Here is a 72,089-nt window from a genome sequence, read left to right on the forward strand (position 1 = left end):
CTGCTGGATGACATCAATGGCCGAGTTGAGTAAGAGAAACGATTGTTAAACTTCCTTCCTACATTAAGTGCTGTTTGTCCACGCAAAGACCCATGAATGAGATATTTTAGTTCCTCGTTTCTTGCAGACACAAACAAAACATATCACACGTGATGACTTAGAAAGAATGGTGAGGAATGACCCTGGAGAGATATTTGCAGCATTTCTTTTTTACATTTGTGGAATTTGCTTGTGTTTAGGTTGGCAACATCTGTCCTCTGAATGGGAGAAGTTTTAAAATTTTATCATGTCAACATGTCCCACCAAAAGTGTCATAGAATAGGACTAAGGTGTTTTACCCTCTAAATGACCAAAAGTATGGGATCACCTATCACACCTACTTTATATGAGCTTATTGGACATCTTGCCCCCAAACCATGGACATAAATATAGAGCCGGTCACTTTGCGGCTATAACAGCTCCGCTCTGATGGCAACATTTTTCAAAAGATTTTGAGGGTGTCTGTGAGAATTTTTGACCATTTATTAAGATGATGTGAAGTCAGAAAAGAAGATATTTGCTAGGCATAACATAATGGCTGCTCCCAATGGCCACATCTGGTTGAAAAATAATCTGATGCCTCCTCTGCTCCAGCAACGTCTCAAGATTTACTGGAACAGGGTTCAGCTCTGTTTCTATGTCTTGCCAAAGTAGATGCTGCCGATGATGACATTAGCTTCTTTGTAATTTCAATCTTTGCTGACTTCCAAGTGTGATCTTGACCTCAGCCCTGTTGATAAACTAAGCTCCTGCCTCCTTCTTTGGAATGATAACTCCTGATTTTGACCTCTGACAATCTCATGACTCATCCTTTGGCCTGTTGAACCCTAACCATTCTGCTGCTGACTACACTACTGCTACACAAATGCTACTAACATCAATCAGTGACTTTCTGGTAGACTGGGACCTGGGAATCCAACCAAGATACATCATACATTCTTGAAGTGGTTATGGGTAAAGAGCAGAGAGATTTCTTAAACTTTGTGCACCAGTTCAACCAACACCAAACCAATTCACAGCATACAGGATGCAAATCCTTGGTGAGATGTAACAGAAAGATATGGTTATTAACATTTGTGTTTGCAAGTTAGGGACAGTTTAGTTCCGCACAGTCATGGACATTTGTGGGCAGGGCTTGTGTAATCCCTGATCCTTTAAGCCTGGGGCAACACAAATTTGCTGGGACTGATTCCAAAAAATCAAAAAAGTCCCATAAAAATTTGAGGTAGTTGACTTGTATTCTTTACGACTGTTGTGGTTACATTTGAGTATAGAAGAAGAGATGAGGTCCTAGAAATATGATCTTGTTGTGCAATTAATAGCTAAGATGCGTCAAGATATGGACATGGAGGGAAGTGAGTAAGTTTCCATTTAGCACAGAGTCAAGAACTAAGAAACTATAAGAATACCAAGAATTCTTACGAAAGTCTGGATCATTAAATATCGGTTGACTAAAGTACTGAAATTGAAGTATGTATTACTTAAGGTTCTGTAAATTCTGCTGTTGTAAATAGAAACCACAATGTACTTCTGGATGCAACAGAAATAACTTGTGCCTGACATACGTCATTGACTCTCAAAAAAGTCCATCAGGTTTCACTGAGTTGTCTATTAAACAAAGTGAACATCAATATTCAGGATCCGGTCCATCGGCCATGCCAATAATCAATCCATCCCATACAGCAGAAGCATTGAGAAACACCTTCTATCCAACATCATTTGCAGCTCTATTTTGATTTGCCAACCTGGCATGATGCCACATATCAGTCATGCTGCAACTATGATGTCATGCCAGGGTGGACAATCAAAAGAAGAGCCATGGATTCTGGGAGGTAGGAGTCAGTTCTTAGAACTCACATCCGTTCTCCACAGATTACTGATGTTGGCAATGAACTGGGTTCTACAATCTATTCTCACCAACTTCAGTGTTTGTTGTTTTGATGGAAAAACATTGCTGCATTTGTGATAGACACTTTTTATGGAGGCTCCAACATTAATGTAAACTAAGCCTCACTGCACTAGATGTAGAAATTGATGGAGGGCAATGATCACACCCAAATTAGAAGCTCAAAAAAACACTTGTTCAAAAGGTCTCTTGAAAATAAGTTGATCGTAAAGTGTCCTCCTGCTAATATCTGCAGCTATCATCCATACTTCATGGATAAACCTAGCAATGAGTGCTAAATTTCTGTCCAGTGCCACCATATATAAAATTACACAATTACTGTTCAATGGTTTGTCCATGCAATGTAGGACAGAAAAGGTCCTCCAGAACAAGAGACACTCTTTGTAGAAGTTCTCCAGTGGCCTTAGATGAGGTTTCTGGTCAGAGGACTTCCTGTTATTACTCCAGAATGCTCTATAACAGGGATTATAAAGAAAAGTAACACCTACTAGGAAACAATGGAAAACTAGGTAAATTTAAGCAGTATGTACCAGGATTTTTCAATATGGAGGCGAACCTAGTGAGTCATCTGTTGGCATGCTAGACCTGTACTAGATGAAAGCCTGACTCTATGCCAAAGGACTGGAAAAGAAGGTGAATAAACCATGTGCTTCCTAACATCTGTTATCGCACAGTACAAAGTGATTGTGGGACCAGCTGGACCGTTGAATGATAAATGAAATATATTATGTCACACAGTCACTTGTGAGGATGCAGCTTTAGCATAAATGAGAGCAAATAAAAATGTGAGATTTAGGGGAAATCACATAACATAATATTTATGACCCCCACCTCAATAGGAATGATCATAAGGCATTCAATTTGTAGAGTCGACATATATACGTAAATAACCCCTCACCCTACGGATGGAGCTTTGTCATCAGATTTCTGAGCACAACTGCTTGCTAAGAGAGGTATGTCATAAGTGGGAGGAGCCTGGCACACATTTAAAGGGAACCTGTCACCAGAAATAACGCTGTTAATCTGCAGGTTATCAGCCTTATTATGCTGCACACAACCGAATGCAGCGGGGAGAAAATGATCTTTATTCTAGCCGCCAGCTTTCAGTTTCAGTCACAGGGGTGGCGTTGTATGCAGAGTATACAGAGCAGCCTCTGTAACCACGCCCCAGGCCCTGACTGACACCAGCTTACCATGATGCTAGATATTTAGTATTAACTGTCCCATATTGTTATGTTTAGAGGGACCCACATCAAGAATAATGGTTATGCTGGCTATAGAGGTCATGTCTCAAGACGTGGGAATCATACAATATTGTATTGTCATTGTGTTGCTGTTTTACTGCTATGCAATCAGATTTGCCCTTTTTGATGTTTGTCCTATCTCTCTCCTTGTAGCCCAGCTCTGATGTAAGTAGCCCCTCCCTTCCTCATGTGTTAGTGTTTGTCATCCATCTTTGGTTGAAGTTCATATCTGTACAAGTTCTGGTTCAGAACTGTCTTTTTGCCTACCGCAATTTTGCAAAATACAAGAATTCAGATTGAGAATAAAACTTCTTCTGAAATCTTCATACGTACTTCTGCAGTCGAGTTAAAGCTATCTGACGAAATCACTTTGTGTGAGTACTGGTTCACGAAGACATCTCTAGAAATGCTGTCTAAGGGGCCCCACACTCACAGCCTAGTTATGGAGTCAGAATAATAGGCACGCTGAGTGTCATTATCTCAATCTAAACCCAACACTACTCAAGACTAAGTATTTTCTCATAATGATAGGTACTTTTCATTATAGTTTTTTTTAAAGACCAGAGAATGACGAGCTAAAGACTTATTTGCACTTCATGGTCTTAGTCGAAGAACACTATGGATACTTGCAGGTCTGGATTATAGGAAGGGTACTTGGGACACCTACCATGTAGCCTCCAACATCTCAGCGATGTAGGAGGTAAAGGTCGAGGTCTAGTATTTCTTGCTTATGTCACTATCTAAAAACATTAATCACCCCTGGAACCCTTAACTCTCAAAATAATGAGTGCCATGATGGCCATTCGGTAATCCTATCCAGACAAGAGAGTGCAAGGTGGTAGCCACACATACATATAGATCTATCCATTGTAGTCTAAAGGAGCGGCTGGTTTTCCCTTCTCCGTAATTCCCATATCCATGACTGGAGAGAGCAATGGAAAGGATTAGGTTGGCTCTTGATCCAAGAGATGGATTCTACAATAAACCTCAATTCAGCACTTAAAATGAGTACTGTAGAAATATACCGTCCAGCATCGAATCTATTAGTATTTGGTCATTCTAATTATTGGACATTTTTCATCTGAGGTTCGGTTTCTGGTTTCCATAATCACAGTTTGCTCTTCCTTGTGATTTTGTTCTGCACGGGTAACCACAATATATTCACTTCCTACTATTTCCTTCCTTTCCTAATAATGTTATCATCGATTGTTTCCTTCTGCTATCTCACCGTCATTGTCCTAGTTTTACTGTAGACAGTGGAACATAACTAAGCAGACATCATCTATTAGTCATCCATCTTTCCCACTGATGACTACATGTCCTGTAAACACAAGTCCACGCATCAGGAATATCAGTTTCCACTGTGGTGTATATTTTAACATCATAATATTTATCACTAAACACACAGAATTCCTAATTATAGTGAATTTCCTTGTGTGTTTATATTGAGTTACTCTATTAAGATAACTTCTTCACAACATAAAGATGTCTTGAAGTTATTGGAAGCAGAAAAAAAAACCCTTCAAAAATGTCCTTCCATTAGGTGGCACTCAAGTCCTCTTCCTCTCTGAAGAGGCAATTTGCATATTTAATTTCCCAGAGGAGCATTGCATGGCCTAAAAGTCTCCTTACACCAGCTTGTCAGGCATGTCACTCTCCACAAGAAAAAATGTTGCCACCTATGAGATCCTTCTTCTGGAGGACCAACTTATAACGTAATGATGGTGAGATCCTAGAAGCAATGTTCATAGTGGAGCGCATATATATATATATATATATATATATATATATATATATATATATATATATATATATATATATATATATATATACACATATAGGAGCAATGAAAACTTTAGATTAGTCAGTCTGAATTATGCTGAATTTGTCAAGGTGGTTCATGCTGTTTACATCTAAAAATGAGCCTGTCACCAGGTTTTCCCAAAATAAACTACAGCCACCACCTTTAATGCCTCTTTTGCAGTACTCTAGCAAACTGTATATTAGTCCCCAACCCCCCTTTGCATATCCCCAAAATACCTTTTTTAATGGCCCCATACTTCACAGTCAGGTCTGATGGAAGTCACTGGTGCCACCTCTCTCATCGCTATTGCTGTCCTCCTGCTTGCTCCATGTTGATGACGTGTCCTACATCATCCACACAGTGTCCCACAATCGTGTTCCTGCGCAGGCGTACTTTGCTTTGCTCTGCTGTAATACAAGGTCAAGTTCCCTTTGACAAGGCACTGCAAGGGGGAAAACCCATAATAAATATGGCGTAAGTCTGGAAAGACAGCATTTTTGGCGCAAATTACTCCATAATTCTTTCACATTTAGCTTCACAAATCTCCCCAAATGCCTTTCAAAAAATTCGATTCATGGACAAAAAACGGTGTCGAAGACAAAATATAAGACGGTTGATGAAAATTAGTGGATCATTGTCTTATCTGAACAGGCATCCAAAGGACTGAAGCAAACAATCTACAATAGATATCCTTTGTATTAAAGTACTCAACATTATAGAACCTTAAAGAGTCTAGAGGAAGGCAATTGGCGTAATTGGCATGGCATGATTTTTTTGTGTGATTGTAATTAAAATTTATTAGTGTTTTATGCACGTTAGTTCTTCAGGAGGATGTTGCCGATGTGCCAGAATAAACGTGTTCTTTGGAGAAGCCTATTTTTTTCGGAGTGTTTCAGTTAAAAAAAAAAACTATTTGCAAGACCCAATGGGCAAAAGGGGCAATTGGCCTTTTGGTTTCTTCACATCCCTACCGTTTTGGGTGAGCGACAGCATCCCAAAATGCTTGAGAAGTCTGCAAAAATATATGTTAAACATATGAAAGGAGGTAGACCCTAAGGGGTAATTACCCCTTTTGTCTTTTCCAGCCCATTCTTTCTTTTATCTGAAACACTCACTAAAAAGTCATACATTAGACAATATGCAGATCCTGTGTACAATGGCTTGTAGAAATATTCACTCCCTTGACTTTTTACCTTTTTTTTACATTACAAACTCTGTTTAAATAGTCTAAGTTAGTGAAGTCAGAAAACTATAATAAAAAAGTAAAATTTATGAGATAAAATAAATATAAATTGGAATGTCCATATATATTCACTCCTTTTGCTATGAAGCTTCTAAACAGTTCTGGTGCAAGTAATTCCCTTCATAAGTCCCATGCTTAGTGAAATGGCATCCCCCTGCGTGCAATCTAAGTGTCACATGGTCAGACAGTATATACACTTTACCTTTTCTTAAAGGCCACAGAGGCTGCAACACCATTAACAAGAGGCTCCACTAACCAAACACCATGAAGACCAAGGAGATCTCTAATCAAGTCAGGGACAAGGTTGTTGAGAAGTACAAGTCAGGGTTGGGCTATAAAAAATATCCCAAACTCTAATGATCCCCTGGAGCACCATCAAATCCATTATCATCAAATGGATCAAACATGGTACCACAACAAAACTACCAAGAGAGAGCGCCCACCAAAACTCTCAGCCCGGAAAAGAAGGGCATTTATCAGGAGGCAGCACAGAGACCAAAGGTAACCCTGAAGGAGATGCAGAGTTCCCAGGTAGAGACTGGAGTGTCTGTCTATATGACCACAATAAGCCATACACTCAATAGAGGTGGCCTCTATGAAAGAGTGGGCAGAAAAAAGCCTTTTCTTACACACAAAAATTGTAAGGTTCATTGTGAGTTTGCCAAAACACATGTGGGAGACTCTCCCAATGTATGGCGGAAGGTGCTGTGGTCAGATGAGACCAAAATTAAGCTTTTTGGCCACCAAGGTAAACGCTATGTCTAGTGCCAAACCAACACAGATTATCACCTCAAGAACACCATCCCCACAGTGAAACATGGTGGTGGCAGCATCATGCTGTGTGGATGCTTTTTGGCAGCAGGGTCAGGGAATATTGTCCAAGTTAAGGGGAAAAAGGTTGGTGCGAAATACAGAGGTATTCTTGACAAAACCTGTTTCAGTCTAGCAGTGATTTAAGACTGGGACGGAGGTTCATGTTCCAACAAGACAATGACCCAAAGCAGACTGCGAAAACAACATTTGATTGGATTAAATGGAAAGGTGTAATGTTGTGGAGCGGCCTAGTCAAAGCTCAAACCTTAATCCAATTGAGAATCTGTGATCAGACTTGAAGATTGCTGATCACCAGAGGAAACCATCTAAAGGTACCGTTACACTAAAAGACTTAAGGTACCTTCACATGGAGCGACGCTGCAGCGATAGCGACAACGATGTCGATCGCTGCAGCGTCGCTGTTTGGTCGCTGGAGAGCTGTCACACAGACCGCTCTCCAGCGACCAACGATGCCGAGGTCCCCGGGTAACCAGGGTAAACATCGGGTTGCTTAGTAACCCAATGTTTACCCTGGTTACCAGCGTAAAATGTAAAAAAAACAAACAGTACATACTTACATGTGCAGCGCCCCAGAGTTCTGGTCGTTGCAGTACTGTGGCTTCACCGCTAAGGGGAGCCATGGTACGTTCGATGGCACCGAAGGAGTTCCTCCAATCAGGTATCACAGACACCAATATGTTTCATAGCTGGGCCTCCGGGGGGAGCTAAGGGTGCTATTCATTAGGCCACTCCCCACCATAGTGGGTAAACTGGGGGTCAGGCAGAAAGTTAGAGAGAACGCTGACGGGATTGAACGGAGCAACACCCTGTGGCAGGGGGTGTTGTGAAGGGAGAGACTGTAGGGTCTCTGCCAGGGGTGGGATCCTGGCAGAGGCTTGGCATTGAAAGAACGTAACGGGTCCGCGCAGGCTCCTGGAAGCGGCGGGACTCAAGGAAAGGACTAGAAGCGAGACAGATTGTGCTGAGTGAGAAACGAGATCAAGCAGAAGGAGAATACCAGCAGGGGTTGTGCTGAAAGAGGCAGCACCTTGCTGAGGCGCAATACCGGTGGCCGGAACGCCGAGGGAGTGGATTAGAATACAGCTTCAAGCCATACTCCAAACAGCGGCAGGACAGTCGGTCTCAGGCGGGCTGTCTACCACATATCACCTATGAAGTCTTGGGGGGCAATTGCGGGAGAGGGGCGTCTCTAGGGTCCCGGAAGAACTCCAGGCCTACCTGACAAACGGGTGCCATTCCAACCTGAATACAGGGAAGGGGTGGATTACAGAGGAACATCAAATCGAGTTGTGAGGGAACTTAAGAAACAGACACAACCGTTGTGGGGTTACTTTCCGTAAGCACAGCAGGGAAGGACTACAACACATAGCGCTAGAAGGAAGGCACAGATTTCCACCTGAGAGGAGAACTCTGGAGGTGCCATTGGACCGGCCGGACTTGCGCAGCCTGGTGAACCGTATTCTGGACTGAGGACTCAGAGATCTCCAGTAAAGAGGTAAAGAGACTGCAAACTGGTGTCCTCGTTATTTACCGCGACTTACACCCCACAACCGCACCGTTACATCGCTACCATTACTACCACCTATTTCACCGGACGTCCCCCACTGACGGACAGGGCCACGGACCGGGTCTAGCCACCGTGACAACCCCGAGACTGAGAACCAGAGGCCCGGCTCCGGGTGCCCCTCGGCCCTGCGGCGGTGTGGGGGCGCTCCAACTTGGCGTCACGAACAGGATTTACTTAAGCCTGAAGAATCAGGTCATGTGTGCCTAGAGACTGTGATTTACTGTGCTTGGACTGTACTTTATTGTAAGACTGTGCTGCGCCATTAGCCGCCAAAAGTTCCCGCCAAAAGGCGCCGCCATTGCTACACCCAAGGGGAAGGAGGGCGTGTTATGGGCAGAGACTCCCAGTGTGGCGCGAGAAATGGCTACCGCCCCCTGCACTTCTGGCTGCAGAGGAATGACCTGCCCCAAAGCAGAAGAGAAACACCCCTTGATATGCAACGGCGAGAGGCTGGTGACGGAGAAGCCCGACCTCAGAGAAATGGCGGAGCTAGGTGCATGCACTGCCACCGACTATCAGGCAGCGATGATGAACGGCGAGTGCCTGAGCGAGGAAGAAGCAGTTCAGGCCTGCCTTTCTTCACCGGAGATGGACCGGAAGCATGCGGATCCGACAGCGGAGTTACGTCCACCAATCCCGACCTCGGAGTTAGAGGAGGAGGAACCACAGCCAGCGGAGCCGAATCCGAGCATCCCATTGGAGGAGCCCCGGTCCGGGCTGCAGCAGACTCTAGCGTCCTCGTTAACGGACCGGAGCGACACCGATGGAACCATATTGGGCGCAGGTATGGCCGGCGTCCCTGCTCCCCTCCGCGAGCCCGCTTCCATGACCCACCTCTATCGCAGTAGGGAGCGACTTATCTCGGCAGGGCTAATGGTGCTATCCCCCGATGACCTGGGAAGGATGGTGCCACCGCTGTCGACTGGAGTGGGGGAGCCTGTGGATGTGAGCTTAGATGGAGTAGTTCTTCGGTGGGACACCCCCTGGTTTAGAGCAGATTGATCCCGGGAGAACGGGTCCACTCTTGTGGTGCTTACATGGGAACAATATAGACAGTGCTTGATTCTACAGTGGAAAGGCCGGAAAGAGGCCGAGTCGATGGGCCCATCGAAAGTACAACAACCCCCTCCGGCATGGGATGACAGAGATGTGACAAGGCGGGGCACTGTGTTGGCCTACCATGCAAGAAGAGGGTGGGGCCTCATACACGAGCCAGGATTGGATACTGACGTTTTTGTTGCGCATTGTAACGTGAGGGCTCCCTGCTGTGGCCGAAGTGGAGAACCATTGCAAAAGGGGGATTCGGTGACCTACAGCCGCCACCAGAACCCGCTCGGGTGGTATGCACGGAATGTTCGGCGGTGTATGTCTGGAGCCGCGACCCTTACCGCCTCGGACCTGGTCCCAGGAGCACCCGATCTTGTCACCATCGCAACGGTGCGCCTGGTTGCGGCCACCGAGTTGGCCAGTCGAGTTCATCTTCACGTTCGAACCGCGGACGCTGGCACCACGGTGGCTGGGGGGCAGGAGCCCAAGCCACCAGAAGAAGAGTAAACCTCGGAAACCTGAAAATGTAAATAGTTACTGTTTGTCCTTTATTCCTTTAAGTTGCTGCTAAACCCGCCCAGGGTTAATGGATCCCTCTGTTGACCCGGGATCCTCTTTGTTTGTTTTCCTTTTCTGAAGATGTTGCACAAAAGTTATACAAACTGCAGAAATCATGGACTGTGCATGATTCGAACTTCCCTTGTAAATAGTTTGCACCTTCTTAAAGGTGCTCCCTACTGGTTTTAGCCAAAGACACTTTGCGAAGATGTTTGCCCTATTTGTTTGAGCCAAAGACACTTTGTGAAGATACCTTTCCTACCGGTTCTAGTTAAAGACACTTTGCGAAGATACCATGCCGGAACCTTTGCATGGGCCGGTAGGCTGAGAAGACGAGCTACCTTAGAAAGACTTGGTCTCCTCTTAAAGGGGATGTGAGAAACTGAACTTGAGAGAGATACTGTTGCAGAACAGTAATGCCATAATGATGCCTTGAAAAGAAATGTAACTGTTTTACATGCTAAGTTATATGTGTTGAATTTGTTGAAATGTCTAAATAATGTTTTGCAGAAAGAAAAGATGCAGAGAGCCCGTAGGGGTAGAGATAGAGGTCTGCATAGTTGAAAGTAAGCAAAGTAATAATGAAGGTGAGGATAGAAGGTAAACCCCGCGTCCCCATTGAAAGTTACCTTGTTACTAAGGACAGAGAGTGAACCCGTAGGGGTTAGAGAGTGAGTCCTTAAAGGAGCCGAGTAGAGCTGGCTCAGAGTTCTTTAAACGAAAGGAATGTTATGTCTATACCAGGTATAGTAGAGAAAGGCAGTAGGCCCTGGATGAACAGGGCGGTCCTGTAAAAGAAAGGAGAGGCAGTAGGTCTGGTGCCATAGGGACAGGCGGTCCTGCAGGTTCAAAGTAGGAGAATGTGAAGTTACCTTACCCTGTAATGTGATTATAGGAAGGCCTTTGGTAAACTAAGAGTGTATGTTTCTTAAAGGCAATGTTAATTTATTGTTCCAGAATTTGCACTAAGTAGAATACCCGGTTGGGTAACAGGAGTTATGCATAGCCTGTAATTTATAATGTTGACCATGTTTGTAACGTTAAAAGTGTCCTCACCTCCCATAAAGGGAAGCCTGTTCAAGTATGCTTATTGTTTTACACTCAACAAAATTGTATGTCTTTTTGCTAATCTGTATTGTTGTTTTTCTTCCCAGTCCCGGAGTACTGTGTTTAACCAGGGGGGAGTGCAGCGCCCCAGAGTTCTGGTCGTTGCAGTACTGTGGCTTCACCGCTAAGGGGAGCCATGGTACGTTCGATGGCACCGAAGGAGTTCCTCCAATCAGGTATCACAGACACCAATATGTTTCATAGCTGGGCCTCCGGGGGGAGCTAAGGGTGCTATTCATTAGGCCACTCCCCACCATAGTGGGTAAACTGGGGGTCAGGCAGAAAGTTAGAGAGAACGCTGACGGGATTGAACGGAGCAACACCCTGTGGCAGGGGGTGTTGTGAAGGGAGAGACTGTAGGGTCTCTGCCAGGGGTGGGATCCTGGCAGAGGCTTGGCATTGAAAGAACGTAACGGGTCCGCGCAGGCTCCTGGAAGCGGCGGGACTCAAGGAAAGGACTAGAAGCGAGACAGATTGTTCTGAGTGAGAAACGAGATCAAGCAGAAGGAGAATACCAGCAGGGGTTGTGCTGAAAGAGGCAGCACCTTGCTGAGGCGCAATACCGGTGGCCGGAACGCCGAGGGAGTGGATTAGAATACAGCTTCAAGCCATACTCCAAACAGCGGCAGGACAGTCGGTCTCAGGCGGGCTGTCTACCACATATCACCTATGAAGTCTTGGGGGGCAATTGCGGGAGAGGGGCGTCTCTAGGGTCCCGGAAGAACTCCAGGCCTACCTGACAAACGGGTGCCATTCCAACCTGAATACAGGGAAGGGGTGGATTACAGAGGAACATCAAATCGAGTTGTGAGGGAACTTAAGAAACAGACACAACCGTTGTGGGGTTACTTTCCGTAAGCACAGCAGGGAAGGACTACAACACATAGCGCTAGAAGGAAGGCACAGATTTCCACCTGAGAGGAGAACTCTGGAGGTGCCATTGGACCGGCCGGACTTGCGCAGCCTGGTGAACCGTATTCTGGACTGAGGACTCAGAGATCTCCAGTAAAGAGGTAAAGAGACTGCAAACTGGTGTCCTCGTTATTTACCGCGACTTACACCCCACAACCGCACCGTTACATCGCTACCATTACTACCACCTATTTCACCGGACGTCCCCCACTGACGGACAGGGCCACGGACCGGGTCTAGCCACCGTGACAACCCCGAGACTGAGAACCAGAGGCCCGGCTCCGGGTGCCCCTCGGCCCTGCGGCGGTGTGGGGGCGCTCCACATGCGTCCCCCGGCGTCCGCTTCCTGCTCTGACTGAGCGCCGGCAGTAGCAGGGCACAGCGGTGACGTCACCGCTGTGCTGTGCTTTCACTTTCACTTTGCGGCGCTCAGTCAGTGTGGGAAGCGGACGCCGGGGGACGCATGTAAGTATGTACTGTTTGTTTTTTTTACATGTTACGCTGGTAACCAGGGTAAACATCGGGTTACTAAGTGCGGCCCTGCGCTTAGTAACCCGATGTTTACCCTGGTTACCAGTGTAAAATATCGCTGGTATCGTTGCTTTTGCTGTCAAACACAACGATACACGGCGATCGGACGACCAAATAAAGTTCTGAACTTTATTCAGCAACCAGCGACATCACAGCAGGATCCTGATCGCTGCTGCGTGTCAAACTAAACGATATCGCTAGCCAGGACGCTGCAACGTCACGGATCGCTATCGTTATCGTTACAAAGTCATTTCGTGTGAAGGTACCTTTACCAACGATCATGACCAGCGATACGACCTGGCCATGATCGTTGGTAAGTCGTTGTGTGGTCGCTGGGGAACTGTCACACAGAGAGCTCTCTCCAGCGACCAACGATAAGGGGAACGACTTCGGCATCGTTGAAACTGTCTTCAACGATGCCGAAGTCCCCCTGCAGCACCCGGGTAACCAGGGTAAACATCGGGTTACTAAGTGCAGGGCCGCGCTTAGAAACCCGATATTTACCCTGGTTACCATTGTAAAAGTTGAGAAAAAAAACCCCAAAACACTACATACTCACCTTTTGATGTCTGTCATGTCCCCCGGCGTCCACAGGGTTACGCGCTGCTGCCGAGAACTTCCTGCACTGAATGTGTCAGCACCGGCAGTAAAGCAGAGCACAGCGGTGACGTCACCGCTGTGCTCTGCTTTATGGCCGGCGCTGACACAGTCAGTGCAGGAAGTTCTCGGCAGCAGCGCGTAACCCTGTGGACGCCGGGGGACGTGACAGACATCAGAAGGTGAGTATGTAGTGTTTTTTTTAACTTTTACAATGGTAACCAGGGTAAATATCAGGTTACTAAGCGCGGCCCTGAGCTTAGTAACCCGATATTTACCCTGGTTACAAGTTAACACATCGCTGGATCGGCGTCACACACGCCGATCCAGCGATGACAGCGGGTGATCTGACGACGAAATAAAGTTCTGGACTTCTAGCTCTGAGCAGCGATATCACAGCGGGATCCAGATCGCTGCTGCGTGTCAAACACAACGAGATCGCTATCCAGGACGCTGCAACGTCACGGATTGTCGTCGTTCTCGCTTAGTCGCTTAGTGTGAAGGTACCTTTACTTGAAGGAGCTGGAGCAGTTTTGCCTAGAGGAATGGGCAAAAATCCAAGTGGCCAGATGTGGAAAGCTCATGGAGAGTTATCCAAAGCGACATGCAGCTGTAATTCCCTCAAAAAAGAGGCTCAACAAAGTACCGACTTTAGAGGGGTGAATACTTATGCACACTGAAGCTTTCAGTTCTTTCGTTCTATTTGTTGTTTGCTTCACAATAAAAAGAAAACCAATTGTTCACAGTTGTAGGCATGCTCTTTACACGAACTGATGCAAGCCCTCAAAAAAACAGTGAAATTCCAGGTTGTGAGGCAGCAAAACAAGAAAAATGAGGGGTGAATCCTTTTGCAAGCCACTGTGTATATAATGTATTTGTTTTTAGGGAGTTATTCAGATAAAAGAAAGATTAACCTGGTTATGGAATACACTAGAAGGGAATTTACCCCTCTGAGTCGACATCTCTTTCACGGCCATCATATGTTTTGACAGTTTACTGGCGTTTCATAAGTGTCTTACAAGAGAGATTTAAAAGCATAACATGGCCCCCAGCTCCTTAAATGTTTGACAGGTCTACTTTAAGAAGTATAGAGAATCGCAGATTCTGACCTCTGTTAAATAAATTATCCCAGCATCTCTCAGTAGTCATAGCCTCTGTTTGCAATTTCAAGGTCACATATTTTACATTATGCACAAAGTCTACGCATTCCACAGAAACATAAAACCGCCAAAAAGAAGAAATAATTTATTAAACTTGAATATATACAAATGACTTATAAATGAGCAAGTGTGATGTCACCATATTGTGGAAGAAGAGAGAACTCACTTTATTACAAAAATCAGCCTGGTCATGAATGTTCTTCTTTTTGATTTGTGAAATACGTTCCACTAAACTATATAGATTTCTGAGTCATTAGTTCCTTTTCTATTCATCTTACTATTCTACATGGGCAACCTTGCTTCTGAATGGTGCCTCTCAAATAAGAGTGGGGGGTGACCATTCAGCTTTACAGAACAAGTACATGTGCTCTCTAATGACATTATCAATTCTACTGAGCTTCTTATTTCAGGTCACTAGTGTCCAAGTCAAGGCTTGAGTCTTCTAAGATAGTCTTGTCCTTTGATGGGCTAGTTAGAAAATGTTCTGTTCCTGCTTACTTCAAAGTTAGGTAAATGTGATCCTAAAAGAAAAAAATTCAACAAAACAGGTACTTAGACCCAACAGATAAACGGCCCATGTGTCACTCACCTCTCCTGGACACAGTGTCGGGCACTGAGACTTCCTGCTTTTATCATCTATTTCCGTTCCTTGGCCATGGGTACCTGACGAACCCCTCTGACATCATGCCACTTAAGTATTTAGGTAGTTGGCTTCTGTGCTGCTACTATGAATGGCTTTCCTGCTTTGCCTGAAACCTCCATAAAAAAACAACTCTGCTGTATTGCTGGGTAGCTCTGCTACACTGCTGGATAGTTCTGCTTTGGACTCTGTGACAAACCCAGCTCTACTACATCTGTTACTTTGATAAGTAAGTTTGCTAATTCGCTGCCAGTTCTACATTAGACTCTGTGACAAACTCAGCTCTTATAAATCACAGAGTCAATTTTGCTGTCCTGATGCCAGCTCGGCTTTGGACTCTGTGACAAACCTAGCTCTGCTGTATGAGTCAACTTTGCCATATTATTGTGCAACTCATCTCTGCTCCATCAGTTCATCATTGCTGACTCTTCTGTGCTTTCTTGTAGATGACAATGCATCTTAAGCCCATAACAGAAGACGGCTTGGAGTAAAATGGAAAGAGAGCACAGGTTTACTGCTTAAGGCCCCAACTCAAACGCTGATGACCTGGGACTTCGTCACCAAAAGGGGCAAGCTTGTCTCTCGGCCAGGAGTTTGGGCGACCAAGGGCTCAGGAGGTCAAATATAGCTAAGTATTCATGACAGAGAGATCGGTGCTGGTCTGAGGAGGGAGGTTGCCCTCCAGAGAGTCTCAGAGCAAGAAGCAGCCAGGCCTGGAGGATGTGTCACAAAGCAGAAAGGGAACCAATCGAGAACCTCACATTATAAATATCTCCAGAGACCCGAGAGAGCTCAAATACAAAGTAAAACCATTAACTAAAAGTGATGATTTCAACAAAACAAAAGGTAAAAATATAAAAACACGTCGTGAGATGCTGAGTATTTTCTTGTGACCTGTGTAGGTGTAGGATTCTGCCGAGTAGCGTATGATCCATGACACAAAGATTCCTGGCACCGAAATAATTTTCATTTATATGTAAACCGCAGGCGTAACAGTAAACAGAAGCTGATCCCGAGCGAGGTCCTGGAGACACACCATCTTGTCATATAAACTTAGTGGGCTGCGGCTCTCAACTAAATCTACTTGTGGCTTCCTGCAGGGAATTACGCAATGTACGGCACGTAATAAGTGGCTGCGGTCATTAGATTCTGTCCACATCTACATTAGACTCTGTTTCATTCCAGGAATCATGTGCATTTATTTTTTTTGGGTAAAACGGCAAACACCATAATAGAAACCATACGACTCCAGGTTGATGCGGGTGTTGATGGGGCCTCTTTTTGCTTTTGATTTTTCCTCATTGCATTCCAAGAGCTGTACAAGAGTTGTATCAGGGTTTGTATCTGTTCACTGTAAGGCCCTCTTCACATGTCCGTGTTTTATGGCACATGTGGCCAGCGTCACACTGGAGCACCTTGGGCCCACCAGAGAAAACCATTCTTGAGGCCCACTATGTAGCTACATAAATACAAGACCACCAATTGTGCGATAAAACACGCTAATATCAGGGTATAATATAAGGTAGTACACATCTTAATTATGTTGCAGGGGTTCGGGTAGCCCCCTCATAGAATATAAAGTAGCCAACTCATAGAATATAAGGTAGCCCCCTCATAGAATATAAAGTAGCCAACTCATAGAATATAAAGTAGCCCCCTCAAAGAATATAAAGTAGCCCTCTCATAGAGTATAATGTAGCCCCCTCATAAAATATAATGCAGCCCCCCATAGAATGTACCCCCCATAAAATATAATGCAACCAGCCTCATACAGTATAATGCAACCCCCTCATAGGGTATAATGCAGCCCCTTCATATAGTATAATACAGCCCCCCATAATATAATGTAGCCCCCTCAGAGTATAATGCTGCCCCCTCTTAGAGTATAATGCTCCCCCCTCATAGGGTATAATGCAGCTCTTCCTCATAGGGTATAATTCAGCCCCCTAATAGGGTATAATGCAGCTCCCCCATAGGGTATAATGCAGTTTCCCCCATAGGGAATAATGCTGCCCCCCTTATAGGGTAAAATGCAGCTCCCCTTAGGGAATAATGCTGCCCTCCATAGGGTATAATGTAGCTCCCCTATAGGGAATAATGCTTCCCCCTTATAGGGTACAATGCAGCTCCCCCCATAGGGTATAATGTAGCTCCCCCATAGGGAATAATGCTGGCCCCCTCATAGGGTATAATGCAGTCCGCTCATAAGGTATAATGCAGCTCCCCATAGGGTATAATGCAGCTACCCCATAGGGAATAATGCTGCCCCCCTCATAGGGAATAATGCTACCCCCCTCATAGGGTATAATGCAGCCCCATAGGGAATAATGCTGCCCCCCTCATAGGGAATAATGCTGCCCCATAGGGAATAATGCTGCCCCCTTCATAGGGAATAATGCTGCCCCCATAGGGAATAATGCTGCCCCCCTCATAGGGAATAATGCTGACCCCTCATAGGGAATAATGCTGCCCCCCTCATAGGGAATAATGCTGCCACCCATAGGGTATAATGCTGCCCCCCATAGAGAATAATGCTGCCCCAGACTCACTGATATATATCTAATATATAAAGCTGAATGTGTGTGTCTATGTGTGTATGTGTGTATGTCCGGGATTGGCATCTGCACCATCGCAGCTACAGCCACAAAATTTTGCACAGTCACACGTCTGGACCCCGAGAGCGTCATAGGCTATGTTGTGAGGCGAAATTTTAACCCCGCGCTTTCCAATTCACCAAACAATTTTGTCCCTATCTACATAATGGGAAAAAGTGAAAGGAACAGTGTTGGAGGCAAATTGACAGCTGCCAGATGTGAACAAGGGGGACTTAAAGAATGAGAGTGATGGCGCCAAAGAGTATATACCGTACAGTTGCTAAGGTGGGACCACACACGGGGATATGAACACACACACAAAATGCGCCACACACTACCACGTGCTTGAACACATATACCACCCTCAGCACACATTTCACCACACATACACCAACCTCGCCACATAAAAGTCGAAACACAAAAGTCACCGCTCAAAACTCGCCACTCGCAAAATTCGCCACGTGCAAAACTCGCCACACGTGCAAAACTCACCTCATGGAAAACTCGCCACACGCAAAACTTGCACACGCGGAAAAATTGCCACATGCACAAAAGTTGCAACACATGCAAAAGTTGCCTCACACAAAACTTGCACATACTCAAAACGCACCACACATAAAACTCGCCACGTGCAAAACTCACCATGCGCAAAACTTGCTGCACACTACTTGCTACACTAACCTGTCACATGCAATTGACACACAAAAAGTTGCTACACGCATGTCGCCACACAAAACTCATCTCACAAAAGTCGCTACATGCATGTCGCCACACGCAACTCAACACACACAACTTGACACATGAAACTCGCCCTAAAACACACACAAGTCTGGTATTATCTTTCAAAAATAAAAATCTGATTAATAAGCAGACAAACTACAAGAGCAACAACTGTATCATATAGGAAATACGGCAGCTGTCAGTCACATGACCTGTCTATTATGTGTATGTGTGAGCTAATATATACTGCCAGGGGGTGGGCTTACTGTTGGCTGGGGATTTATCAGGCTGCCAATTTAGCTTACAAATACTGAGGTAAAAATACTGACCAAATAACGTCTGAACGAGGTCTAATACAGGAGGAGATGACATACAGGTACATACTATATACAGGAGCAGATGACACACAGGTATATACAATATACAGGAGGAGATGACTTACAGGTATATACTATATACAGGAGGAGATGACATACATGTAAATACTATATGCAGGGGAGATAACATACAGGTATATACTATATACAGGAGGAGAGGACACACAGGTATATACTATATACAGAAGGAGATGACACACAGGTATATACTATATACAGGAGGAGATGACACACATGTATATACTATATACAGGAGGAGATGACACACAGGTATATACTATATACAGGGGAGAGGACACACAGGTATATACTATATACAGGGGGAGATGACACACAGGTATATACTATATACAGGGGAGATGACACACAGGTATATACTACATACAGGAGGAGATGACATACAGGTATATACTATATACAGGAGGAGATGACACATGTATATAATATATACAGGAGGAGATGACATACAGGTATATACTATATAAAAGAGGAGATGACACATAGGTATATAGAGGAGAAGATGACATACAGCAGGTATATACTATATACAAGGGAGATGACATACAGGTATGTACTATATACAGGAGATGACATACAGTTATATACTATATTGTTATGATCCGGTGACCTTGGAGCCGCATGAGAGACTTTCTCAGGAGTAGGTGGTACCTGTGCTGACCGCAAACCCTAAACTGACACCGCAACTAGAAGTAGCCGTGGGATGTACCTAACACGTCCTAGACACCTTGACACAGCCGGAGGACTAAATACCCCTATAGATGGAAATGGGAATTCTATCTTGCCTCAGAGCAGAACCCCAAAGGATAGGCAGCCCCCCACAAATATTGACTGTGAGTATAAGAGGAAAGACACACACAGGCAGAAAACAGAATTTAGCAAAAGAGGCACTTCTAGCTAAATAGAAAAGGCTAGGACAGAATTCTAAGCGGTCAGTATTAAAACCCTAAAAATATCCACAGCAGATAATACAAATATTCTACATCTAACTAAAGACATAGAAAGTATATCTGCATCTCCTGAGAATCCAGCATGACTGAAAAATCCAAACAAAGTCTAAGCTGGACAAAAACACAATGAATTGCACTGAATTGCAAAGCACACAGCATGTGTGCTACAGAGACAAAAACCAGACACTTATCTTAGCTGAATTGGCAGCAGGGCATGAGGAACCAGACAGAGATGCAATCCCTCCAAGAACAATGGACAACTGGCAAGGACTCATGGATCCTGCACACCTAAATACCTAATAGAGCTGCAATCAGCAGAAACACCTGCCCTGGATTACAACCCCAAGACAACTGCACTACCACCAACAACCACCGGAGGGAGCCCAAGAGCAGAATTCACAACACTATATATAGGAGGAGATGACATACAGGTATATACTATATACAGAAGAGATGACATACAGGTATATACTATATACAGGAGGAGATGACACATAGGTATATACAATATACAGGAGGAGATGACATACAGCAGGTATATACTATTTACAGGGGAGATGACATACAGGTATATACTATATACAGGGGAGATGACATACAGGTATATACTATATACAGGAGATGACATAGAGGTGTATACTATATAAGGGAGATGACAAACATGTATATACTGAGGGGAAAATGAGATGTGTGAGGTGAAAATGAGAGGTGTGAGGTGAAAATGAAAAGGTGTGAGTGCAAAATGAGAGGAGTGAGGGAAAATAGTGGGGTGATCAGAACATGACAGATGTGAGGTCGAAATGACAAGTGTTACAGGGGAATGAGAGGAGTGAGGGGGGAAAATAAAAGGAGTGAAGGGGAAAATGAGAGGTGTGAGGGAGAAAATGAGAGATGTGAGGGGGAAAATGAAAGATGTGAGGGGGAAAATGAGAGGCGTGATGGGAAAATAAGAGAAGTGGTGTGCTATAACTAACCACAGATATTTACTATGCCCAGGCAACGCCGGGCTCTTCAGCTAGTATATATATATATATATATATATATATATATATATATATATATATATACAGTATATATATATATATATATATATATAAAACCCACAATATTCACCTATCCTCCTCGCTCCCCTGCTGATTCCAGGGGCGGCTCCATGTCAAGAGCTGCGCTGCAGTCGGCCTCGCACACAGCAGGTACGCGATGAAGTTATGTCATCCCACACCCGCTGTGTGTCAGAGGCGAGGGGAATGATGGGAGGGAGCGCCATCTGACGCTCTCTCCTCCATTAGTGCACGCTGGGGGGCAGTGCTGGTGATGGGTCCCCCTGGCTTATGGCCCCATAGAGGCCGCATGGGCTGGGGGCCCCTGAGGGAGTGGAGGTGGGGGCCCTGGTCTGCGGGCAGTGTTAGCTGCAGCATGCGGGAAACGCTGCCCGCTATTATAGTGAACTGAACTCACTCCTCTCCACGCCCATGGGGGCATGGAGAAGCTTGAATATTCATTTCACTTTAGCAGCGGGAACAGGCTTAGGCTTCCTATCACCTGCTGCTGCTCCGCTGGCTCCGGGCACCCCATAGCAGCTATGTGGTGTGCTGCCATTAGTGACACCCACTGGCTGGGGGCCCCTGGAGCAGCGGGGGCCCTAGGTAGCTGCTGGCCCTGTGTGCCCAGTCCGAGCCTGCGTGTGGCATCCATTTTCACATAAGTACAGGAGACATGTACGCACGCTCACCCATTATAAGCTATGGTGCTGCGCACATGTCCGTATTTTCACATGGACCGTGTGTCCATGGGAACCACAAGGAGCCATGTGTTTTTTACCGATAGCACGGATCTTACGGACACATACAAGCCTATGAATCAGTGTAAAGCACGTACCGCACACAGATGACATCCATGTGTGTCCAGTGGCCTGGACAGTCTGTAATTGGGTGAGGCCAGTTCAGTTGAGATGGGAAAAGGAAGTCGAGATCCGTGGGACCAATCAAAAATTGGAAACATGGCTGCAAGGGATCAGAGAGGATGTACAATACCCAATTTTTGATTTTTTTTATATACTAATCTAAGCCACAGAAATAATCTCACAACATAGTATACAAATAAATAATGCAGGGGCAACTGTACATGAGTGCAGTAAACGTGTAGTCTACTATGATCTCCTATGCAGAACGACAGTAAATGCCTCCATATGGCCTATGGAGTGGTACACATATAAGGCTTTTGTTGGCGGCCTATGAGAAATCTCAACTAATTCATTCAACATAGCCAAAATTGGCATCATAAGTAATACCGCCATTAGGTGTACACATAGATAATACCTTTATATACTATGCGCACAGAAAATCTTGCCATATGCCGTACTTATGCATAATGCTGTCAAAATATTTTATATACAGGTAAAAATTCATGTTACCTTCACCTACATCTTACACACATACAAATACTTAGCACATAAAAAACATTTCCCTACAAATGTAACACATCACACAAAAGACTGCATAAATAATTACACACATATGCATACAAACATAAAAAGAACACAATAGTCACGCATACAGCGCTGTGCAAAGGTTGTAGGCAGGTGTGGAACAAAGAAGCTTTAAAAAATAGAAGTGTTAATAGTTGATACCCTTGGCCTAGGTACTTCTTCTAGGTACTTGTACTTACATACAGTTTTTGAGTGACCTCAACAGGCAGGCTTTTCCAAACATCTTGGAGAACTAACCCCAGATCTTCTGTTTATGAGGCTTGTGAGGATCCTTCTGTACCTTCATGTGATCCCAGACAGCCTGGATGATGTGAGATCAGGCCTCTGTGGGGGTTGGATCATCACTTCCAGGACTCCTCGTTTTTCTTTACACTGAAGATCATTCTAAATGACGTCGGCTGGATGTTTGGGGTCATGTCCTGATGTAGAATAATACATTTGGAGCCAATCAGATGCCTCCCTGAAAGTATTCTATGATGGATAAGTATCTGTCTGTATTTCTCATTATTGAAGACACCATTAATCTTGACCAAATCCACAACTCCATTTGCTGAAATGCAGCCCCAAACCTGTAAGGACCCTCCACCATGCTTCACTGTTCCTGCAGACTCTCATCATTCTGCTGCTCTCCAGTCCTTCGGGGAACAAACTGCCTTCTCTTATAGCCAATTATCTCACATTTTGATTTTTCAGTCCAGAGTACCTGCTCCAATATTTCTGCCCGCCAGTTCCTATGTTTGCATGCATTGTTGAGTTACTTGACCTGGTTTCCATGTAGAAGGTTTGTTTATTTGGCTTCAGGTCTTCCATGAAGATCACTTCTGGCCAGACTTCTCCAAACAGTATAAAAAGCAATTAGACAAAGAGGAGATTTTCGCAAAAATTATAAACAAGATTTATTTAACAGTAGATGTAAATACACATAAAAATGAAAAAGGATGACTACCAGAAACGAATTCCTAGGTGACAAAACGATATAAGTATATTGTAAGTACAAAAAAGCATGGGCCCTACTAAGGGAAGGCATAGATGGAAATAATCCAACGTTAACAGTTGCTTTATATATTCTCTTGGTGTGGCAACAGTATCCATCCCCATTTGTGGGATATAACATGGTTTAGGTGGATTTTGTAATTATTACCTAATTAATCTATTGCTATTTCTCCAAACAGTAGATGGGAATAGTTAGGTCTCAATGGTTGCTGCCAGTTCTGAGTTGATGGCACTGCTGGACATCTTCCAATTTTGAAGGTAAGCAAGCATGATGTGACTTTCATCTGCTGCACTAAGTTTCCTTGGTTGACCACTGCGTCTACTGTTCCCAACATTTCTCATTTCTTGGTGTCCTCACTGCTGAGAAAGACAGGCAGAAACGTATCCATCATGTAATACCATCAGGGAGGCGTTTGATTGGCCCCAAATTTATTCTGCAGCCGAACAACGACCCACAAACGTTGAGAACAATCCATAGTGTAACACAGGCCCGAATTTAGGGGGGCCGGGCCCTGGGCCACTCACCAAGCGGGGGCATGCCACCAATAAAGGGAGAAATATCTCAAAACATATAAAATACATGTCTCTTTGCTGTGAACCGTTTCTAACGATAAGGAACATTTAACAAAAGAGAAACTATTGAAAGTGTAGGGACCTGGCTGCGGTCCTACATCTCAGTGGATGGCGCAGAGCGGCAGAGTCATGGCACCTGACCTGCGTCAGCATCCACTGACCTGGCTAGCCTAGCCAGACTTCCTTAGTACCCTCCCTGTACCTAATGCTTAGCTTATGGCATGCGGCAGCCTTCTCCGATCCCAACAGAAGCTTCTGGGCGCTACCTGTTCAGCTATAGGATCGCTTCCTCGGATTAGATCAGATGAGAGTTTGTTCAGCTACCTTCGAGGAAGGAGGTGGAGCCACGATGTCGGCGCGAGAAGAAAAATATTGACTCAGCAACAGCATTGACTCTCAAACGTGTCACAACAACGCGTTGGTCCTGCAGAGCTGATGCTACTAAAGGTACCGTTACACTAAACGACTTACCAACGATCACGACCAGCGACACGACCTGGCCGTGATTGTTGGTAAGTCGTTGTGTGGTCGCTGGGGAGCTGTCACACAGACAGCTCTCTCCAGCGACCAACGATCAGGGGAACGACTTCGGCATCGTTGAAACTGTCTTCAACGATGCCGAAGTCCCCCTGCAGCACCCGGGTAACCAGGGTAAACATCGGGTTACTAAGTGCAGGGCCGCGCTTAGTAACCCGATATTTACCCTGGTTACCATTGTAAAAGTAAAAAAAAAAAAAAACAGTACATATTCACATTCTGATGTCTGTCACGTCCCCCGCCTTCAGCTTCCCGCACTGACTGTGTCAGCGCCGGCCGTAAAGCAGAGCACAGCGGTGATGTCACTGCTGTGCTCTGCTTTACGGCCGGCGCTGACACAGTCAGTGGACACCGGGGAACGTGACAGACATCGGAATGTGAGTACGTAGTGTTTTTTTTTTTTTACTTTTACAATGGTAACCAGGGTAAATATCGGGTTACTAAGCGCGGCCCTGCACTTAGTAACCCGATGTTTACCCTGGTTACACGTGAATACATCGCTGGATCGGCGTCACACACGCCGATCCAGCGATGACAGCGGGTGATCAGCGACCAAATAAAGGTCCTGATCATTACCTACGACCAACGATCTCCCAGCAGGGGCCTGATCGTTGGTCGCTGTCACACTATAACAAGATTGTTAGCGGGATCGTTGCTACCTCACAAAAAGCGTGACGTTGCAACGATATCGTTAACAAAATCGTTATGTGTGAAGGTACCTTAAGGCCCTTAAGCATGACTATCAGCAGATTAAAGATCTACTACAGATTGCTGATAACTTTGAAGAAAAAAGCTGTGTACAGTGTGAGGCAGAAGGACTGTTAAGACAAATGAATGAGCTTGAAATTGGTATTTACACCACCTTCTGGAGTGATATCCTGCAAAGAACAGATGCTACTAGGAAAAATCTACAACACACAAAACTCGATCTAAACACTGCTGTGGCGTCACTGACCAGCTTAAAAAACTATGTCGCATCAAAGCGTGACTCCTTCAAAATTTATGATAAGCAAGGCGAAGAGCTGTCTGGTTCATCTGAGTATGTTCAGACGAAAACTCGACACAGGCGCCGAAAAGTGGGTCTCAATCCATTGGATTATGGCCATACGGAAGAAGTACAACTCTGCCCTTCTGAAAAATACAGAACAGAAACTTTCTTGCCTATCATTGATCAGTTTATCACTTCTCTTGACCAACGTCTTCAAGCATATAAAGATATATCAAGCAAATTTAGCTTTTTTAGCCATCTGAAAGAACTCGTCAGGTCTTATTCAGATGACTTGGACATTACATTTATCGATGAACTGTGTCAGTTTGTAACATTTGCCAATTTATTCACAGACGAGGAGCCAAAAGATATCAGCACTGAACTTTTCATGGACAAGCTTATCATGGAAGAGGGTGTGCAGGACACTTTCCCAAATATTGAGATAGCTCTAAGGATATATCTAATTTTGATGGTAACAAACTGCAGTGGTGAGCATTCCTTCTAAAAACTCAAATTAGTTGAAAACCGATTAAGGACAACCATGAAGCTGGAACGACTTGTAAATTTGGCTATTATGAGCATCGAGTCAGATATACTGTACTACGCGAATTGGACTTTGGTGACATCATTAGGGCAGCACGAAAATCAAGGAAAGTGCCCGGATTGTAAAAAATGAATGATTTTACCTGAATTACTCTGCGTAAATGATTTTTGTAAATAAACTTGCGTTCGTTTCATTTTGTGTTTTTGCATTACATATTGCAACACCTTGAAAAATGGGCCTCCCTCCAAAATGAGCCCCGGGACACTCACTTCTTAAATCCGGCCCTGGTGTAACAGTCTCAATTACATAACTTGAAGCTCGTGAGCCCCATGCAAAATCTCAAACAGGACCTCCAACTACTATGGGTTTTTAACAGTATTGGTCATCTCATATGGACCAAACTCATCTTTTTGTCCATCCCCCCTAAACTTAAAAAACAGGATGTTGTGACAGTAGCCCCCAAAGCCACTATTCTTATGCCCTAGGGCAGTCTGTATTTTCATCCTGTCTTCTCTGGGTACAGACTCTTTCCTACTCTTCTTACTGCTATCTCTTAGTTCTCTGTATCATATTACAACAGCTGTATAGAGGTTCTGCCGTTGTAATGTGCTACAGCAAGTACAGAAGATAAAGAGGGGGGATGCAAGGTCTGTATTGAGTCCTGTTTTAGTTAATAGTAAAGTTTCTATGTGGAGAGAGTGGGGGGAGTTTAATTCTACAATCCCCACTTGTACCCCACTCTATAGTACGGTATATTGAGGGGAGTGGTATGGTTTGGCAACAAGAAATGTGACATTCTGGGGATCACAAGAAGAAACACAGAGAAGCCAGTGCAGATAATGCCAGTGGACGGGGAAGTCCTCTAGTAGAGGGTGGGGAACGCATCGAATTGGCCATTGATACAGGTGGCAACAAATACAGATTCTATAGAACAGATATTGTTCTGATCCTTGTATAAATAATTGCCACACTGTAATAACGGAGTCATCCTGTAACTTTCATGGGTAAGAACATTGGAATGTACAAGTCAATGTCTGTTCTAATTCCCCGAGGCAAGAGATTGCTAAGCAACGTCCGCATCGCCAGGTTGCACCGTTCATATTTTTGGCCTTAGTGCCGTGTATATTACCGTATACTGTGCAGGATAATTATAGGGAATTATATCCTTTCAAACGTAGTGCCATTATTGCTACTCTATTATTCCTTTTGGAAAGGTCAATGGATTATTAAGCTCTTTTGTGTATTTCGACTTTAATGGAATGTTCTATAAGTGACACATATTTGGCATTTTCTTTGGTAATTGGTCGAAGATGGAGGATGAAGTATATATCTGTACATTTCTTTTTGGGTCTCTGCATCTAGTATGTAATAGTATGCAGGTGCTGAGTGTGTCACCACGGAACAGACAGACCAACAGTTGAGGGGTTTATTAACAGGAATCAGGTTCTCCTCGCAGGGAGGAAGCAGTAGAATATAACTAACAATAAAACAGTGCAAAAATATGGGAGTCAAACAGTGTAACAGAAGTAAGCAGGATTTCTTGAGAAAAAACACTTATCAGTCTGATGAAGACTTGCTTGAAGGGTCGTCTTCTCCAACGTAGGTGCCTAGAAACAGCGGCACTTGTCATCCCTCTGTTGCCCATGGGCTGAGTAGTCTCTAGGAACCCGCTGCCTGGGGTTTTGGGAGTTAATGTGATATGCACAGGCTCTGAGTCTTTAGTGGGAAAACGATGGTCAGTCTTTTATTAAGTCTCTCACCAGGAATCAAGGGCTCTGCACTGATACCGTGGGTACCAGGGGTCACAGTCTCTGCACTGATACCGTGGGTACCAGGGGGTCACAGTCTCTGCACCGGCCAATGTCTCTGCACGGGTCTCAAGGTACCCCTCTCCAGTCACAGCAGAGTCTGCTTTCATGTACTCAAAAGATGCAGTCTTTCTGGGCAATCTCCCTGCATTTGTCCTCAGACCAGAAGCTCTCTATCTCTCCCACAGCGCAGCTGTGCCCTGCTCTGACCGCTGCTCACGCTGCTCTGACCCTTGCGCGCGCGCATTTCCCGCTCTCTGCACAGCTTCCTTCCTGTCCCAGTCTCTAAGTCTGCCCCCTGGGGAACCTGTAGCACAGCTCAATGGTTCCAGGCACGGAGCGGAGAAGGTAACTGCCCCCGGACTCTTCTTATGCTTCACCTCCTTACATTCCCCCCCTCTTTCTGCTCGCCATTCCACGGGCGAGATTTTCAGGAGTTCCTGTTGGCAATCTTCCCGTCCTTGCACAATCTGCTGCCAGATGAACTCGTCCTGATTGTAGCGAACAGGGGGTACACCAGCCATTGAACATTCAGAGCGTCTCAAATCAGCAGGGGCGGTGGTGTCAACTGCTGTGGGAGGAGTCGAGGTTTCCTCTGATACGTTGGTAGTTTCAGGCACCAGCCCTGTTTCTGGGTTCCCTGGGAGAGATTGGGAGTCTTCCTCATCTTCCACATCTACATTGATCATTGGCGCAGCCGGTGGGGGCGCTGGAGCCAATTGGACTGATTCAGGATCTCAAGACAAACATAGACATAACATATTCCTGTGCAGTGTGGGGGTGGGAGTCCCCTCTTCCGTTTCGGGCTGGACCTCATAACCCCCGTTGCCGAGCCGCCGCTTCACTCGGTGCGGCCTTTTCCCCCACCGGTACTCTAGTTTGTTGTGTGGGCACTTTTCCCTCACTAAGACTCTATCTCCAGGCCGCAAGGCTGTCCCCTTTTGAGGAGCTACCTGGGGATGCTCCAATTCTTGCAGCCAATTCTGCACTAGACGTTGAATTTTCCGCAGCTGACGACGATGTTCTTGAACCCAGGAGTACACCCCCGTCCGTGGGTAGTCCTCCTCGGGTTCTAGCTCCAGATCTTCCAGCCCCTTCCCGGGTCGGCCAAAGAACAAAGAGTAGGGAGTGAATCCGGTGGTGCAGAGTTTCCGATTGTTATACGCCCACACCAATTCAGGGACGGACTCAGTCCACTTCGCCTTTTGGTTCTCTTCCAGGGTCTTCAGCATTTGAATCAGAGTGCGGTTAAATCTTTCACAAGCCCCATTCCCCTGTGGATGATAAGGGGTGGTTCGGGACTTACGATTTTGTACAGCTGGTGCAGCTCCTCCATCACTCTTCCGAGGAAGCAGGCCCCTTGATCAGAATGGATGCGCTTGGGACACCCGTACACCTGTATGACGTGTTTGCAAATTGCGTGAGCAGCAGACTCGGTAGTCTGGTCCCACGTGGGCGTCACTACAGCAAATTTAGTAAAGTGGTCTATCATCACTAAACAATGCTCATAGCCTTGGTGTGCTGGCCAATTGTCAAGTAATCTATTGCCAGTAGGTCCATGGGGCCAGAAGACCTCACCGTCTCTGTGGGGGCTCGTTGTTCTGGTGGTTTGACCAGCTCACAACTTCTGCATTGCTGACATACTTTCTCCACAATGTTCCTTAAGTGGGGATGATAAAATAGGCGCTGTACCACTGGAAGGTTTTTTCTGGCCCAAAGTGTGCTCCTTTCTCATGTGCTTCCTTAGCCACCTGATCTATTAAGGACGAGGGAATCACCGTCTGCCATAGAAGAATGAGTTATGTTTGCAGGAATACCTTCCGGTACAGGATACCATCCCGCAACTGGAGCCTCTCCCACTGGCGTAGCATCTTCAGTACTTCAGGTGACATGGACCTCTTCTCGTGCCGATTGGGCATTTGTTCAGACATGACTAGTGTTGAGCGATACTTTCCGATATCGGAAAGTATCGGTATCGGAAAGTATCGGCCGATACCGTCAAAATATCGGATCTAATCCGATACCGATACCCGATCCCAATGCAAGTCAATGGGACGAAAATATCGGAATTAAAATAAACCCTTTATAAACTTGTAGGTTCATTCTACATGAAGGAAAACAACTAAGAATAATGTAGGATGTATTGGGGGACGTGGCGGACCCAATGTAATAGAATAGCAGGATTTTATTTTTTTTTATGACGTTCGGCGGTAGAAAGATTTTGACTATGTTAATTTTTTTTTATTTTGTCAGATATTGATGTTTCACTACTTCCACGCCCTTCACCTTCTTTTTTACTTCTCCCACACTTTCTTCTTCATTATCCTCATCATCAGCTTCTTTGACATCAACTTCTTCACCTTATTCATCTTCTTCTTCATCTTCTACCTATTATTTTTTTGGTTACATTGTTCATATTCTTTTTATTTTACTATTATCTTCATCATATTCTACTTCTTCATCATATTCTTATTTGTGACAGGCATTCCCGTAGTTGTTATCTATAAAAGTTTGAAGATTACACCTTCCGTTCTGCCTGTCACAAAAGAGTTACATTTGTCCGCGTTCAGTTTGGCCTGCAGCATCAGGCTTTATCCAGGGGCACCACGAGGAGGAACGGACTCACCCCCATACACTGCTTAGTCTTCTTCTGCTTATAATTTAGATAATATTTTTTGCTCTGATATTTAGTGTTATGCTTAATGTTCTTCTGCTCTTTGTTCTGCAGCCTCTTATTCTTCTGCTTCTCGGTCTTCCAGGTCGTCGTCGTCTCCAGGGTCGTCGTCTCCGGGGTCGTCGTCATCGGGGTGGTCTTCAGGGTCATCGTCTCCAGGGTCGTCGTCATCACGGTGGTTGTCGTCTCTGGTGTCGTCGTCATCTTAGGGGTGGTCTTCCGGGTCATCGTGTTTAGTCTCTTGAACTTGGAAATGTAGCAGAAGGTACAAGAAGGCTGAGAAAATGCCGAGAACCAGCTGATGGAACTGGAACTCGGATGGCTACCCGAAGGTCCAAGAGCCAATGGAACTACCGAGGACCAGCTGACGTTACTGGAACCCGGTTACTAAGCAGGAGGTACCCGTGCCTGAAAGCACTACCAAGGACCACCTGACGTTGGTGGAACTCGGATACCCAGAGGGAGGCACCTAAGCCAAAGGCTCTGCCCGGAACCAGCTGACGGTACTGGAACCAGGATGGGGAGCAGAAGGTACAAGAGCAAAAGACACTGCCGAGAACCAGCTGACGGTGCTGGAACCCGGATGGGTAGCCGAAGGTCCAAGAGCCAATGGAACTACCGAGGACCAGCTGACGTTACTGGAACCCGGTTACTAAGCAGGAGGTACCCGTGCCTGAAAGCACTACCAAGGACCACCTGACGTTGGTGGAACTCGGATACCCAGAGGGAGGCACCTAAGCCAAAGGCTCTGCCCGGAACCAGCTGACGGTACTGGAACCAGGATGGGGAGCAGAAGGTACAAGAGCAAGTGTCTGCGTGCCTTTTGCAGGACACGATGCTGGCTGCACAGCAGGGGAACAGCTGGCGGTGCTGAACCCCACTGACACATTGGCTGGTGTTTTTCTCTGTGCAGCTAGCAGTACCGGGCCCCAACTGGTGGTGTTAGAGCCCGGGGTCAGCAGGAGGAGGAGCAGGAGGAGGAGCAAGGGGGAGGGGAGTGTAGGCCGAAGCCTGCAGTGGCGGCAGCTTTGGGTCTGTTGTGCCTGCGTGGCGGTCGCAGGACACGTTGCCGGCTACACAGCAGGGGAACAGCTGGCGGTGCTGAACCCCACTGACACATTGGCGAGGTGTTTGGCTCTGTGCAGCCAGCACTTCCGGACAGCAACTAGCGTTGTTGGAGCCCGGGCTCTGCCGGTGGAGCAGAGTGTAGGCCGAAGCCTAATTGAACCGATTTCAAAGGTAACCTTTAACCCCCCCTCAGGGGTTACAAACTAGAAGAGCCACAGCTTATGCAGCAGTAGTGCCGCACAAGTCAAAGGTTGCTCTTTTAATTTTGCTCCTTGCACACGCCGAATGAAACACGTATAACATTTAGCCCTTTATACAGTCAAACTGTGTTGGAGGCGCGAGTTCCCTTTGTAATGAGACGCAGCACAGATGTCAAGAATCCCACCTTGGTGCTGGGTGCAGCCTCCTGAGCGTTGTTATTTGCTGTACAGGAGTCTGCGCTGTCGTGTTATCCCCCGGCCTAGCGCTGTTAGCGCTGCCCATCTTCTGACCTCATTTAATGTCGGCCGGTGCGGTTCGCGATGACCATGAATCCCAGCCCCGCAGTGTCTTAACATTGTTAAAACACTGCGGGGCTGGGATTCATGGCCTGGCGCAGCACATATGTTCGCCTCTCGCACTCGGGTCCTTACACCCGCTTCAGACTGTGCGGCGTCAGCTGATCCCTTATCGCATGCCACGGCCATGAAGCCGCACAGTCTGAAGAAGGCGGAAGGAGATGAGTGACAACAGGCGAAGATATGCACTGCTCATGCCCATCAATCACACCCTCGCAGTCCCAATAAATAAGACACCGAGGGGCGTTGTGTGGGTCAGGGCGGCCGCAGAGGCGCAGGCAGCCAAAGAATGATGCCAGAAGACGGGCAGCGCTACCAAGGGGGTTGCAGCGTGTCATTACAAAGGAAAGTCACACCACCGGGACGGTTAAATGGTCACACAGAGGACACATTTTAGACGTGTTTTCAGTTCCACATGTGCGAGGAGAATACGTTTATGAGCCACCTTGCACACATGCAGCATTACCGCTGTACGAGGTGGCTGTAAAACGTACAAACGCCTGGGGGAGGGGGGACAGGTTCCCTTCAATTTCAGTTCTTGTGTCTGCGTGGCTTTTGCAGGACACGTTGCCGGCTACACAGCAGGGGAACAGCTGGCGGTGCTGGACCCCACTGACACATTGGCTGGTGTTTTTCTCTGTGCAGCTAGCAGTACCGGGCCCCAACTGGCGGTGTTAGAGCCCGGGGTCAGCAGGAGGAGGAGCAGGAGGAGGAGCAAGGGGGAGGGGAGTGTAGGCCGAAGCCTGCAGTGGCGGCAGCTTTGGGTCTGTTGTGCCTGCGTGGCGGTCGCAGGACACGTTGCCGGCTACACAGCAGGGGAACAGCTGGCGGTGCTGAACCCCACTGACACATTGGCGAGGTGTTTGGCTCTGTGCAGCCAGCACTTCCGGACAGCAACTAGCGTTGTTGGAGCCCGGGCTCTGCCGGTGGAGCAGAGTGTAGGCCGAAGCCTAATTGAACCGATTTCAAAGGTAACCTTTAACCCCCCCTCAGGGGTTACAAACTAGAAGAGCCACAGCTTATGCAGCAGTAGTGCCGCACAAGTCAAAGGTTGCTCTTTTAATTTTGCTCCTTGCACACGCCGAATGAAACACGTATAACATTTAGCCCTTTATACAGTCAAACTGTGTTGGAGGCGCGAGTTCCCTTTGTAATGAAACGCAGCACAGATGTCAAGAATCCCACCTTGGTGCTGGGTGCAGCCTCCTGAGCGTTGTTATTTGCTGTACAGGAGTCTGCGCTGTCGTGTTATCCCCCGGCCTAGCGCTGTTAGCGCTGCCCATCTTCTGACCTCATTTAATGTCGGCCGGTGCGGTTCGCGATGACCATGAATCCCAGCCCCGCAGTGTCTTAACATTGTTAAAACACTGCGGGGCTGGGATTCATGGCCTGGCGCAGCACATATGTTCGCCTCTCGCACTCGGGTCCTTACACCCGCTTCAGACTGTGCGGCGTCAGCTGATCCCTTATCGCATGCCACGGCCATGAAGCCGCACAGTCTGAAGAAGGCGGAAGGAGATGAGTGACAACAGGCGAAGATATGCACTGCTCATGCTCATCAATCACACCCTCGCAGTCCCAATAAATAAGACACCGAGGGGCGTTGTGTGGGTCAGGGCGGCCGCAGAGGCGCAGGCAGCCAAAGAATGATGCCAGAAGACGGGCAGCGCTACCAAGGGGGTTGCAGCGTGTCATTACAAAGGAAAGTCACACCACCGGGACGGTTAAATGGTCACACAGAGGACACATTTTAGACGTGTTTTCAGTTCCACATGTGCGAGGAGAATACGTTTATGAGCCACCTTGCACACATGCAGCATTACCGCTGTACGAGGTGGCTGTAAAACGTACAAACGCCTGGGGGAGGGGGGACAGGTTCCCTTCAATTTCAGTTCTTGTGTCTGCGTGGCTTTTGCAGGACACGTTGCCGGCAACACAGCAGGGGAACAGCTGGCGGTGCTGGACCCCACTGACACATTGGCTGGTGTTTTTCTCTGTGCAGCTAGCAGTACCGGGCCCCAACTGGCGGTGTTAGAGCCCGGGGTCAGCAGGAGGAGGAGCAGGAGGAGGAGCAAGGGGGAGGGGAGTGTAGGCCGAAGCCTGCAGTGGCGGCAGCTTTGGGTCTGTTGTGCCTGCGTGGCGGTCGCAGGACACGTTGCCGGCTACACAGCAGGGGAACAGCTGGCGGTGCTGAACCCCACTGACACATTGGCGAGGTGTTTGGCTCTGTGCAGCCAGCACTTCCGGACAGCAACTAGCGTTGTTGGAGCCCGGGCTCTGCCGGTGGAGCAGAGTGTAGGCCGAAGCCTAATTGAACCGATTTCAAAGGTAACCTTTAACCCCCCCTCAGGGGTTACAAACTAGAAGAGCCACAGCTTATGCAGCAGTAGTGCCGCACAAGTCAAAGGTTGCTCTTTTAATTTTGCTCCTTGCACACGCCGAATGAAACACGTATAACATTTAGCCCTTTATACAGTCAAACTGTGTTGGAGGCGCGAGTTCCCTTTGTAATGAGACGCAGCACAGATGTCAAGAATCCCACCTTGGTGCTGGGTGCAGCCTCCTGAGCGTTGTTATTTGCTGTACAGGAGTCTGCGCTGTCGTGTTATCCCCCGGCCTAGCGCTGTTAGCGCTGCCCATCTTCTGACCTCATTTAATGTCGGCCGGTGCGGTTCGCGATGACCATGAATCCCAGCCCCGCAGTGTCTTAACATTGTTAAAACACTGCGGGGCTGGGATTCATGGCCTGGCGCAGCACATATGTTCGCCTCTCGCACTCGGGTCCTTACACCCGCTTCAGACTGTGCGGCGTCAGCTGATCCCTTATCGCATGCCACGGCCATGAAGCCGCACAGTCTGAAGAAGGCGGAAGGAGATGAGTGACAACAGGCGAAGATATGCACTGCTCATGCCCATCAATCACACCCTCGCAGTCCCAATAAATAAGACACCGAGGGGCGTTGTGTGGGGCAAGGCGGCCGCAGAGGCGCAGGCAGCCAAACAATGATGCCAGAAGATGGGCAGCGCTACCAAGGAGCTTGTTGTGTGTCAATACAAAGGAAAATCACACCTGAGGGACGTTTTAATGGTCGCAGAGGACTCATTTTAGACGTGTTCAGTTCCCCATGGGCAAGGAGACTAAGTTTCTGAGCCACCTTGCACACATGCAGCATTACTGTCGTACAAGGTGGCTGTAAAACGTAGAAACACCTGGGGGAGGGGGGACAGGTTTCCTTCAATTTCAGTTCTTGTGTCTGCGTGGCTTTTGCAGGACACGATGCCGGCTACACAGCAGGGGAACAGCTGGCGGTGCTGAACCCCACTGACACATTGGCTGGTGTTTTTCTCTGTGCAGCTAGCAGTACCGGGCCCTAACTGGCGGTGTTGGAGCCCAGGGTCAGCAGGAGGAGGAGAGGGAGCAGAGTGTAGGCCGAAGCCTGCACTGGAGCAAGTTGAAAGGGAAACTTTACCCCCCCCCAGGCGTTTGTAGCTGAAAGAGCCATCGTGTACAGCACTAATGCTGGAAAAGGTAAACTTAGCTCTTTTAATTATGGTCCTTGCACATGCTGAACCTAACACTTATGAAAAGTGTCCCCTCCTACCGTGATACCGTCCGGTAGGTGGAACTTTCCTTTGTGATGTGACGCAGCACAGCCGTCATTCTTACCCCCTTGGCGCCGTGCGCCGCCTCCTCAGCGTTGTTTGAATCAGTCCCGGAGCCTGCGCTGTTAGGTTAGCCCTTGGCCATGCACACATTTTGCGCTGCCCGTCTTCTGACATCATTTGGTGTCAGGCTGGCTGCGCCTGTGCGGCCGCGCTGGCCGAGATCCCGCCTCGTACTGTCTTCTGATTTCATCCCACTGGGGGCCTGAGATCCGTGGCCATGCGCAGTGCATATCCTCGCCTCTCACTCCCCTCCCTACGGCTTCTTCAGACTGTGCGGTGTCACGGCCGTGGCATGCTATTAGGGACCAGCTGACACCGCACAGCTTGAAGAAGCCGTAGGGAGATGAGTGAGAGGTGGAGGTTCAGATATGCACTGCGCATGTCCATGGATCTCAGGCCCCCAGTGGGATGAAATCAGAAGACAGTACGAGGCGGGATCTCGGCCAGCGCGGCCGCACAGGCGCAGCCAGCCTGACACCAAATGATGTCAGAAGACGGGCAGCGCAAAATGTGTGCATGGCCAAGGGCTAACCTAACAGCGCAGGCTCCGGGACTGATTCAAACAACGCTGAGGAGGCGGCGCACGGCGCCAAGGGGGTAAGAATGACGGCTGTGCTGCGTCACATCACAAAGGAAAGTTCCACCTACCGGACGGTATCACGGTAGGAGGGGACACTTTTCATAAGTGTTAGGTTCAGCATGTGCAAGGAGCACCACGAAAAGAGGCACTTTTTCCCTTTGCATCATTACTGCTGCACAAGGTGGCTCCTTCAGTAACAAACGCCTGGGGGGGGGGACAGGTTCCCTTAAATTTAACTTGTTGTGCCTGCGTGGCGGTCGCAGTACACGTTGCCGTATACACAGCAGGGGAACAGCTGACGTTACTGAACCCCACTAACACATTGGCGAGGTGTTTGGCTCTGTGCGGACAGCACTTCTGGACGGCAACTAGCGGTGTTGGAGCCCAGGGACAGGTGGAGGAGGAGGAGGTGGAGGAGGTAGGAGGGATTGCCACACACACAGCAGGGGAACAGCTGACGTTACTGAACCCCAATAACAGAGGAGGGACTGTCGGGACTGTGCGTACAGCACTACCAGGCAACAACTAGCGGTGTTGGAGCCCAGGGACAGGTGGAGGAGGAGGAGGTGGAGGAGGTAGGAGGGATTGCCACACACACAGCAGGGGAACAGCTGACGTTACTGAACCCCAATAACAGAGGAGGGACTGTTGGGACTGTGCGTACAGCACTACCAGGCAACAACTAGCGGTGTTGGAGCCCAGGGACAGGTGGAGGAGGAGGAGGTGGAGGAGGTAGGAGGGATTGCCACACACACAGCAGGGGAACAGCTGACGTTACTGAACCCCAATAACAGAGGAGGGACTGTTGGGACTGTGCGTACAGCACTACCAGGCAACAACTAGCGGTGTTGGAGCCCAGGGACAGGTGGAGGAGGAGGAGGTGGAGGAGATAGGAGGGATTGCCACACACACAGCAGGGGAACAGCTGACGTTACTGAACCCCAATAACAGAGGAGTGACTGTTGACTGTGCGTACAGCACTTCTGGACAGCAACTAGCGGTGTTGGAGCCCAGGGACAGGAGGAGGAGGAGGAGGTGGAGGAGATAGGAGGGATTGCCACACACACAGCAGGGGAACAGCTGACGTTACTGAACCCCAATAACAGAGGAGGGACTGTCGGGACTGCGCGTACAGCACTACCAGGCAACAACTAGCGGTGTTGGAGCCCAGGGACAGGTGGAGGAGGAGGAGGTGGAGGAGCTAGGAGGGATTGCCACACACACAGCAGGGGAACAGCTGACGTTACTGAACCCCAATAACAGAGGAGTGACTGTTGACTGTGCGTACAGCACTTCTGGACAGCAACTAGCGGTGTTGGAGCCCAGGGACAGGAGGAGGAGGAGGAGGTGGAGGAGATAGGAGGGATTGCCACACACACAGCAGGGGAACAGCTGACGTTACTGAACCCCAATAACAGAGGAGGGACTGTCGGGACTGCGCGTACAGCACTACCAGGCAACAACTAGCGGTGTTGGAGCCCAGGGACAGGTGGAGGAGGAGGAGGTGGAGGAGCTAGGAGGGATTGCCACACACACAGCAGGGGAACAGCTGACGTTACTGAACCCCAATAACAGAGGAGGGACTGTCGGGACTGCGCGTACAGCACTACCAGGCAACAACTAGCGGTGTTGGAGCCCAGGGACAGGTGGAGGAGGAGGAGGTGCAGGAGATAGGAGGGATTGCCACACACACAGCAGGGGAACAGCTGACGTTACTGAACCCCAATAACAGAGGAGTGACTGTTGACTGTGCGTACAGCACTTCTGGACAGCAACTAGCGGTGTTGGAGCCCAGGGACAGGAGGAGGAGGAGGAGGTGGAGGAGATAGGAGGGATTGCCACACACACAGCAGGGGAACAGCTGACGTTACTGAACCCCAATAACAGAGGAGGGACTGTCGGGACTGCGCATACAGCACTACCAGGCAACAACTAGCGGTGTTGGAGCCCAGGGACAGGTGGAGGAGGAGGAGGTGGAGGAGATAGGAGGGATTGCCACACACACAGCAGGGGAACAGCTGACGTTACTGAACCCCAATAACAGAGGAGTGACTGTTGACTGTGCGTACAGCACTTCTGGACAGCAACTAGCGGTGTTGGAGCCCAGGGACAGGAGGAGGAGGAGGAGGTGGAGGAGATAGGAGGTATTGCCACACATACAGCAGGGGAACAGCTGACGTTACTGAACCCCAATAACAGAGGAGGGACTGTTGGGACTGTGCGTACAGCACTACCAGGCAACAACTAGCGGTGTTGGAGCCCAGGGACAGGTGGAGGAGGAGGAGGTGGAGGAGATAGGAGGGATTGCCACACACACAGCAGGGGAACAGCTGACGTTACTGAACCCCAATAACAGAGGAGTGACTGTTGACTGTGCGTACAGCACTTCTGGACAGCAACTAGCGGTGTTGGAGCCCAGGGACAGGAGGAGGAGGAGGAGGTGGAGGAGATAGGAGGGATTGCCACACACACAGCAGGGGAACAGCTGACGTTACTGAACCCCAATAACAGAGGAGGGACTGTCGGGACTGCGCGTACAGCACTACCAGGCAACAACTAGCGGTGTTGGAGCCCAGGGACAGGTGGAGGAGGAGGAGGTGGAGGAGCTAGGAGGGATTGCCACACACACAGCAGGGGAACAGCTGACGTTACTGAACCCCAATAACAGAGGAGGGACTGTTGGGACTGTGCGTACAGCACTACCAGGCAACAACTAGCGGTGTTGGAGCCCAGGGACAGGTGGAGGAGGAGGAGGTGGAGGAGGTAGGAGGGATTGCCACACACACAGCAGGGGAACAGCTGACGTTACTGAACCCCAATAACAGAGGAGGGACTGTTGACTGTGCGTACAGCACTACCAGGCAACAACTAGCGGTGTTGGAGCCCAGGGACAGGTGGAAAAGCAGAGGAACACAATGTAGGCCAAAGCCTGAGAAAGTCGAAAGGGAACCTTTAACCCCCCCCAAGGCGTTTGTAGCTGAAAGAGCCAGCTTGTGCAGCACAAAAGATGCAAAAGGAAAAGGTGGCTCTTTTCATCATGCTCCTTGCAAACACAGAACTAAACACTTATAAAATGTGTCCCCTGAAACCGTGAAACCGTCCCGGAGGTGGGACTTTCCTTCGTAATATGACGCAGCACAGCTGTCATTCCTCCCCCCCGGGCGCCGCGCCCCGGCTCCTCAGCGTAGTTTGATTCCGTCCCGGAGCCTGCGCTGTTATGTTATCCCTTGGCCAGGCACACTTAGCGCTGCCCATCTTCTGACATCATTTGGTGTCAGGCTGGCTGCGCCTGTGCGGCCGCGCTGGCCGAGAGCCCGCCTCGCAGTGTCTTCTGATTTTATCCCACTGGGGGCCTGGGATCCATGGCCATGCGCAGTGCATATCCTCGCCTCTCACTCCCCTCCCTACGGCTTCTTAAGACTGTGCGGTGTCACGGCCGTGGCATGCTATTAGGGACCAGCTGACACCGAACAGTCTGAAGAAGCCGTAGGGAGATGAGTGAGAGGTGGAGGTTCAAATATGCACTGCACATGTCCATGGATCCCAGGCCCCCAGTGGGATTAAATCAGAAGACACTGCGAGGCGGGCCCTCGGCCAGCGCGGCCGCACAGGCGCAGCCATCCTGACACCAAATGATGCCAGAAGACGGGCAGCGCTAAGTGTGCCTGGCCACGGGATAACATAACAGCGCAGGCTCCGGGACGGAATCAAACAACGCTGAGGAGCCGGGGCGCGGCGCCGGGGGGGGAGGAATGACGGCTGTGCTGCGTCATATTACGAAGGAAAGTCCCACCTCCGGGACGGTTTTACGGTATCAGTGGACACATTTTATAAGTGTTAAGTTCTGCGTGTGCAAGGAGCTAAACCAAAATAGCTACCTTTTCCTTGTGCAGCATTACTGCTGCACAAGGAGGCTCTTTCAGTAACAAACGCCTTGGGGGGGGGGGGACAGATTCCCTTACATTTCAGTTGTTGTGTCAGCGTGGCGGTCGCATGACACATTGCCAGCTACACAGCTTGGGATCAGCTGACGTTACTGAAACCCAAGAACACTGGGTCGTATGTTTTGACTGTGCAGACGGCACTTCTGAGCCTCAACTGGCGGTGTTGGAGCCCAGGAATTTAAGTTCAGGTGGTAGAAAGATGAACACAACAGGAGACCTGGATAACGTATACAGTGACCTAATTATTTAATCAGGAGGAGGAGTGGCAAATTTCTGCGAGATCCAGGCCTTGTTCATTTTCAGGAAAGTAAGCCGGTCAACGTTATCGGAGGATAGTCGCATGCGACGGTCAGTTAGTACACCACCTGCAGCACTAAAGACACGTTCCGATAATACACTGGCCGCAGGGCAAGACAGCACCTCCAATGCATACTGGCTTAGCTCTGGCCATGTATCCAGCTTTGAGACCCAAAACTTGAAAGGGGAAGAGCCGTCTAGGAGTACAGCAAGAGGGCAAGACATGTAGTCTGTCACCATCTGACGGAACCGTTGCCTCCTGCTGACTGGAGCCGTCTGTGATGGTGTAGACTTTTGTGGGGGGCACAGAAAACTGTGCCACAGTTGGGCCATACTGGTCTTGCCTTGGGCAGAGGCACTGCTTCTGCTCCCTCTTTGTGCAGAGCCTCCACCACTGCCTGGACGCACTGAGCTGCTTTGGAATGCACTAGCAGCACTTCTCTCAGTTGGAATGGAGAAGATGATGGAATTGACCAGTGTGTCTTGGTACTCCCGCATTTTTCGCTCCCGGTTCAACGGTGTGATGAGGCTTTCTACGTTGTCCCGGTAGCGAGGATCGAGGAGGGTGAACACCCAATAATCAGACATGTTGAGAATGTGGGCGATGCGGCGGTCGTTTCTCAGGCACTGCAGCATGTAATCCACCATGTGCTGCAGACTGCCAACTGCCCAAGAAACGCTGTCCCCTGCTGGAGGCGTGATATCTGCCCGCTCGTCATCTCCCCACCCTCGCTGTACACACTGAGTACTGGACAATTCGGTAACTCCCTCCTCTGGACGGATGTCTTCCTCCTCCATTGACTCCTCCTCATCCTCCTCACAAACTGTCCCCTGCCTACGCGTTTGTGAGGAACCACGTGGCGCTGACTGTCCAGAAGATGATGGAAATGGTGAATCCTCATCCTCCACCTCTTCCACAACATCATCCCTTAGCGCTTGCAGTGATTTTTCAAGAAGCAGATAAGGGGGACAGTCATGCTGACTAGTGCATCATCTGCACTCGCCATCCGCGTGGAATAATCAAAGGGACGCAAAACCTGGCAGACGTCATTCATAGTGGCCCACTCTGTGGTTGTGAAGTCTGTACGGCGCTGAGTGCGACTTCTTTGCGCCTGAAGCAGCTGGTACTCCATTACAGCTTGCTGCTGCTCACACAACCGCTCCAACATATGTAACGTGGAATTCCACCTGGTAGGTAGGTCACATATGATGCGATGTTCCGGCAGGCGGTGTCGGCGCTGCAGAGCCGCAATGCGCGCTTTTGCCGTGCTGGAACGCCGCAAGTGAGCACACTCTAGGCGGACCTTGTGCAGCAGTGCATCAAGATCCGGATAGTCCCTCAAAAAGCTCTGCACGACCAAATTGAGCACATGTGCCAGACATGGGATGTGAGTGAGGTTGCCGAGGCCCAGAGCTGCCACCAGATTTCGACCATTATCACACACTACCATGCCTGGCTGGAGATTCGCTGGCACAAACCACACATCGCTCTCCTGCTTGATGGCATTCCAGAGCTCCTGCGCTGTGTGGCTACGATTCCCCAAAAAAATTAATTTCAAGACGGCCTGTTGACGTTTGGCCACGGCTGTGCTCATGTCGGTCGTAACAGGTACACGTTCATCACGGGTCCATGTGGAGGTGGACTGTGACGGCTCCTGCAGCGATGATTCTGAGGAACTGGTGTAAGAGGAGGAGTCAATGCGTACAGAATGGATTCCTGCAATCCTTGGAGTGGGCAGGACACGTCCTGCGCCACTCGCACGGTCTGTACCCGACTCAACGACATTAACCCAATGGGCAGTGAGGGAAAGGTATCGCCCCTGTCCATGTTGACTGGTCCACGCATCGGTGGTGAGGTGGACCTTGCTACTGACGGCGTTCAGTAGCGCGTGTTTTATGTGTCCCTCCACATGCTTGTGCAGGGCAGGGACGGCTTGCCTGCTGAAGTAAAAGCGGCTGGGCACATTGTACTGTGGGACTGCCAATGACATCAAGTCACGGAAGCTGTCAGTCTCCACCAGCCTGAATGACAGCATTTCCAGTGACAGAAGTTTGGCAATGCCTGCAGTCAGAGCCTGTGCTCGTGGGTGGTTTGACGAGAAAGGCCGCCTTTTCTCCCATGCCTGTACTACCGATGGCTGTAGACTGGGCTGGGAGTGTGTGGATGACTGGGAAAGTGGTGCTGCGGGTGGAATTACAGCGGGTCTCTGGACAACAGGGCCAGAGGTTCTTCCACGGCGATCCTGGGAGGAAGCCGAACCAGCTGCGTGTGAGCTAGAGGAAGAGGCAACACGAGCTGAAGAGGTGGTAGCTGCCGCTGTTGGTTGGCCTAGCTCTTCAGTGTGTTTTTCTAACTCCGCCGGGTGCCTGTTGCGCACATGTTTCCACATGTTGGAGGTATTGAGGTTGCTGACATTTCGACCTCTTTTGACTTTTTGATGACACACCTTGCATCTGACATAGCAAATGTCATCTGCAACTGTGTCAAAAAAGGACCAGGCACTGCAAGTCTTGGGAGCGCCCTTTTTGGCTTTTGGAAGAGACATGCTCCTAACGGGTGCCAAAGCGGAGGCTGCAGGATCCGCAGTCTTCCCCCTCCCTCTCCCTCTTTGGGCCGTACGGGGAATCTCTTCCTCAGAGCTGCTCCCACCACCTTCCTGTCCCTCACGCCAAGATGGGTCAAGGACCTCATCATCTACACTACCCTCTGCCCCCAACTGCTCCTCCTGGGTAGTCTCAGCAGCAGAGCACGCACCAGTAAGTGGCACCTGAGTGTCATCATCAGCTGATGCGGCCTGCGATGTGGTGACCGGAGCCACTGGCCCACCCGCCTCTTCAGAGGAAGAGAGAAAAAGCTGTTGGGCATCACTGCACCCTGCCTCTTCTTCCATTTCTCCAATGCTGCTTGGCTGGCCCCCTGTTTCCAAGCCAAGAGATTCAGAGAACAGAAGTAGAGACGGCTCCTGTCCTGGGCTCTCTGTCTGCCTGGGCAATTTGGCAGGTGGTGAAGAGACAGATGGCTGCTCTCCAGTGCTCTGTGTCTGAGAGGATGTGGCACTAATTGAAGTTGATGCATTAGCTGCCATCCATCCGACAACGGCTTCAATTTGGTCTTCACGCAGCAGCGGTGTACGGCGCTCTGACACAAAGCTGCGCATGAATGACTGTTGCCTGGTGAAAGTGGGTGCTGATGAGTCACCGGTGCCCGCAGCAGGCACAGAATCCCCACGTCCCCTCCCTGCTCCGCGCCCACGCCCACGTGCCTTACTCACTGCCTTCTTCATCTTGGTTGACTGATAAAGATAAGCAGAAAAGTACTAACGGCTTTGTGTGCTTATTCCTGAGCAACTCCTCCTAACAGGTATAAGAAACACTAATTTTCTAAAGTGTGGACTAGACTTTAATATGAGCTAATGTGGCCTACACAAATGTAAAGTGGTGTAACTGGTGTGTTTGGTGAACTTTATTATTTATTTATTTTTTGGGGGCTGAACTGACAACGGATAGAGCTGCAGTCACACGGAGACCGTGCAGACAGACGTAAACGGCGCTGCAAGGCCCAAAAACCCTCCTCTACGTTATCCTATGTAGTGTTTTTCCACAAGTTAGCTGGAGACGGGTGGAAATACACTAATAGGATTTTTTGGAAAAAATGTGCAGCAGCCTGCACTACTTAAAACAAAATGAAAATTGATTTGGCGGTATGACGCAGTGAACAACCCTGAGCTGGAGACAACCAGGCTATGGCTGCTCACAGACTACAGGGCGAGCTGCAGTCACACGGAGACCGTGCAGACAGCCGTAAACGGCGCTGCAAGGCCCAAAAACCCTCCTCTACGTTATCCTATGTAGTGTTTTTCCACAAATTAGCTGGAGACGGGTGGAAAGACACTAATAGGAATTTTTTGAAAAATGTGCAGCAGCCTGCACTACTTAAAACAAAATGAAAATTGATTTGGCGGTATGACGCAGTGAACAACCCTGAGCTGGAGACAACCAGGCTATGGCTGCTCACAGACTACAGGGCGAGCTGCAGTCACACGGAGACCGTACAGACAGCCGTAAACGGCGCTGCAAGGCCCAAAAACCCTCCTCTACGTTATCCTATGTAGTGTTTTTCCACAAATTAGCTGGAGACGGGTGGAAAGACACTAATAGGAATTTTTTGAAAAAATGTGCAGCAGCCTGCACTACTTAAAACAAAATGAAAATTGATTTGGCGGTATGACGCAGTGAACAACCCTGAGCTGGAGACAACCAGGCTATGGCTGCTCACAGACTACAGGGCGAGCTGCAATCACACGGAGACCGTGCAGACAGCCGTAAACGGCGCTGCAAGGCCCAAAAACCCTCCTCTACGTTATCCTATGTAGTGTTTTTCCACAAATTAGCTGGAGACGGGTGGAAAGACACTAATAGGATTTTTTTGAATAAATTAGCAGCAAACTACACTACTTGAAAAAAAAAAAAAAAAGAACAGTATGAGGCAATGAACCACCCTCCCTGAACTGAATACAACCAGCTATGGATGGCCTATGTGGCTGCACTCAGACTAGAGAGTGGGCTGCACTCACACACACACACACACACAGACCTTGCAGATCGCTGTGAAAACAGCGCTACAAGGCAAAAGCAAGGTGAATAGTAGGTGAACACAGCGGTTGCTAAATTAGCCTTTGGAAAGCACAAAGAAGCAAATCGCTATCTCTAAACTGTCCCTCAGTCAGCAAACAGCGTCCTGTCACTAACTGAATTCACAGCAGAGTGATCGCAAAATGGCGCCAGCGACTTTTAAACTGCATCATGACATCATTTCAGCAGCCAATCACAGCCTTGCCAGTAGTTTCATGCCCTCCATGCTAAACAGGATGTGCCCACACTTGGAATCATTCTCATTGGCTGAATTTCTGCATTTTGAATCTTGGAACTTCCGATTCCGGTATCCGATACGCGGCAAGTATCGGAATCCCGGTATCGGAATTCCGATACCGCAAGTATCGGCCGATACCCGATACTTGCGGTATCGGAATGCTCAACACTAGACATGACCCACCTTCTCAACTGAGCTAGCTCTGGATCCTCCTGGTGCACTCGGACCCACTCATCGCGGGGCTGCTCCAGCAAATTCACACAGGCCTGTTCAATTTCCCACATTGCTGCTACCACCCTGGCAGTCTCTCCAAAACCTGGAACCTCCACATCTTCCAGTTCTTCATCCTGGCTGGGTGCTGATTTGCGATAGTTTACTCAGGAGAGGGCATCCGCATGAACATTCTCAGCTCCTCTTTTATACTAAATTCTGTATCGGAACTTGGCCATTCGGGCTACCCAACGTTGTTCTAGGGCCCCTAACTTGGCATTCTCGAGATGGGCCAACGGATTGTTATCGGTGGGTGCATGAACTTCTGAGCCAGCCAGATATTCCGTGAACTTCTCAGTCATTGCCCACATCAGCGCCAGCAACTCCAGCTTAAATGAACTGTAGTTTTCTGGATTCTATTCCGAGTCATGCAAAGACCGACTGGCGTTTGCGATGACGTGCTCTTTCCCGTCCTGCATCTGCAACAGTATGGCCCCGAGGCCCTGCAGGCTCCCATCAGTGTGCAAGATGAACGGTTGCGCGAAGTCGGTGTAGGCCAGCACGGGGGCCTCCGTCAAAGCCTTCTTCAAAGCCAAGAATGCCTCCTCCTGACACTTCCCCCACTGTATGTTCCTGTTTTTGGCGCAAGAGGGCACTCCCTTCAACAACTCCTGGAGTGGATTAGCAAGGCGGGTAAAGTATTTTACGAAGCGTCTGAAGTATCCAGTGAGTCCCAGGAACGAACGCACATCTTTCACAGTTTTTGGAGTTGGCCACTCTTGTACCGCAGCGATCTTCTCCTGAGAAGGCCTCACCCCCTCAGCGGAGACAACTTGTCCCATGTATTCAATCTCGGTACGGAAGAGGTGACATTTCTGGGGTTTCACTTTCAAGCCGTACTTCTGTTGCCGACTCAGAACTTGCTCTAGTCTCTGCAGATGCAGATGCAGGTGGGGGCAAAGACGATGATATCATCCAAGTAAATCAAAGTGGCTTCAAAGTTCAGGTCTCCCAGACATCTCTCCATGAGTCGCTGAAATGTTCCTGTGGCGTTTGCTAGATGCAGTCGAACTCATACAGTCCCATCGGAAGGATGAAAGCCGTCTTGGCTCGGTCTTGCTCAGACATGGGCACCTGCCGGTAGCCGCTGGCCAAGTCTAACGTGGAGAAATATCTGGCATTCCCTAGTGCAGTCAGGGACTCCTCTATCCTGGGCAGTGGGTACGAGTCCCGCACTGTGCAAGCGCTGAGTCAGTGATAGTCCACACAGAACCGCAAGGACCCGTCTTTCTTTCTCACCAAGACTATAGGGGCAGCCCACGGGCTCTGACTCTCACGTATAACTCCCTTCTTCAGCATGTGTGACAGCATTCCCTTACCCTCCTGGTACATCTTGGGGGTATTTGGTGGTACCGTTCCCGGATTGGTGCCGCATCCCCGGTGGGTATCTCATGGGTGATGGCCGTGGTGCGTCCAAAGTCATCTTCATCTTTGGCGAACACCTCCAGAAATTTTTCCAATACAGCTTCCACCTGAGGTACCTCCTGCGAGTAAGTTCTGAGACCTGCGTCCTCATGCGTTCCAGTATCTGGGGCCCTTCTCGCAGTAATCTGGGGTCCGGAACTGCCTCCACTTTGACTGTCACCAGCCACGGATCTTCTGGCCTTGCGGTCAGCTGTACCGCCTGAGTTGGGACCAACTCGTCTGGGAGGCCCAGGATATGGGCGACTTCGCTTCTAGGGGGCAAAGTTGCATCTGTCTCCCCCAAATTTATGCAGCGCACAAGGACAGTTCCACCCCGCATGGTAGCCAGGGACCGTGCGACCAATATTCCTGACGGCAGCTGGTCGGCTCTTCTGGACTCAATTTGGACTTCGACCCCTTCCAGCGGGATGCCAGTTCATATAGGCAGGGGAAGCACCGTCTGCCAAGGGGGCAACACTCGATTGATTGAGGTGGGGCGATGACTTTGCCAAGTTCCTTTCCGTCGCTGTATGCTTCCTGGACCTGGACGGTTCGTATCAGGTGTTAAAAGACTCTTCTCTGGGGGGTTTGGTCGCTACATTGTTGCAGGAACTGTTCTGGGGACTCGTTGAAAACCAGGCTTCCGAGGTCTTTTAACACATTCATGCCCAGGGTCACGGTATGGTCTTTAGCTACCCCTCCATCCACCAGTACCACTCCTCTTCTCCCAAGGTCTTTTCCGCAGACCTCTATGTTCATCCATACCACCCCTGCGACCGGGATGGGCAAGTGATTGGCCACCAAAGGTTTGATCACAGGGCCCCATTCGGGCCGTAGCGCCTCTGTGAAGTGATGGCAGAAATATCTCTCAGGCATGGTGGTCACTTGTGAGCCGGTGTGTATCAGGTACCGCACTCCTCTTCCATTGATTTCTGCCCAGACCAGAGGGCACGTGGAAACAAGGCTGTGGGGACTTTTACTACTCCTCCTCTGTTCTTCTCGCTCCGAGTGGTGCCCCTCGAGCTCAGAGCCACCTAGTTTAAAGGAGGGCGCGGGGATGGTCGGCTCCGCCGGGGACACCATCAGGCAATGTGGCTGGGTTCTCCACAGGTGTAGCATGTAGGAGGGCTTCTCCTCCTGGTAGTTTCACCCTCCATTCGGGGGCAGCTTCTCTGTCTTGTACCAGAGGGCCGGGCCCTTCTGCCAGAGTTCTTCTGGAGGCCGCCATTTCTTCACAGACCTGTCTAATCTCCATTCTCAGGTCCTCCACCCACTGGGGGATATTGTTTGCGGTGGTGGTTACCTCCCAGCTCCGCACCCTTCCCACCAGCCCCATCACTCCCTGTTCTTGTTCTCGCACACGCGCCTCACTGCCAACCTCAGAGAAAGTCATGTCTGGCTTTACTTGCATGCGCTCTCGCAGTGCCTGTTTCATCATTGCGTCACGCAGTCCCGTCACCAGCTGATGCCTGAGCAACACATCAACTGACCCAACCCCTACACCGTCCTTTCGTCTGATAGCAGTGTGAAGTTCTTGTAGGACATTCATGAATTAGGTCACGGTCTCCCCCTCTCGTTGTACCCAGTGAAGCAGTCGCATGCGAAGTTCCCCTATGTCAGTGGGGTCCCCATGCATCTCCTCAAGTATGCGCAGCACTTTGTCCAGGGTATCTCTCTCCCGGGGGGACCTATGGATGACAGAATCCTGCGCCTCCCCCTCCAGGGCCATCAATGCAATTTCTGCCTCCAGGGCTGGTGTCATGGGATGCATCCGCATCATTCCCTGGATACGCTCCGTCCAACTCCACAGCATTACATTGTTCCCAGTGAACCTTGGCAAATTATTCAACATGGCTCCCAGGGAAATGCTAGACCTGGGAACTTCCCCAGCTGCTTGGTCTGCCCTGTCCGCGCTACCGTGTGACATCCTGCCGACTATGCCAAATGTAATAGTATGCAGGTACTGAGTGTGTCACCACGGAACAGACAGACCAACAGTTGAGGGGTTTATTAACAGGAATCAGGTTCTCCTCGCAGGGAGGAAGCAGTAGAATATAACTAACAATAAAACAATGCAAAAATATGGGAGTCAAACAGTGTAACAGAAGTAAGCAGGATTTCTTGAGAAAAAAACACTTATCAGTCTGATGAGGACTTGCTTGAAGGGTCGTCTTCTCCAACGTAGGTGCCTAGAAACAGCGGCACTTATCATCCCTCTGTTGCCCATGGGCTGAGTAGTCTCTAGGAACCCGCTGCCTGGGGTTTTGGGAGTTAATATGATATGCATAGACTCCGAGTCTTTAGCTTTTACAGCACAGTCTATCCCGGGAAAATTATGGTCAGTCTATTATTAAGTCTCTCACCAGGAATTAAGGGCTCTGCACTGATACCGTGGGTACCAGGGGGTCACAGTCTCTGAACGGGCCAATGTCTCTGCACGGGTCTCAAGGCACCCCTCTCCAGTCACAGCAGAGTCTGCTTTCATGTACTCACAAGATGTAGTCTTTCTGGACAATCTCCCTGCATTTGTCCTCTGACCGGGAGCTCTCTCTCTCTCCCGAAGCGCAGCTGCGCCCTGCCATGACTGCTGCTCACGCTGCTCTGACCCTTGCACGCACACCTTTCCCGCTCTCTGCCCGGCTTCGTTCCTGTCCCAGTCTCTAAGTCTGACCCTTGGGGAACCTGTAGCACAGCTCAATGGTTCCAGGCACTGAGCCGAGAAGGTAACCGCCCCCGGACTCTTCTTGTGCTTCACCTCCTTACAAGTATTAGACATTGATTGCTTCTAATCCATAACACTCTGTACAATGTGTGAAATGTGCCTTCCATCAGCCTGACAACCTTCCATCAGCCTGATATCGGCATCAGAATGTGCTACAAATTAGATGCGGATGAGGACACATTAAGTCCAGGTCTCAAAAAATGATTATATCATGGTGATTAAAGAAACATTGAAAGTAGGAAATACATGTAAGAATACCACTCAAAGCTCAGATCAGACTTATCTCTGGCTGTTAGACAACTGACTGCAGCAGAATCCCCCTCCATTGCGCTGTCTGCAATAAAGGTCCACCAAGTTCCACCTTCTTAGTAAACCCTTATTATATTTTTTTGGGAAAAAATCAGAGTTGGGTCACCTTTGTTCTCAGCAAGATTTTGACATCACAGTATCATAGAATAGAAGATAAAAAGGATAAATTCTAGTAAAATAAAGGGGTATATCAAACTATCTCCTATCCACAAAATAAGTGATTAGTGGTGGTCCGACAGATGGGACCTCAACCAGTTGCCATAACTGGAGTCCTGTGACCCCAGTTTATGGAGCATATGTTGTTAATTCAATGTCTTGGAAAGTGATGGAGATAGTTCAGTATAATGCTTGGTTATCTCCATCAGTCTCATAGACACAGGGGGCATGAGACCTGCATTCTGGTGATCAGGGGTTGGACCCTCACCAATCTACCATATCAGGAGTCCCATGCCCTCATTTACTTGTCCCATATCTGACCATGATACAGAATGATCCAGGCCCTCATACACATGACCATATAGGTACCTGATATTAGCTAACCATGTAATGTCTATGAGGACCCCCTGACCCTGCCTCATCAGGTGGTTCCAAATTTCAACATTGGTTCCTTCTTCCTCCTGAGAGATAACCGGCAGATAGAGAAACCCCTAAGGAGCAAAGGAGAGGTCATCGGTGTATCAAGCCTGGAAAACCCCTTTAAACCTTAATCCTCTCTAGACCCCCAGGAATATTATAATGGTCACTATTACTAATCCCCCATTACACGGTTACTAAATATATGACCCCTATATACAGTAAAGAGCCACAAAACCATAAATCATAGTTTTCAATAGCCAACTACTCATTAATATTCGAGTGGAGAAGGAGACGGAATATCCAAGTCAGAGAAGTTTTCAGCTAAACAAGTCCTTCCATTGTAGGAGATCACAGTCATGCCTCCGAGCACCTCTGGGTGATTGTACCATTAGTGAAGGGTGAAGCCTCCGAGGGCAGGGATGATCTGGGGAGATCTGATGTGACCGGCTCCTGCCATCTTTATTCACTCATGATTCATAAGGGTGTATGTGATGTGTGGCCCCATGTACTCATCTACGAGCACTAAGGTTTAACCCTGTATATAGGCAGTCACCCAGGAACCCTGGAAGACCCCAAAGATGGAAACCTGAGAAGAAAACTAAAACCACTCAGTAATATGTGGCAGTGTATGGCGGTATTATGTAGTATGGATAATAGGGGAACAGCGCGGCAGATTATCTGGGCCAATGTGTAGATGTTTAACCGGAACGTATTATGTGGGCACTGTATATGGCAGTATAATCCTGAGACAATATGGCAGTGTCATATAATAAAAGTCTAAAGACGGCAAACATAGCGCTCTATTCCTAAGAGAAAACGTCTTACACAATTACAGGCCGGACTAAACCAGACATACCGAGTACAGACGTAAGAGTCAACCGCCATAAATACTCCGAGCCGCAATCCTGATCTGTCCGAGCAGGAATATAATATAGGTGACTAATTACACAACGATAAGGAATGCTGCCATAGAAGTGTGTCACAACAATGACAAATCTATCTATTATCTATCTATCTATCTATCTATCTATCTATCTATCTATCTATTATCTATCTATCTATCTATCTATTATCTATCTATCCATCTATTATCTATTTACTATCTATCTATCTATCTATCTATCTATCTATCTATCTAACATCTATCTATTATCTATCTATCCATCTATTATCTATCTATCTATTATCTATCCATCTATTATCTATCTATCTATCTATTATCTATCCATCTATTATCTGTCTACTATCTATCTATTATTTATCTATCATCTATTATCTATCTATTATCTATCTGTCTATTATCTATCTATCTATCATCTATCTATTTATCTATCTATTTATCAATTATCTATCTATCTATCTATCTATCTATCTATTATCTATCTATCTATCTATTATCTATGTATCTATATATCTATTATCTATTGATCTATTATCTATCTATCTATTATCTATCTATAATCTATCGATCTATCATCTATCTATTATCTATCTATTATCTATCTATCTAATTTCTTCTATTATAGAAATACATATAATATGTTTTTCATTTCAAATTTCAGTTCAAAATTAGAAAACATAAATCCAGGTCGTGACTGTGGAATAACGCGATCATCTCACATTTTCCGTATTACCGTACATTGGGGGATTATTATGGGGGCACATTTCTGCTATGGTGACGGTGTTCGCCTTATATGATGCAGCATTCTTTGGATGTTTTAGAAAGTTCCTGGAGAATCTCCGGCGAGTGACGAGGGGCGCTGCCAGGGCCGGACTGGCCATAGGGCACTTCTGGCAAATGCCAGAAGGGCCGGTGCCAGTGGTGGGCCGCTCAATCCGCCGCCCCCGCCGTCGCATTCAACTATACCGGCGTATAGACGCCGGTACAGTTGAATGCAATGATGGAGGAGAGAGCGTCTACAGACGCTCCTCTCCCATCATTCCCCGCTCTGCCTCTGACACTGCGGGTGCGCGATGATGTCATATCATCACGCACCTGCTGTGTCCCGGGCAGACTGCAGCTGCTGAGACAGGAGCAGGAACCAGGAAGCAATGCGGGGCACGAGGAGAGGTGAGGAGAGTTTTTTTTTTTTTCTGGACTGTGGGGCCATTCTCGGAGGAGGTGAGGGGAGGAAGAGAAGAGATGTGGGCTGTATATAGTTCTCTGTGGGCTGTGCTCTGTGCTGTATACTGCTGTGGGCTGTATATAGTTCTCTGTGGGCTGTGCTCTGTGCTGTATACTGCTGTGGGCTGTATATAGTTCTCTGTGGGCTGTGCTCTGTGCTGTATATAGTTCTCTGTGGGCTGTGCTCTGTGCTGTATACTGCTGTGGGCTGTATATAGTTCTCTGTGGGCTGTGCTCTGTGCTGTATACTACTGTGGGCTGTATATAGTTCTCTGTGGGCTGTGCTCTGTGCTGTATACTGCTGTGGGCTGTATATAGCTCTCTGTGGGCTGTGCTCTGTGCTGTATACTGCTGTGGGCTGTATATAGTTCTCTGTGGGCTGTGCTCTGTGCTGTATACTGCTGTGGGCTGTATATAGTTCTCTGTGGGCTGTGCTCTGTGCTGTATACTACTGTGTGCTCTGTGCTATATATAGTTCTCTGTGGGCTGTGCTCTGTGCTGTATACTACTGTGGGCTGTATATAGTTCTCTGTGGGCTGTGCTCTGTGCTGTATACTGCTGTGGGCTGTATATAGTTCTCTGTGGGCTGTGCTCTGTGCTGTATACTACTGTGGGCTGTATATAGTTCTCTGTGGGCTGTGCTCTGTGCTGTATACTACTGTGTGCTCTGTGCTATATATAGTTCTCTGTGGGCTGTGCTCTGTGCTGTATACTGCTGTGGGCTGTATATAGTTCTCTGTGGGCTGTGCTCTGCGCTGTATACTACTGTGGGCTGTATATAGTTCTCTGTGGGCTGTGCTCTGTGCTGTATACTGCTGTGGGCTGTATATAGCTCTCTGTGGGCTGTGCTCTGTGCTGTATACTACTGTGTGCTCTGTGCTATATATAGTTCTCTGTGGGCTGTGCTCTGTGCTGTATACTACTGTGGGCTGTATATAGTTCTCTGTGGGCTGTGCTCTGTGCTGTATACTGCTGTGGGCTGTATATAGTTCTCTGTGGGCTGTGCTCTGTGCTGTATACTACTGTGTGCTCTGTGCTATATATAGTACTCTGTGGGCTGTGCTCTGTGCTGTATACTACTGTGTGCTATATATAGTTCTCTGGGCTGTGCTCTGTGCTGTATACTACTGTGGGCTGTATATAGTACTCTGGGCTGTGCTCTGTGCTGTATACTACTGTGGGCTGTATATAGTACTCTGGGCTGTGCTCTGTGCTGTATACTACTGTGGGCTGTATATAGTACTCTGTGGGCTGTGCTCTGTGCTGTATACTGCTGTGGGCTGTATATAGCTCTTTGTGGGCTGTGCTCTGTGCTGTATACTACTGTGTGCTGTATATAGCTCTCTGTGGGCTGTGCTCTGTGCTGTATACTACTGTGGACTGTATATAGTCCTCTGTGGGCTGTGCTCTGTGCTGTATACTGCTGTGGGCTGTATATAGTTCTCTGTGGGCTGTGCTCTGTGCTGTATACTGCTGTGGGCTGTATATAGTTCTCTGTGGGCTGTGCTCTGTGCTGTATACTACTGTGGGCTGTATATAGTTCTCTGTGGGCTGTGCTCTGTGCTGTATACTACTGTGGGCTGTATATAGCTCTCTGTGGGCTGTGCTGTATACTACTGTGGGCTGTATATAGCTCTCTGTGGGCTGTGCTCTGTGCTGTATACTACTGTGGGCTGTATATAGCTCTCTGTGGGCTGTGCTCTGTGCTGTATACTACTGTGGGCTGTATATAGCTCTCTGTGGGCTGTGCTCTGTGCTGTATACTACTGTGGGCTGTATATAGTTCTCTGTGGGCTGTGCTCTGTGCTGTATACTACTGTGGGCTGTATATAGCTCTCTGGGCTGTGCTCTGTGCTGTATACTACTGTGGGCTGTATATAGTTCTCTGTGGGCTGTGCTCTGTGCTGTATACTACTGTGTGCTCTGTGCTATATATAGTTCTCTGTGGGCTGTGCTCTGTGCTGTATACTACCGTGGGCTGTGTGCTATATATAGTACTCTGTGGGCTGTGCTCTGTGCTGTATACTACTGTGGGCTGTATATAGCTCTCTGTGGGCTGTGCTCTGTGCTGTATACTACTGTGTGCTCTGTGCTATATATAGTACTCTGTGGGCTGTGCTCTGTGCTGTATACTACCGTGGGCTGTGTGCTATATATAGTACTCTGTGGGCTGTGCTCTGTGCTGTATACTACTGTGGGCTGTATATAGTTCTCTGTGGGCTGTGCTCTGTGCTGTATACTGCTGTGGGCTGTATATAGTTCTCTGTGGGCTGTGCTCTGCTGTATACTACTGTGTGCTCTGTGCTATATATAGTACTCTGTGGGCTGTGCTCTGTGCTGTATACTACTGTGGGCTGTATATAGTACTCTGTGGGCTGTGCTCTGTGCTGTATACTGCTGTGGGCTGTATATAGTTCTCTGTGGGCTGTGCTCTGTGCTGTATACTGCTGTGGGCTGTATATAGTTCTCTGTGGGCTGTGCTCTGTGCTGTATACTACTGTGGGCTGTATATAGTACTCTGTGGGCTGTGCTCTGTGCTGTATACCACTGTGGGCTGTATATAGTTCTCTGTGGGCTGTGCTCTGTGCTGTATACTACTGTGGGCTGTATATAGTTCTCTGTGGGCTGTGCTCTGTGCTGTATACTACTGTGGGCTGTATATAGCTCTCTGTGGGCTGTGCTCTGTGCTGTATACTACTGTGTGCTCTGTGCTATATATAGTACTCTGTGGGCTGTGCTCTGTGCTGTATACTACCGTGGGCTGTGTGCTATATATAGTACTCTGTGGGCTGTGCTCTGTGCTGTATACTACTGTGGGCTGTATATAGTACTCTGTGGGCTGTGCTCTGTGCTGTATACTACTGTGGGCTGTATATAGTACTCTGTGGGCTGTGCTCTGTGCTGTATACTACTGTGGGCTGTATATAGTACTCTGTGGGCTGTGCTCTGTGCTGTATACTACTGTGGGCTGTATATAGTACTCTGTTGGCTGTGCTCTGTGCTGTATACTACTGTGGGCTGTATATAGTACTCTGTGGGCTGTGCTCTGTGCTGTATACTACTGTGGGCTGTATATAGTACTCTGTGGGCTGTGCTCTGCTGTATACTGCTGTGGGCTGTATATAGCTCTCTGTGGGCTGTGCTCTATACTACTGTGGGCTGTATATAGCTCTCTGTGGGCTGTGCTCTGTGCTGTATACTACTGTGTGCTCTGTGCTATATATAGTACTCTGGGCTGTGCTCTGTGCTGTATACTACTGTGTGCTATATATAGTTCTCTGGGCTGTGCTCTGTGCTGTATATTACTGTGGGCTGTATATAGTACTCTGTGGGCTGTGCTCTGTGCTGTATACTACTGTGGGCTGTATATAGTTATCTGTGGGCTGTGCTCTGTGCTGTATGCTACTGTGGGCTGTATATAGTTCTCTGTGGGCTGTGCTCTGTGCTGTATATAGTTCTCTGTGGGCTGTGCTCTGTGCTGTATACTACTGTGGGCTGTATATAGTTCTCTGTGGGCTGTGCTCTGTGCTGTATACCACTGTGGGCTGTATATAGTTGTCTGTGGGCTGTGCTCTGTGCTGTATACTACTGTGTGCTGTATATAGTTCTCTGTGGGCTGTGCTGTATATAGTACTCTGTGGGCTGTGCTGTATATAGTACTCTGTGGGCTGTGCTGTATATAGTACTCTGTGGGCTGTGCTGTATATAGTACTCTGTGGGCTGTGCTGTGTATAGTACTCTGTGGGCTGTGCTGTATATAGTACTCTGTGGGCTGTGCTGTATATAGTACTCTCTGGGCTGTGCTGTATATAGTACTCTCTGGGCTGTGCTGTATATAGTACTCTCTGGGCTGTGCTTTATATAGTACTCTGGGCTGTGCTGTATATAGTACTCTGGGCTGTGCTTTATATAGTTCTCTGTGGGCTGTGCTGTATATAGTTCTCTGTGGGCTGTGCTGTATATAGTTCTCTGTGGGCTGTGCTGTATATATTACTTTGTGGGCTGTGCTGTATATATTACTCTGTGGGCTGTGCTGTATACTACTGTGTGGACTGTGCTGTATACTTCTACGTGGGCTGTGCTGTATACTACTGTGTGGTCTGTGCTGTATACTACTGTGTGGTCTGTGCTGAATACTGCTGTGTGGGCTGTGTTATCTACTACGCGAGCTGTGCTATAGTATGCAGGCTGTGCTGTATACTATGCGGTTTGTGCTATATAATATGCGGGCTTTGCTATATACTATGGGGAGTATATTATATTCTATGGGGGAGGCCATGTTATGTACTATGTGGCTGTGTTATATACTATTGTGGGGGTATATTATATTCTATGGGGGAGGCTGCGTTATATACTATGGGGGGCTGCATTATATTCTATGGGGGGCTACATTATATATTATGGGGAGGTGGGCTGTATTATATTCTATGGGGGTTACATACTCTGGGGTGGCTGCATTATACTCTGTGGGGTGGCTGCATTATACTCTGGGGTGGCTGCATTATACTCTGGGGTGGCTGCATTATACTCTGGGGTGGCTGCATTATACTATATGTGGGCTGCATTATACTGTATCGAGGACTATGGGGAATACGTTATACTATATGAAGAACTATGGGGTGCATTATACTATGGGAAGTGAATTGTACTACATGGATGACTGTGGCGGTGCATTATACTATATGGAGCACTATGAGGATTGTATTATGCTATATGGAGGACTATGAGGATTGTATTATGCTATATGGAGGACTATGAGGAGTGTATTATACTATGTGGAGGACTGAGCAGTGTATTTTAATATATGGAGGACTATAGGGAGTGTATTATACTATATGGAGGACTATGGAGCACATTATAATATATGGAGGACTATGGGGTGTATTTTACTAAACAAGTAAAATGCTGCATATTCGGATTGTTTTTGCTGGAACAAAAAGCCTTGTTGTCAGCAGCACATTGCCAGTGTAAACTGTAGATGTGCTGCTGAAAACATGATACTGTATGGTGATCTGTTAGTGATCTATTAGTGATCGTTCTGTCTCATCATTATTCCTCAGCTGGTGGAAAGAGGCCGGGAAACAAGCGTTGAACAACTTCAGTATTGTCGATCAAACTCGTTTAGCGGCCTGAACTCAGCGCACGTAAATACAACAGAAAGGCTTCTGTGTGATGTGCAATATGTTAGCATTTGGGGACCCATTTTAAACTTTGCCTAGGGCCCCACTTTGCCTAAAACCGGCCCTGCCTACAAGTGTACAAAGATATTATACAGTCACCATGTGACAAGTGGGCCTGTGTCACTTCAAATGCCAGGGCTGAATTTTAGTCCCAGTCCGGCCCTGGGCGCTGCTCATGTGACTGCGGGGAGGCGGACGGACCCATGAGCTCACTCCGGGAACATACTGTCATGGTGTGAGGATACTGCCGATATTCACTGACATCACAGTAATGTCAGAACCATCATCTACAGCACATTCTGCGGACACTGCCACACAATGGGAGTTATAGCACCAGGTTTAATGTTCTTTTTTTTTTTAATGGAAGCAATGATACTTGGATGGCTACTACTTCTCTGAATTTTCATCTATCTGCAAAAAAACAAACACAAGACTGCTCCTAACAGAATGAACAAGCTGCTGTGACTGCATAATATAGAAAACGGAGTGCGTCAGACACTGTGCACTCACTTTCAATTACAGGCTGCAGAATGAGTTAACTGAGAATCTGTTAGTGAGCTAGTTCTCATAGTCTTTATATGTCTTTTTCTAAGCTCCTCTCAGCTAATTTATGACCATAGACCACTTTAAAGTTTAATGTTCAGGGAAACAAAGTGGCTGTACAAGGCAAACGATGCAACATTTTTAATGAAAGCCAATTAGTTTTTTTTAAGCATTCCTGAAAATAGTGGAGCAAATGTGCAACTGTACTTCAGGTGTGTCAGCGATGTGACAGTCCTGCAAACTGTTAATGATGCTAAACTACTCTATTAGTTGAAATGTTAGGGCATTCTCAGGCAGGGTGCAGCTTGCATGTCTTTTCCTGATGTAAGAGGGTGGTGCTGTTATGGACAGTAACACGCTGCCACTTTAAGAGACAGCACCCCCTTGTCTGGTGTGATGGAATGTCCTGCTTCCCCCTGCTCTTGTAAAGTGTCTGTTGCCATTGCATACCCCTGTTTGCATCTTCCTCATTCCCTTCATTCCTTGCCTCCCAATAAATCTACCCTTTGTTGTTTGCACCTCATCTTGTGTACAGTAGTCTTCCTGCACCGTGGTGGTCCCCCGGCCATCGCTTCACTGACACCAGTGCCACCTTAATAGGGGGTATGCAGTATATACATATCACAAAGGAGACACAGAGACTGCTGTATTTACACCAACTTACAGCGTCCCCGGCACCTGCGCTGTAAGTTCGAAGGGCAGCGCAACTGCGTTTTTTTTTCGGGCATGCGCAGTTGTGCTGCCCTTCGAACTTACAGCGCAGGTGCCGGGGACGCTAATGAAGGAAGAGGAGGCGGCGCCCGGCGCGCAAAGGCCCTGAGTGACGGCTGTGGTGTGTCTGTGTTAGGGGGGAAAAGACCTGCCCCCTTGGCGATTTCAAGGTATGAGGGACAAATTTGATAAACGATTCTTTCAGCAGTGCCGGGAACAAGAACTAAAAGAGCCACCTTGTCAGAATGCAGCATTAGTGCTGCACAAGGTGGCTCTTTTAGTTACAAACTCCTGGGGGGGCGACAGGTTCCCTTTAACCCTATAACTGCCCTGAGGCCTAGCTCTACCCGTGGAGAGCTGTAACAACTCTGTTGTGTCACCCACTGCCCCAGTGGACCTGAACCACAGCCTCGGCCACCTTCTTATTGCTGAATACCACGGGTGGCGTCACGAACTATCCCCCATAAACTTTATTCCCCTTGCATCACCTCGCCAAACAGACCTACTACACCACCCTTATCTCCTCACTATCCAGCAACCCCAAGAAACTTTTTAACACCTTTCACTCCCTCCTCAGACCAAAAGCACAAAATCCTATCACAGACATTTGTGCTGATGACCTGGCCTCTCACTTTATAGAGAAAATAGACAATATCCGTCAGGAAATCCGCTCCCAGACACCAAGTGCAATGACTCCCATCCCTCCCTGCATCTCCCCTGGCTCACTCTCCACATTCGATCCCATCACAGAAGAAGAAGTCTCCAAGCTCCTCTCCTCTTCTCGTCCGACTACATGCATTACCGACCCCATTCCCCCTCATCTCCTCCAGTCTCTCTCCAGTCATCACAACTCTCCTAACTACAATCTTTAATCTCTCCCTCTCCTCTGGCATTTTCCCCTCCTCCTTCAAACACTCTATCATTACTCCATTACTAAAAAAAACCACCCTCGACCCATCATGCACAAACAACTACAGACCGGTCTCCAATCTCCCCTTCATCTCTAAACTCTTGGAGCGCCTGATCTACTCCCGCCTTACCCGTTACCTCTCCATTCACTCCCTCCTAGACCCTTCACAGTCCGGTTTCCGTCCCCTACATTCAACAGAAACTGCACTCATTAAGGTGACCAATGACCTTCTGACAGCAAAATGTAGCGGTGACCACTCTCTGCTCATTCTTCTCGACCTTTCTGCAGCTTTCGACACTGTTGACCACCCTCTCCTACTCTCTAGGCTCCAGTCACTAGGCATTAAGGACACTGCTCTCTCCTGGTTCTCCTCCTATCTTTCTGAACGCTCCCTCAGTGTTCTGTTCTCTGGCTCCACTTCATCTCCTCTTCCTCTCACTGTCGGGGTACCTCAGGGCTCAGTCCTTGGCCCCCTTCTCTTCTCCCTCTACACGGCCCCAATTGGACAGACCATCAGCAGATCTGGCTTTCAGTACCATCTTTATGCTGATGATACACAACTATACACGTCATCCCCTGACCTTACCCCCGCTGTACTACAGAACGCCATTGTCTGTCCGCAGTCTCCAACATCATGTCCACTCTCTATCTGAAACTCAACCTCTCCAAAACTGAACTTCTTCTGCTCCCGCCATCTACTAACCTCCCTAAATCTGACATTTCCCTCTCCGTGGGTGGCACCATAATAACGCCCCGGCAGCAGGCGCGCTGTCTGGGTGTTTTGTTTGACTCCGATCTCTCCTTCACTTCCCATATACAATCTCTTGCCCGCTCGTGCCACTTACACCTAAAGAACATCTCGAGAATCCGTCCTTTTCTCACCATGGAGACAACAAAAACTCTCACTGTCGCCCCAATCCACTCCCGCCTGGACTATTGTAACGCTCTATTAATTGGCCTCCCCCTTACTCGACTTTCCCCTCTCCAGTCTATCCTTAATGCAGCACCCAGGGTTGTCCATCTGGCTAATCGTTACTCAGATGCATCCGCTCTTCGCCAGTCATTCCACTGGCTGCCCATTCATTACAGGATACAATTCAAAGTACTTGTTCTCACCCACAAAGCTCTCCACAGTGCGGCACCCCCTTACATCTCCTCCCTCATTTCGGTCTATCGGCCTAACCGACCGCTGCGCTCCGCAAATGACTTTCGACTAACCTCTGCACTAATCCGTACCTCACACTCCCGACTCCAAGACTTCTCCCGTGCTGCGCCAATCCTCTGGAATGCTCTACCCCAAGATATTAGGACCATCCACAACTTGCATAGTTTTAGGCGCTCCCTCAAAACACATTTGTTCAGAGCTGCCTACCACATTAACTAATCAAGGTCATTTTATGTTTGTGTGTGTGTAGCCCATTCACTATCTCATCTATCCCCCACCCCTGAAGATGGCCGGACCATCATTGTAAATACATCATTGTAAATACACACCTGTGCTTTGTATCTCCCCACCTCATTGTAGATTGTAAGCTCTCACCAGCAGGGTCGTCTTACTTTACTTTATTATTGTATTGCTAAGATTGTTAACTATGATTGTTGTTTGAAACTGTTAAACTGTAAAGCGCTGCGGAGTATGTTGGCGCTATATAAATAAAGATTATTATTATTATCATCATCATCATCATCATTTTTATTGCACGCCCAGGGCCACAGACTGGGTCACTGCTGCTGTGACAACCCCCTTAAGAACTGCCGGCCCCGGCCTGAGTAGCCCACGGTCCTAGAAGGCGCTCCACATATGCATCTCAGGAGACACTGGGGACATATACTTCACAGGAGGAGCTGAGTCATATATATCAAAGGAGGGGCAGGGGGCATATATATATCACAGGAGATGCTGGGGCATATGCATCACTGGAGGGGCTGAGGCATATACATCACTGGAGGGGCTGGGGCATAGTACAGTCATATGAAAAAGTTTGGGCACCCCTATTAAACCTCATTTCAAGGCAGAAACATTACTGCGTCCAACAGTTATTAGATATATGAAACTGAAATAGCTGTTGCAAAATAAACCATTTTTATAAAACATTAAGCTTAAGATTAATAGGGGTGCCCAAACTTTTTCATATGACTGTATATATTCCAGAAGGGCTGAGGCATGTACATCACTGGAAACGCTGTGGCATGTACACAACAGGAATCACTGGGTTTACATTACAGAACTTGCAGAGGCACATACATCACAGGAATGTAAATCACAGGAGACACTGGGGCGTATACACCACAGGAGACGCTGGAGCATATACATCACAGGAGACGCTGGAGCATATGGAGCGCCCCCAGACGCAGGGCAATGGGGTATTCGGTACCGGGTCCCTCTGTCTCGGTTCTGGGGATGTCACGGTGGCCCGACCCGGTCCGTGGCCCTGCTAAGGGGCGTCCAATTAAAGGAGTAGGTGAAAGTTTGTCAAGTGTTCGTGATGCCACCTGTGGTGTTTGGTCAAAGCGACCGACGCTGCTGGTGGTCCGCTGGGGTGATGGAATGGCAGTTAGATGGAATACCTTCCCACAGGTGAAGTATGTCCCCAGGGCTTCCCTTGATGAGTAGATGGTGATGGTGTAGGTCGCAGTAAATAACGAGGACACAGGGTAGTGCAGCGCCCCAGAGTCCTGGTCGTTGCAGTACTGTGGCTCCGCCACTATGGGGAGCTATGGTGCGTCCGATGGCACTGAAGGAGTTCATCTGATCAGGTATCACAGACACCAATACATTTCACAGCCGGGCCTCCGGGGGGAGCTAAGGGTGCTATTCATTAGGCCACTCCCCTCCATAGTGGGTAAACTGGGGGTCAGGCAGGAAGTTAGATCAGAAAGCTGACTGGGTTGGAACCAGGCAACACCTTGTGGCAGAGGGTGTTGTAGGGGAAGATACAGTAGGGTCTCTGTCAGGGGTGGGATCCTGACAGAGGCTTGGCAACGAGAACGAACGTAACGGGACCGTGCCTGCTCCGGGTAGCGGCGGTGCCCAAGAAAGGATTAGAAGAGAGATAGATTGTGCTGAGTGAGAAACGGGATCACGCAAAAGGAGAAATACCAGTAGGAGTCGTGCTGTAAGACCGAAGCAACATCCTACTGAGGCGCACTACCGGTGGCCGGAACGCCGAGGGAGTAGAATAACATTCAGCTTCAAGCAATACTCCAAACAGCGGCAGGACAGTCAGTCTCAGGCGGGCTGTCTAACTCAAATCACCTATGAAGTCTTGGGAGGCAGTTGCGGGAGAGGGGCGTCTCTAGGGTCCCGGAAGAACTCCAGGCCTACCCGTCAAACGGGTGCCGTTCCTACCCGAACCTCAGGGAGGGACGGAAGATTAGCAGAACATCATCTAGTCGAGTTGTGAGGGAACATCAGAAACAGACACAACAGTTGTGGGGTACTTTCCGTAAGCACAGCAGGGAAGGACTACAACACATAGCGCTAGGGGGAAGGCACAGATTTCCTCCTGTGAAGAGAACTCTGGAAGTGCCATTGGACCGGCCGGACTTGCGCAGCCTGGTGAACCGTATTCTGGACTGAGGACTCAGAGATCTTCAGTAAAGAGGTAAAGAGACTGCAACCTGGTGTCCTCATTATTTACCGCGACCTGCACCCCACAACTGCACCGTTACAACACCACTTATTGCACCGGACGTCCCCCACTGACAGACAGGGCCACGGACCGGGTCTAGCCACCGTGACAACCCCAGGACTGAGACCCAGAGGCCCGGCTCCGGGTACCCCTCGGCCCTGCGGCGGTGTGGGGGCGCTCCAAACTTGGCGTCACGAACAGGATGTACTTAAGCCTGAAGAATCAGGTCATGTGTGCCTTGGAACTGTGATTTATTGTGCTTGGACTGTACTTTATTGCAAAGACTGTGTGCTGCGCCACTTGCCGCCAAAATCCGCCGCCATTGCAGCGCTGAGGAGAGCGCCGGAAGAGAAGAGGGGCGTGGAGTGGGCGTAGACGAGCTAGAGAGCGCGAAGAACAATGGCCGCCCAGTCTAAACATTTCTTGGTCCTGAGGACGTGTCTGTCAACAGCCGAGGTCCGCCTCTTGATCCTGTTTGGAGGGTGGAGACCATGGAGACGGGGCCGCCCACGAAAGAGACCGCGGGAAGAAGACATTGGAGAGGAGATAAAGATGGCGACACCAGAAGCACCGCATGGGGATGGTCGAACTCCGAGAGAGGCTGGACAGCCCGGTGTGGCTCAGGATACGCCGCCGCTGCGGGAGCTGACCCTTACGGAGCCAACGATGGGCCGACCCCCCAGGCCGCCGTCGGAAGAGTGCGTGGCCGCAGCCGAGGCCCGGCGGATCGCTGCTCGCCTGGAGGCCGATGCTCGGGTGACTGCTCGGCTGGGCCAGCCCACGGAGGTCTGCTTGTCTCCAATGTCCCTTGATCCTCTCAACCCGGTCGCGGCTGGAAGTGCGCCGCTGACACCAGGCTTGAAGCTCATGCCTGAAGCCGAACACCTGCGGCACATGATGGCTGCATGGCGAGCCCGGCCACAACCGGTACCCCAGGTAGACTTACTCACTGTTGCGGAGCCCCCCTTGTCCCACTGGGGTGTAGTGGTCTCCTTTAACCCCCAATATGGACGCGGGGTTATCCAGGAGATCGGGGAGCCGCTACAAGTCCACGTGGACCGAGAAGAGGTGGAGCCTTGCAGTGGAAGATTTGATCGTGACCTGGAGCCGGGTGATGCCGTCACTTATACCAGGTGGAGGAGGGCAACCAGCGAAGCGGGCTGGATGGCGCGGGGCGTCCAGCGGTGCGTTGCGCTTCAGGCCGCCGCTGCAACTTCCGAAGAGAAACCTCCCACCGATAAGACAACAGAACCTGATCCTGGGGAGCAGCGAGGGACCCGGACCTACCATGCACCGTGGGGGCGTGCCGGATCCTCGGTAAAAAGAACATCCAGGCGGGGGATCCTGTCGTTGTTGGGGCAGGACCCGATCCTGGAACCAGTCGGACGACCCGTTGGTCTGGTGAGGCCCGGGAGGAAACCACCTTCCTCCCCGAAGAATGAGTAAGCATGACTGCCTTAAAAAAAAAATGTATATAGTTCTTAACTGTTTGTGTTTCCTGATTGTTTGCTGCTAAACCCGTCCAGGGTTAATTCCTAGGGATCCCTCTGCTGACCCGGGATCCTTCTTGTTTGTTTATTTTTCCTCAAGTTTGCACAAGTTGAAAGAACTGCAGTAATCATGGACCGTGCATGATACAAACTCTTCTTTGTAAATAGTTTACACCTTATTAAAGGCGCTTCCTACTGGTTTTACTTAAAGAAGGACTCTTTGTGAAGATACCACACTGGAACCTTTGCTGAGTAAGGACTGGTAGCTTGAGAAGAAATGCTACCTCATAGAGACTTGGTCCCTTCTTAAAGGGGATGTTCACGTGTTGCGCTTAAAGAAGTGGTATTGCTTTAAGACTGATAGATAGCAATGATGTTTGATAAGAGAAAAATGATAATGTTGACATGTAAAAGATATATGTATTCCACTGGTTAACTGAAAAGAAATGTTGATAATGTTCCTTAGAAGAAAGTGTGAGAGCTAGAAGAAAGATGCAGTAGGCCCGTAGGGGTAGACAGAGTGTCCTGCATAGTCGGAAGTAAGAAAGTATTAATGAAGGTTGATGATATAAGGAAATAGTTAATAATGTTGATAAGAAATGGGGATAGAAGGTAAACCCTGAGTCCTCCATAGTAAGTTGGTTATTGTAAAGAAAGAGTTAATAATGTGTTACAGAGGACAGAAAGTGAACCCGTAGGGGTTAGGTAGTGAGTCCTCCTAAGAGCCATACGTAGATGGCTCAGTGCTTCTAAAACTGAAAGTAATGTTATGATCTGTCCTGTGTATAGAAGTTGAAAAGGCAGTAGGCCCTGGTTGAACGGGGCGGTCCTGTAACAGAAAGGAGAGGCAGTAGGTCTGGTGCCGATAGGACAGGCGGTCCTGCAGATTCAAAGAAGGAGAATGAAAAGTTAACTTACCTTATAATGTGATGATTATAGGAAGGCCTTTGATGGATACAGAGTGTATGTCCTTAAGGGCAATGTTAAAGTACTGTTCAGCAATTTTTGCACTTAGTAGAATACCCGGTTGGGTAACAGGAGTTATTTATAGCCTGTAAGTTATAATGTTTAACCATGTTTTGTAACGTTCAAGTGTCCTCACCTCCCATAAAGGGAAGCTTGTTCAAGTATACGTATTGTTATTTGCACTCAACAAAATTGTATGTCTTTTTGCTAAACTTGTATTGTTGTTTTCTTCCCAGTCCCGGAGTACTGTGTTTAACCAGGGGGGAGTGCAGCGCCCCAGAGTCCTGGTCGTTGCAGTACTGTGGCTCCGCCACTATGGGGAGCTATGGTGCGTCCGATGGCACTGAAGGAGTTCATCTGATCAGGTATCACAGACACCAATACATTTCACAGCCGGGCCTCCGGGGGGAGCTAAGGGTGCTATTCATTAGGCCACTCCCCACCATAGTGGGTAAACTGGGGGTCAGGCAGGAAGTTAGATCAGAAAGCTGACTGGGTTGGAACCAGGCAACACCTTGTGGCAGAGGGTGTTGTAGGGGAAGATACAGTAGGGTCTCTGTCAGGGGTGGGATCCTGACAGAGGCTTGGCAACGAGAACGAACGTAACGGGACCGTGCCTGCTCCGGGTAGCGGCGGTGCCCAAGAAAGGATTAGAAGAGAGATAGATTGTGCTGAGTGAGAAACGGGATCACGCAAAAGGAGAAATACCAGTAGGAGTCGTGCTGTAAGACCGAAGCAACATCCTACTGAGGCGCACTACCGGTGGCCGGAACGCCGAGGGAGTAGAATAACATTCAGCTTCAAGCAATACTCCAAACAGCGGCAGGACAGTCAGTCTCAGGCGGGCTGTCTAACTCAAATCACCTATGAAGTCTTGGGAGGCAATTGCGGGAGAGGGGCGTCTCTAGGGTCCTGGAAGAACTCCAGGCCTACCCGTCAAACGTGTGCCGTTCCTACCCGAACCTCAGGGAGGGACGGAAGATTAGCAGAACATCATCTAGTCGAGTTGTGAGGGAACATCAGAAACAGACACAACAGTTGTGGGGTACTTTCCGTAAGCACAGCAGGGAAGGACTACAACACATAGCGCTAGGGGGAAGGCACAGATTTCCTCCTGTGAAGAGAACTCTGGAAGTGCCATTGGACCGGCCGGACTTGCGCAGCCTGGTGAACCGTATTCTGGACTGAGGACTCAGAGATCTTCAGTAAAGAGGTAAAGAGACTGCAACCTGGTGTCCTCATTATTTACCGCGACCTGCACCCCACAACTGCACCGTTACAACACCACTTATTGCACCGGACGTCCCCCACTGACAGACAGGGCCACGGACCGGGTCTAGCCACCGTGACAACCCCAGGACTGAGACCCAGAGGCCCGGCTCCGGGTACCCCTCGGCCCTGCGGCGGTGTGGGGGCGCTCCAGTTGCAGTCTCTTTACCTTTTACTGTAGACTTTGGCATCCGCAATCCAGAGCACTGCTAACAGGGCTGGCTGAGACCGGCCGGTCCGAAGGCACATCCAGAGTTCCCTTAGCAGGTGGAAATCAGTGCCTACCTACTAGCGCCTGTGTGCTGTAGAACCTCCCTGCTGAGCACCACGGGATAGTCCTCACAACTGTCGTGTATGTTTCTGTTCTTTCTCTCCGTCCCCCAGATGATATGGATAGGATGCACCCGTATGAAGGGGTAGGCCTGGAGTTATTTTATAGGGACCCTAGAGACGCCCCTCTCCCACAATTGCCTCCATTGTCTGCATAGGTGAAAAGGTGAGACAGCCAACCTAAAGTTAACTGCCCTGCCGTTGTCTGGAGTAATGCGTAGAGTCTGTTACTTCCTCGGTGCTCCGGCCACCGGCTACGCGCCTCAGAAGGATGTTGCCGATCTCGGGGCACGACTCCTCCCGGTACTATCTCCTAGTGCTGTGATCTCGTTTCTCACTTCTCCACAATATACTCCGCTTCTTGTCCTTTCTTAGGATGCCGCCGCAATGAAGTGCACGCGCGGCTCCGTAACGATCTGTCTCTTGCTAGGCCGCTGTCAGGATCCCACCCCTGACAGGGACCTCCCTGGATCTTCCCAGCAACTCTCTCTCTCTAGATGTCGCCTGGGCAAAACCCAGTCAGCGTCTCCCTAACTTCCTATCCAACCCCCAGTTTTACCAGAGTGTGAGGAGTGGCCTAATACATAGAACCTTTTGCTCCCCCTGGTGGCCGGAGTGTGAAGTGTAATGTGTGACTGTGATACCTGGTCAGATGAACTCTTTTAGTACAATCAGACGTAACATCACTCCCCTGCACGACCAGGACTCTGGGCGCTGCACATATCACAGGAGACCCTGGGGCATATATATCACAGGAGATGCTGGGGTGTATACATTACAGGAGACGCTGGAGCATATACATCACAGGAGATGCTGGGGCATATACATCACAGGAGATGCTGGGGCATATACATCATAGGAGACACTGGGGCGTATACATCACAGAAGACGCTGGGTCGTATACATCACAGGAGACACTGGGGCGTATACAGACCACAAAGAACTATATTTTATATATATTTATATATGAAAGGGTGCGGTTTTGACTTTCTTTTGTTTTGTTTTGACTGGGGCGTATACATCACAGGAGATGCTGGCTGTATACATCACAGGAGACGCTGGGGCATATACATCACAGGAGACGCTGGGGCATATACATCACAGGAGATGCTGGGGCGTATACATCACAGGAGACGCTCGAGCATATACATCACAGGAGACGCTGGGGCGTATACATCACAGGAGACGCTGGGGCATATACATCACAGGAGATGCTGGGGCGTATACATCACAGGAGACGCTGGGGCGTATACATCACAGGAGACGCTGGGGCATATACATCACAGGAGACGCTCGAGCATATACATCACAGGAGACGCTCGAGCATATACATCACAGGAGACGCTGGGGCGTATACATCACAGGAGACGCTGGGGCATATACATCACAGGAGATGCTGGGGCGTATACATCACAGGAGACGCTGGGGCATATACATCACAGGAGACGCTCGAGCATATACATCACAGGAGACGCTCGAGCATATACATCACAGGAGACGCTGGGGCGTATACATCACAGGAGACGCTCAAGCATATACATCACAGGAGACGCTGGGGCATATACATCACAGGAGACGCTCGAGCATATACATCACAGGAGATGCGCTGGGGCATGTACATCACAGGAGACGCTGGAGCATATACATCATAGGAGATGCTGGGGCATATACATCACAGGAGACGCTGGGGCGTATACATCACAGGAGACGCTGGGGCATATACATCACAGGAGACGCTGGGGCGTATACATCACAGGAGACGCTGGGGCATATACATCACAGGAGACGCTGGGGCATATACATCACAGGAGATGCTGGGGCGTATACATCACAGGAGACGCTCGAGCATATACATCACAGGAGACGCTGGGGCATATACATCACAGGAGATGCTGGGGCATATACATCACAGGAGATGCTGGGGCGTATACATCACAGGAGACGCTGGGGCGTATACATCACAGGAGACGCTGGGGCATATACATCACAGGAGACGCTCGAGCATATACATCACAGGAGACGCTCGAGCATATACATCACAGGAGACGCTGGGGCGTATACATCACAGGAGACGCTGGGGCATATACATCACAGGAGATGCTGGGGCGTATACATCACAGGAGACGCTCGAGCATATACATCACAGGAGACGCTCGAGCATATACATCACAGGAGACGCTGGGGCGTATACATCACAGGAGACGCTCGAGCATATACATCACAGGAGACGCTGGGGCATATACATCACAGGAGACGCTCGAGCATATACATCACAGGAGATGCTGGGGCATATACATCACAGGAGACGCTGGGGCGTATACATCACAGGAGACGCTGGGGCATATACATCACAGGAGACGCTGGCGCGTATACATCACAGGAGACGCTGGGGCATATACATCACAGGAGACGCTGGGGCATATACATCACAGGAGACTCTCGAGCATATACATCACAGGAGACGCTGGAGCATATACATCACAGGAGACGCTCGAGCATATACATCACAGGAGACGCTTTAGCATATACATCATAGGAGACGCTCGAGCATATACATCACAGGAGACGCTGGAGCATATACATCATAGGAGACGCTCGAGCATATACATCATAGGAGACGCTGTGACAGCAGCTGCTGTCTTCTTTGGTGGGACTGGAGTGCAGAGCGCACTGACCCTGCCCACGGAGTACGACTTGATGCTGGTATTACATGGGCCGCAAATTTCAGTAGTAAATGCTGCCAGCACACTGTAAGTAGCTATTAAAGGGCCGACATAATGTAATCACCAGCCCAAGCACTATGGCCCCAGGGAGTCTGCCCGGGGTCCAGAGAAAAAGACATTTTACGAGTTTGGTCCATGAGCTGGAGGTTCCTCTCCCCTGCTCTAAAACAACCCCCTTTAAGGGTACTGTCACACAGTGCAATTTTCATCGCTACGACGGCACGATCCGTGACGTCGCAGCGTCGTATGATTATCGCTCCAGCGTCGTAGACTGCGGTCACACTTTGCAATCACGGCGCTGGAGCGATGCCGAAGTCCCCGGGTAACCAGGGTAAACATCGGGTAACTAAGTGCATGGCCGCGCTTAGTAACCCGATGTTTACCCTGGTTACCAGCGTAAACGTTAAAAAAACAAACAGTACATACTTACATTCCGGTGTCTGTCCCCGGCGTCTCAGCTTCTCTGCACTGTGTGAGCGCCATAGCCGGAAAGCAGAGCGGTGACGTCACCGCTGTGCTCGCTTTCCGGCCGGCAGGCGCTCACAGTGCAGAGAAGCAGAACGCCGGGGGACAGACACCGGAATGTAAGTATGTACTGTTTGTTTTTTTAACGTTTACGCTGGTAACCAGGGTAAACATCGGGTTACTAAGCGCGGCCCTGCGCTTAGTTACCCGATGTTTACCCTGGTTACAAGCGAACACATCGCTGGATCGCTGTCACACACAACGATCCAGCGATGTCAGCGGGTGATCAAGCGACGAAAGAAAGTTCCAAACGATCTGCTACGACGTACGATTCTCAGCGTGATGTCTGATCGCTGCTGCGTGTCAGACACAGCGATATCGTAACGATATCGCTAGAACGTCACGAATCGTAACGTCGTAGCGATCAAAATTGCACTGTGTGACAGTACCCTAAGTCCCATTTAAATGGTATCTAGGACAGTAATCAGCACGTGGTTAACTGTAGAGGCAGAAGTTTGTTGTCAGATCCAGAGCAGCTGTCTTGCCATAGATTAGCTTGACAAGGAAATATACTTTGTTTATTTTATTTTGTATGTGAAGTAGACAATAAAAAAAAAAATCAGTGAATGGAAAAGAAACAAATGCCATAGAAATGGGAGCTGCTGAGGTCAACACCTGCAGGAGATGGCGGACAGGCCGCACATGCTTATTCATGGCAGCACTGCTGTCAGCCAAAAGGTTTGCTTCTGCTGCCACCTGCTGGGAAAATGTTAGAAATGCGCTTTGGATAAAGTTTTTATAGAACATTTGGAACAAATAATGAGGGGTCTCCATGAGGTCAGAAATATTTTTCCCATTTCTACTTTTAAGAGAACAAATGTGTGTAAATATATGCCATTCAGCACGTCTGCTGGCCACATGTCAGATCTTTTCAGAAAATGAAGACTCTTTGCTGGTGATGTGTACTGCGGAAACATGCCCTCCCATCACAGTGTTAGAGCTGTTTGCTTCCCCGCCAGTAATGTAACA

This window comes from Ranitomeya variabilis (assembly GCF_051348905.1).
Source record: "Ranitomeya variabilis isolate aRanVar5 chromosome 1 unlocalized genomic scaffold, aRanVar5.hap1 SUPER_1_unloc_1, whole genome shotgun sequence".
NCBI lineage: Eukaryota > Metazoa > Chordata > Amphibia > Anura > Dendrobatidae > Ranitomeya > Ranitomeya variabilis.